The following is a 72,089-nucleotide window of genomic DNA, read 5'->3' on the forward strand; positions in this document are numbered from 1 at the left end:
GGAATGTTTGTTACTCTCACATGCTCATGGAGATGATCTTTGTTCATTACCTTTCCTAAATAATGTATCAATATATTCATTTTTCTTCTGTCTGTTCTCTCCCACCACCATTTCAAGAATCAAAATGGAAAAAAAAAAAGAAAAATATTTTCATATCAAACAGGAGCTACTATAGAGAAATTAACATTAACCCTCTTCTGGCGCACTGAAAATCCATCAACACCAACAGGATACCAACTAGATTTTGAAATAACATATAAGCAAAAACTATAAGCATTACTAAACATGTTTTTTAAAAACCTCCTAACATTATTCATTTAGATTAAACAACCATCTGTCTGTCTTAATTGCTTGACCTAATTGCAAGGTGGTCATTTAGCAAAGTGATATTCAGGTAGATATGATTACGAAGAAAAGCATCTGTTTCATGTCACAAATAATAATTAAACAATAAAAGCAGTGATGTACCTCTGGGATTTGTGTAGAGTCCCTCATTAAAATTCCACAAACTAAATCAAGGTGTGATTACACTTAACTTTCATGCCTCAGATGAAGCTGATTTGCTTTCTGGCTACTGGTGAATCATTCCTGTAGGATCCCTACAGGCAGTTAGCCAAAGCAAATATTTTTCACTAGTCTATTACCATAGACACAAGAAGGAATGGTTTTCTTTAGGGACTAGTAGGGAAAAAAATGCTGCATAGTTATCTAAATGCCCTTACAGTAAAAAGTACTTGAGAAATTCCTTGCTTACCTCTAGTAATATCACCTATGGTGCTCATCCTACAGTGTGATAGAGTCAGTGTGAAGTGAGAAATGGCAAAAGTTTGTAGAACATATTTATTGCCCAGCTGTTATCTTCCTTCTCAGTGAATGGCTGTAAGAAGGTATTCTTTTAGAAGACCAAATGTGTAGGCCTCACTGTCCCTTATTCATCTAACCCTGCAGAGCACGCAGTTACAGGGCAGTGTTGTTCCTGGGCAAAGAACTATCATAAAACAACATTTTAAATTTCAGATAATAAGTCTGGCAGGTTTTTTTTTTTTTTTTTTTTTTCAGACGATAAAGGATATATTTCATTTTTGTATCAAACAATTGTAAGTTTTTTAAAACAAAAGTTAAATGAAATTAATGGCTAAAAAATAGTCAATTTATTTCTACTTTAACTTTGTTCTCATTTTGTTTAAATGAACAACAGAGTGAGATTAAGCTAACTTTATTTAGCATCCAAATCTCACCAAAAGTCCATTTTTAAATTAAAAATGAAGGTTGAATGGACATAATTTACCTAGATCTAATAATTTTTAAAAAAATAATAAAAAGAAGATATAGTAGCAATTGTCATTTGGAGTGAGTGCTGTCTTTCATTGCTCTGTGTCTTTTTACAGCCAGCAGGACTTCTGAGAAAGGCATAAGAAAATTCACAATGGTCAGCTATAGCTGACTTATGCTTAGCTGAAGTTTCTTCTCTGACAGTCAGAAGGCAAGTTATATTTTGAATCATAGGACTTCAGGAAATTAATATTTCAGTATGTTTTAAATATGGAAATTTTTGTATACCCGTATCACATGTTTCAGTGGTATACTGATACTGGTATACTATTTTATTTTGTTGATCTAAAGAAATTTTGTGGCAGAAGGTTCCACAAAATAATTATGTACTACAAACACACAGGTTTTTTTAAACAAGTTGTGTGTCTGCTTACCTACTTCTGTTAAGTATCTACTTAACCAAAAGATTTTATTATTAATGTTCTAGAACAGCAAGATTCTATTCATACACCTGGAATTGTCTAATTTTTGCCTGTGTCTTCCTTATCCCATTTCAAGCCAAATTATTCAGTCATCTTTTATGCTTTTTGTATGATAGTCCTTATCATGCCTCTGATGCAATCATGTTTATTTGAATATACATATTTTAAGGTCCATAACAAAACATAATATTCCAAGTGGGAACATGCTATTGTTTTCCATGGTCTACATTATGTAAACTGTATTCAGGCATATATATCTATGTCTTCTTCATTTTAGGTTTTATCTATTCTTCCTAATACTTCTGTGGTTCATTTCTAACACTGCACAGTGAGAAAAGATTTTTGCTGAGCAATCTAGAGAAGCATACTGATCATTCTTTTGATATAGTTCAAATTCAATATGTGAACATCAATTTTTTTGTCTCTCTCTCTACAGGATGCTTTCTTGAATTTATGAACAGAAAAATTCACATGCCAACATTTTACCCACTTCTCCAGCTTTACTGGGTCCAGTAATATCTTCCAATTTCTATTAAATGGGATGAATACCAGCCAATTTTCATTAGAGAAACTAAATTCATGATAATTTCCTGATGATGACACTGAATTATAGCATACATATATTTTCATATTGTATCTGCATTTATGTATTTATGTTTTGTATCAATGGAAGTATTCCATTCAGCTACATCATTATAGGACTGCGAATAAGCTCAGAGACTCGGTATCTTTTCCCTAGATGATAGGGTTTTGTTCTGTATTTTCCTAGGTGTGAAACTAGAGATCGTTATTTTTATTATTTGTAGAAATAAACATGATGTAGAGAACAAAGAATGATTTTGGAATGGTAAAAAGGAATTCTTCCAGCTTACTGTCTGTCTTGCCAAGGATAAAATGTCATGTTTATTTTCAGCTTTCCCACTGATCTTGGGAATGTGTAACAAGATAAGCATATAACTTTGGATACCATTGCCCAAGGAAGAAAACTTTGAGTGCCAACCATGTAACTGGAACCCTGTTTTCTTCTGCAGTTTTTTTTTTTTTAAAAAAACATATTAAAATGGCCAGTGAGTGACTAATGTAAAAATTAGGTATTCTTGAAATTGCTAATGGAGGCGAGAAAACTGTGTCACAAATTCAGAAATCAAGATGCTTCTAGAACTAAAGGCACATGACATAATTTACAGGCTTTTTAAAAATTAGTCTGCTAAGAAAAACTTTTTTATTGAACACTGATTATTTTACAGCTTAAGTGGCAGGCATATCGCAAAACTAACTTATACTGAGAAGATAACATAATTCTTAAGAAGATTCATAGTTCCAGGCTACAGAGGATAAAGAATGTATATGTTATCTTACATCTTGAAAATCTTTACATTGCCAGGAAATAGAGTTTATCTATTGGGAATAAAGGGAAGATTCTATCTTATCTGGTTTCTATTTCACCTGTCATATTTCAGACGTCATATTTTTTTTAACAAAAGGTACCCATCACTCCTTTGTGTGCTGGAAAAAAAAAAAGGTGGTGAGTCATTGGTGTTTGGACAGTGTAATGCCCTGAGTGTAAGGTAAGTGTCTTCTCACTCTATACTGCATATGTGAGATACCAGACAATTGCTGCCATGGTTACAGTACTACTCACTGACTCCATTTTTCTGGATACTGTCTGCCGGTGTTTTGTGGTAGTAAGTGGGCTGTTACTGTTACGGTGCTTATGCAAGACAGTGAATGACATATAGCATTACAATGCTATGTAAAGAATAATTTAAGTTTATCTACTACCTAAAAGAAAACAGTTGTTTAAAGCAGAGGGAGCTTTTCCTTCCATCTTCAGAGACATCCCACTAAATAAAGCATACATTTCCACTCACTGTCCAGAATAATACATCGAAAGTAGGTCTCCATGCATCTTCTAGACCAAAAATCAATACAAGATAGGAGTTGGATACATTGTGTTTTCAACACTAAAAACATCCGCTTCCCTGAACTTGTGCAATTTTTTGCTGAAACTGATTGTGTCTGGGTAGGCATGGAGCAGGCTTGACCTAGACCCAGCAAAATCAAACTGAAAACTTCTGTGGATATCAACAGACCCTGGAACAATGTCAAAGATCAGACAAATCAGTACTTGCTTATTCTAATCTGGATGGGTAAACATAGTTTTCCAACAGCACGTAGCCTCACAGCTAACAGCCCTGGGACCCATGAGTAAAGCATTCATGGACTGACTACAGTCCTATATACCTGTATAATATTTCCTGATATTAATTCTCAGACTATGGCTCCACAGCTGAGGGCTTTGATAGCCCCACATCTTAGACAACACTGAAGGGCAAAGTCTTAACATGTTATAGGCATAAAACTGAAGAACAGAACTTTTCTCTATCAATGACTGTTCAATACATATATATAATTCTGCAGTGCGACTGTAAAACTGAAAGGGTGTGTTTGTTGTACAAGGTGTTGTACAAAACCCCATTTTCTAATGCATTTAATTTAATGTAGAGGTAATCCTTTTAGTTAGTTCTCCCCATGGATGCATTACTTCTTTTTGTTCTCATGGATGGAACAAACTAAATTCTCATGTCTGTTTCTTCTTTCCTTTGGACTAAGAAAAGGAACCACTTTCTTTCAGAGGCAGACTATTACATTTTAAAACATACATTTCCTTCACTAAATGCTTTATGCAGAAAAGCTGAGCCTGCGGGATAAGAACCAGATGGAAAAAAAGTTTGGTAAGCTGTTCCTGTCTTAACATTCAGTAGATATTCAGACAATTTTTGATGAATTTGCACAGCTATAGGGAACAACATATATTATGATGTAAATGCCATCAATATGACATATGCTTAAAGTTCTGTGTATAAATAAATAAAACATATTGAAAAGCCTGCTGCTTACCCCAGCTGTTTATTTCTCACAGTGTGTAAATGCCAGAGAAAAAGCAAAAAAAACCCTTGCTTTTGCAGTGTTTTCATATTGAGTTTGACTCATAAAGCAATTAGTAATCTTAAATCAAGATTCCTAGCTGCATTCAGGTCAAGTCCCATGAATGAATTTCTACATTTGTGCTTAAAAAGATACAGAACGTTTTACATCAAACTGACAGAAAATGACATCTTTCTAGCTTCCATCCTGACTGAAAGAAGATATATTTTTTAGGATCTTTTAAAGAACTCTTGATAATTCATGGATATATCGATACAGCTTTTTGAAGCCTTATTGGGACCAGTGGAAAAAGCTTCAGGTGACTTCCATGAAATCTCCATTGGTTCTCAAAATCAGTTTTCTTTGCAAGTGATTCAGTGTAAAAAAAAAAAAAAAAAAAAAAAAAAAGGAGTGAAGTAAAAAGTCAGAAATTGCTGTTGTTTGCTAGGAAGTACACAACAATTGATAAAGCATACCCATTACAAGAGTCATCTTCAGTTTTTAGAAACTGATGCAGCTGAGGACTAGCATCCCCAGAGTCTGTGGCGCAGCACGTGGAGACCGGTAGATGCAGTGGCCTGCCTTCCCATTCAGCTTGCTTTTCACTACCAGTGACCAGAGGGAAGGAATTAATCTGATCTGTGATCAATGCACTGTGGCCAAGCATTCAATGTGACTGTGTGTTTTGATAAGTGTAACTGCTTGTCTGATGAGAAAGGTGCTAAAATAATAAAAGAGTAGCAAATCTATATATCTAGAAAAAATTGTTCTACTCTACCAGAGAAACTAAACAATATGTTGCATGTTATACAGTCCTGTTTATTTTTTAAAAAAATTCTTTATTTTCAGAGTGGTTCATATAACCAGATTTATTTTTGAAAATGGAGAGTTGAGGTCTGACTTTATTTCATAAGCAAAATTCCCTTGCACTGAAACAAGATCTTTCCAGATGAAAACATGTGGGTCTTAGCTTTTGTGATTTCTGGAAATACATCTAAATCACACAAATAACAAATGCTGAATTAACAGTACTTTATAACATTTTCCAAACTATTCAACATTTAATTTCCTCTGTTCCAATGCCAAAGATGACTATATGTCCTATTGATACAAATAGGAGTAGACCTATATTAGCAATAGAATGTCTTTGAAAATCCCAAAGAATTCTTAATCCTCAAACTATGATTATCAGTTTTAGTTTCTGAATGACCAGGATGAGCAAATTTAGATCCCACTTGTGACGGTCTGGTGAAACCACAGTTAATGTCTCAACTATCCAGTACAGAACTTTGGCAAGGAAATGATTTCTATGGAAACACCAAGGCTGTGCAGGTACTGGCAGGGAAGTGCAGCAAGAGGAGGGGGTCCTGCAGAGGTGGGACCACACTTTTCTGAGGCCGAACTTCCCTATCTTGAGTGACTCTGTGAAGAGACAATAGAGAATCTGTTTTCCTGAAAGGTCAAACAACGGTCACACCTGCAAGGGAGGGGAGAGTAACTCCCCAACAATGCCTGAGCCCATTGACTCGTTTCCAGAAGAATCTGAAGGTACAAACTGCACATGTACCAAAAGCAAGGAGAATTCTAGAAACATAAACTGTATTATGTCTAATTAGCCTAATGAGTTGAAGTGCCCACCCAGAGGAGGGGCAAGAAATTATAAAAGCACAAAGTCAAAGCCCCAGGTGTCTGTGCCCCACTGGAACTAAGCCCCTAGGCTGGACCAACAATGGAACCAGGACTGATGAAATCTTCCTTTTTGTCTTTCTCTCCTTCTCTTCTCCTCTTTCCCCCTTTTATCTCCCATTTTTATTCTGTATGCCAGCATATAAGGCAAGGTTTGTTGGGACATGGGATATGTTATAAAATCTGCCACTAGTCTGTGTAAATTTAATTCCTGTTACAGGAGATTACTGATAAAGTTTCATGATAATTATCTGTTGAGTGAATAAAAATTGAGCTGCGTGAATTGAAGAATCCTTGGTGTTGTTTCACCTTAATCCTGACCTGGGAATCAGCGAATCTGAGTCACTGTCCCAAGAAATTGGGATGTGACACCATTTCTGTGAAAATTTATATCTTAATGTTTTGGCTTTTGGAACATTCACATCTATGGAAACTCTTTATAATAACAAATCCCCTGGGAAATTGCCTCTAAAGTTAAACTGCCAAATCACAGAACAAAAATATGCCCAAAACAGTATGTTCTTCAGTGGCTGCTGCTAAAATTCCAGCAGCAGAGTAGTGGTCCTTATTACTTTTTAATAATATCTTCATCATTTGGATTAATGTAGCACAGTTGAACAGTAAATCATGGATTACCTCTTCTCAGGAATATATGCATTCACCTAGAATTGATAAACACTACTCTTTAAATGTAAAAAAATGTCAATATTAATTCAAGCTAATACTTTCATTATTACAAGTTTTCTTTGATGAATTAATGTCCTTTTCCATATTTCATGTATTTTAAAAAACATTAAATGAAGCAGCTAAAGCCCTCACTTTATGAATGTGCTCCGTTTGTGGTTTTTTTTTTTTTTCTCTCTTTAATATTAGAGTTGAATTCCTGTCAGCTTTTGGGGGTTGTTCATAGGCTTGCTATCCCCTTACTTCAAAACAGAGCCATAGCTCTGTATACATAATGCAAAGAAATAATTATTTTTCATTAAAAATTTAATTTACGTTTACATCTGTAGCGCAAACATTAATCTAGTCAATAGGCCAGTTAACATGTGGAAGGTACATTTGGTGCTTGTTTCGTGAGACACAGGGGTGGGAGGGCTGGTTTTGGTTTTTACTTTGTGATAAAAGTCAGAATTTGCACAGTGAAAAGAAGTGAGTCTCCTCATTAGTCTCCTATACTGAAAGGGATTTGTTCTCCCCATCAACTTCTTATTTTTCTGTCACTGCTATCTTCCAGCAAACTGCACATTTAGTATTTAAGTAGTAGATGAAAAAATTATAGTTCTTCTATTTTGAAATGCAGTGACTATAATATATAACCACAAAAATTTAGTAAAAGCCTTATTCTATCTTCCTAATCTTTCAAGGAATTTGAGCTCCATATAAATGTTCTGGAGACAGTGGTGAACTATTTATACCAAAACCAGGTGTTGAACAAGTTTCTGCAAAGGGAAGAGATCCTGTTACCCCAAAATCTGGAAGTTAATGCCTATATTCTTCATGGCTGTTTGTCTTCAGAAAAAGGTTTGAAGCGGCTGAACTTTTTGTTTCCAGAAAAATATTACATTAGCAGTTTTTCATTCCAACTAGTGACATGTGCCTAGAACTACCTTGATCACTTTACTTGGTTTTTTAGTTTCCTCTGTATTCTTTGATCATCTTTACTTTTTCAGTGATATACTCATTATTATCATACTGCTGAGATGGTTAGGGGATTGGAGCATGTGATAGACGAGGAGAGGTGACTAGGCAGGGGAAGATGGAATAGTTATTCTCAACTACTTAATGAGTTGCTATAAAGATGAAAGCAACAGACTTCAGACATTAGTTGAAAAAGGCAAATTCCAACTAGATAAACAAAAAAATAATCACCATAAATGTGGTTAAGGACTGGGACCAGAAAGGCCATGAAACCTCAGTCCTTTATGTTTTTTATAATTCAGCTGAACAAAGCCTTCAGCATCATGACCTAACTGTGAACTAGGATGGACTAGGTGGTCTAGAGATACCTTCTGACCTATCTTATGCTATGATTTCTTATAGACATAGTCACGTTTGCAGAGTTTGTCATGAACTGGATTTCTGAGCATTGGCATCACACAAGTAAATAAAGAGACTGTAAATCCCCTGTAGTAAATATGTATATATATAAAACAAAGAAACCTTGAAAAGATCTCCTAATTTCTTCACAGAGAAAAAGAAATTCTATTTATTTTGTGTTATACTGGCAACAGAGAGACTAATTTGGAAGATGGAGTTTCAATCTTTCTGTAAACATAGGACAAAAGAGCAACATTCCAGTCTGGATCTCAAATAGGGTGACTGCTACATGACTTTCGTATGTGGAATCTAAAACAAAATGGCAGTTTAAAGCTAGTTTCTCATTCAGATTCATGAACCTTTGTTCTGGCACAAGGGAGAAAGTAAGTGAGAGGCAGAGATTGTCCCTTTGGACAACAGTGCAAATTTATGTAAGATTAAAGTGGGTGGTAGTCATGGCCTATTCTTAGGCTACTGGTGATATTTCATATTGGAGTCTCAGAGCAGCTTGTATTATTTTTTTTCTCAAGTGATGATTGAAAAGAATGCATTTCTCACAAAAACAATCTATATATATATATATATATATATACGTTTTCTGCCAATTGCATTCAACTATCAAGACAATAACCCTTCCTGTTCTAAATTTCTACCACTTAGGACTACATGTGAGTTGTATCAAATGCAGGACCAAAACTGACATAGATTCATATTAAGAGATTACAATTCCAAAGCTTTCCTTCCTCCCTTCTTGATATTATAGGTCCCAATTCATATTCGTCTCAGCCTAGAACTAAGCTCTTAAACCTCTAAAACTCATGGTGAAATCTGTCAACATGTCTCCTAAAAGGGTGAAATGAAACTGAGTACTTTGATATCTCAGATGAGACATGTTGAGTTTTCCTAGCTACTTACAAATATTTACATGTTTCTTGTATCTGTTTTACAAGCAGCCACCATGTATTTTGTGTATAAAACATGTCAATTGATGACAATGTTTTAATTCTTTTCTACAAAGTGAGAAATGTTTAGAGATACAGAAATCCCAAACTAGGTATTTCAAGAGAGAATAATAAAATGCTAGCCTTATTTAGAGAAGAATCAGCAACACAGGATGTTTTCTTTTAGAAACCTTTGACAAATGCCTTGTAACCATAGAAATGATTTTGGAGACAGCAGGAGTAGCTAAAATAGATTAAATTAATGTGCTAGGCTCACTTTCTCACAGCATGTTTCACTGTAATTGATTACACTATAGACAAACTTAAATTACTAATATCAGTGCAAATAGAAGAAAATGAATATTTAATAAAATTCCTTTGTGCAGTTGTAATAAATTAACTTATTTAAATAAGCTATAATTTGTGATAACCATTTAGAGATTTTTTCCTACTTGGAGCACTTTGTTGTGGAACCCATAAGTATGAAAAGAATAAGACAAAATAATTTAACAAAAGAAAAAAAAATGCAAACTTGTATACATTATTTACTTATAAGTCTTCATAATATATTCGATTTGAAAAATAGATGTCACCTGACTAATACTTTAAGCTTGGTCTTACAGCTGCACAGGCTCTAGAAAAAACAAATCCCCAAACCAATATCTATTTGGTTTCAGCTTTAAAATTGGGGAGAATTAGTCAATAAAACCCTGTAATTGTGATTAATGCCTATAGCTGAGCAAAAATCTATGATTCTAGGGAATACAGAAGCTTTTATGTGCAGGTAGTCTTAACAGAATAAATCCATATGTGTCCCATGCTATAATTAGAGTTAGAATAATCAATAAAAGGAATAATTTTGACAGGTTAGATCTAGTGTCCAATCATGAAAGGAAAATTGGAAACACAATACAAGAAAACCTGGGTAGCTGACAAATGCTAAAAAACATTCCAGCAACAGGGATATACCAAGAACGTGGTATAAACAACAGAGGAAAGAAAGCAGCTTCATACTAGCAAGAATTCAGGTTGATTCTTTTACTTCTCAGAAGTCTATTTCTTATACTTTAATTTACTTTAAAAATTCACTCTAATTTTATATGGTTTTCCTGCTCTCACTTTTTGAGGAAGATAATGGACTTATCATAAACTCCCATTGACTTCAAAGGAGCTGTGACTTAGCTTGGTAAATACTTTGTGCACAAGCGCCTCAGAAAAATCTGCTAGTTTATATGACTACAGTCTATACACACAGCTTTTGCTTCAGCTTAATTGTTGGTTCTTTATTTTATTACATTCATCTGAGTAATGACTCATCATCAATTTAAGGGTTTTTTTCAGTTTTTGCGTGGTACTCTTCTCTACTTGATTTGTCAGTGTAACGCCAAGTGAGCTGTAAAATAAGAGAGGACTAAGCAGACAAACACCACTTCCTTGAACTTCTCACCTTTTTTGGTTGTGTAACAACTCCACCTCCTGCACATGTCAGGTTGGCAGTACACAAGAATTCTAACCCTTTTGAAAGCTATAAAAGGAATTTACTCACAACTTTGCTACTTTCAGACAATTAAGTATTTTTATGAAGAGCTGTCCACTGGGAAATGTTGAAACAACATCCAAATGATTAAGTAAACTACACCTATAAAAGTTGCCACCATTTCACCAAATGACTGCTTTGGTTACTCCAGTTTTAGCTGTTCCATCACTTCATCAGTCATCAATAATGGAACTCTGGTTTATAGCCCACAACATCTCCTTTTTAATACTTAATTACTGACATTTTTTTTTTCCCTAGAAATATCTTGTTAGCACAATTTATAAAAATCAAACCAGAGATTATTCATTGTTTTGAAAATATTTGAGTGATCATTTGATTTGTTTTACTTATTTATGAAAAATAAGGAATGAATTATATCATTTACCACATATACCCTGTAAAACTGTAAAAAATATCATCTCCCTGATGGAGATACTTTACTGCATACAGAATTCTTCACCCAGACATTGCCTATTTTCTGTTCTTTCAGTAAAGTTAGGCTATCTCTAGATCAGGACATCAAGAGTAGCTTTTCCCTGTCTAACCTGGGTTTACACACTGGTTTGCCCAGCACTAAGGCATGGCACTGTGTCCTAGGCAATGTGCAAATCATCTGTACTTAAAGAAATTGCATGCTTGATCTGAGAGTATCAGTTAGTGCGGTCAATCAGAACAAAAACAACCACAGAGAGTGAAAAAAACCTGTTACTTTATTATGAAGTACTTCAAATGTAGGGTTGAAGAATTTACTGCAGTGTGCACAAGAGTTATTTTTTAAATAATGCATGCTTTAGGGGCACTAAAAAGTAATGATGATTCAGAAATGTTAGCAATTTTAATTGAAGGTTTTCTACTGAACTTCAGCAAGGCCTGTAATATACTCACATAACAGGAAAAAAGAACTTATTCAACTAAATAAATAGCCCCTTCATGGAAATGGAAAATATGCCAGGTAAAGTTGAAAAAAGTAATAGTAATTTTGTGATGGGAAGAGGATGTGTTGTTGAAGTCAGCACAGCCATAGAATTGTGCAATAAATTATTTAAGAAATTAGGTGGGCAAAACTTGTTCTGAGATGCTGAAGAAAAATATTATTTGATCACAGAGATGATGCTTTTATTTGATTCAACAGATTACAAATCAGTGAGGCTATTCATGTCCCTTACACTGCAATGTAAATATTTTATAATACAAAGGCCTAAGATGGCAGTAAGAAAATGTTCTCAGTTCTTTGGATGGACAAATGAGTTGTTAGTGGAAAATATTTCAATTCAGCTCGAGCTGGAAGTAGTAATAAAAAAAACCTGAACAATCAATATCTTATCCACTCAAAAGTGACAGTATGAAAAGAGGATATAAAATGTTTAAGAAAATTAAAACTAGATTATGAAATGTAGCCATGAAATACAATGGTCCTAACATTATGAGACTCTGAATGAAGGAAAAAAGTGGAAGAGGAGAAATTAAGTCTTCAGATCCTGTCTAAGTTTTCTCTGCATTAGTTATTTTCAAAAAGTATATGCTCCACTTACAGAAGTTAATTATATAACGGGAAAACAAAGCAGAGTTATTACGTATACAGCATAAAAACATGGAATAATATGGAATTCTTGTCTTTCTGGTGCTGATGCAACAAAGTAACCATCCAGACTCCAGATAACATTATCAGTAAAAATCTCACTGAATACTTCTTACAGTAGCTTTGGAAAAAAAGATTCCGCTACAGAGAAAGAAGTTGATAACAGTACATCCCATGTATCACAATACTTAACTAAGCATATGACCTTCTACATCAAATCAAAAACTATGGCAAATCAGAAAATACAACCTAACAAGATTTTAGTAACAGCAACACAAACGCCTAAATGTGTAACATATTTGGTACCTTCTATTTTTATTTGTTAAACACTGGAAAAAGTATACAATCCAGCACAGTGAAAAATCATTAGATCGCTCTCTGTATATTCTTATGAAAGGTAAGAAATATGGTTGAAATTTATGAAAAAAAAAAATGTTCCCTTCCTCTACTGTTTTTGTCTTAACAAATACAATTCTAATAAAATTTAAGAAGGAGTTGGTCATTGTTAATCACAAAAATTAGTTAAATATAAGCAATGGAAGAGATACAGGCAAAAGAAGAGAGGTATTGCCATTATGATTACTCACATTCACTTTAACAGTAGTATTTTAATTTTTAATAAGATTATATAGTTATAAAATCTGTTTGCAAACAGCATTGTTGGAAAAAAGAGTTCTTTCAACTTTATAGCTATGTTTTTTTCAGATAAGGACCTCACTGTGCCTACGGTCTGTAAGAATGGTGGTCATTCCAGAATTTCAAGAGTTGCTTGAGGGCATAGAGCAAAATTGCAGGGTTAACTATGGAAGAGACCAGATTACCACTTTTGTAAAACAGAGGTTATGTATTATACTGTCTTTTATAATGATTCTGCTCATATACATATATAATTTTGTAAAAGTATGTTTCTTTTACTGGTACCATTTCTCCTCAATGCAAAAGCCCAGATTTGTATATCTATGAGGTAAGACAAAGTTTCAAGTGACATGTTCTTCAAAGATTTGAAGTACTCACAAAAAAACCCACTGTAATTTAGAGTTATGAAAGGGCTTATAAGGTTTCCAGAGAGTTGAGTGACAGTACTCTGTACAGACTTCTTTTGATTTAGCTGGGTCTGTTGTATTTATTTAGAAGTTTTATTTAAACAACAACAACAACAAAAACCACCTATAGGAAATAGAGTTGCATGCAGAGAACTCCTGTAGTACAAATTTAATTTATTCCCATTATCCAAATAAGCTGGATAATTTAGAAATTTGTATCTGTATGAAATTGCAAAGGAGGTTGATTATAAGGCAGAAACTGAGAAAAACAGAGATAATTTTTTTAGCTGAGAAAAACATATTTTATTAAATAACACCCAAAATAATAGAGGTCAGACTCTTTATCCTCTTTGAACAATGCTGTTCTACTAATTTATATATATATGTGTCCTTCAAAGGAATAATTTTTTTTCCTAGTTGTTTCTCAATGTTAAGGATTATATATCAAAATATTAAAAAGAGGGGGACAAAACAAGAAAATGCTAGGTAAAAGATGTTAGGTCCTGAAGTGGAGACGACTGATTAAGTGAAAAGTATTTAAAATAGAAATGACCAGAGATTTACTAATTTCAGTCTCAAGGGACAGGCCAGCCCATTTTTTGAGGTAGAATCACATAAAAAATGATGGTTTTCATTTGCTCTTTGCACCTCTTTTATATTAACAGAAAGAATTGAAAAGCAGGTAATAAAGGTTGGGCTGGCGTGAGGAAATTGCCACTCTTCCTGTAACAATCAGAACAGAGAGGAGTTGTATGATTTCTCATTTCACAATTATTTGCAGGGATGGTGACAATTGTTTTTTGTGTGTGGCATTTCTGCTACCTGGTAAGATTGCAGGTGTTACAGTCTGTCACTCTTAGTGATTGCAGTCAGGTTCATGCAGTGTTTAGATGTGTATTGGGAAGGCATGGTTCATAACCTTATTCTGTCAGTCAACGACCTGAAGTTTCAAGAAGCATTAAGAAAACACAGTGCTCTGTTATTAGGTGGTAAGCGCATTATTGTTTTAGGCAACCTTTTGTAGCATTGAAGATGGGGGAAAAAAGACTGTCACAGTTTCTGGTGTTTGAAGGTTTAGAATGTTAATATTCATGTACAGTTTGAAATTGAAAAGTTCATAACATTTCTCAAAAGATAATGAAGAAAAAAATGGTAGAAATTTCACTGAATTGAAACCAAGGTTGTTTGTTGTTTGTTTTTTTTTTCCCCTACTTAGGCAGTATGTTGAGTTTCAGTGAATGATTTTAGATTAAGCAAAGGCAAGCAAAAAAATAAAGGTAAGTTTTCCATAAATGAAAAGTGGGCATATTTCCAGAAATATTGGATACAGTCCACTTAGGGGTAAAGGCCATAAACTTCAAGCTATTTGCTCCAGTTAACCAGACTGATATATCACTGCTTACCAGAAAACAAAAGTTAAAAAAGCAGCTTGAAGAATGCATTTCTTTCTACAAAAAGTCACTGAAAAGGTAGCATATTGGATAAAATGTTTGAAGCCAATGCCAATAAAAGTTCCTATTTTCACGACTGGGACCATGATTTCACTCCTAAATTTATGAGCTGCAATACTGCAGACTCACAGAATCACTGGGATTAGAAAGGACCTCTGGAGATCACCTGCTCAAGCAGGGTCAGCTGAAGCAGGTTGTCCAAGATCTTGTCATTAAGTTTTGAATACCTCCAAGGATGAAGACACCACAACCTCCGTGGAAAACCTATTTTAGTGTTTGGTTATGCTCGTAGTAAAAAAAAAAAAAAAAAAAAAATTAGATGTGAATTTCATGGTTTTTAACTTGTACCCGTTTCCTCTTGTCTGTTCACTGGGTACCACTGAGAAAAGTCTGTCTCCCTCGTCTTCATTCCCATCCATCACATAATAAGATCCTCTTAGCCTTCTGTTGTCCAGGCTGAACAGTCCCAGCTCTCTCAAACTCTCCTTGTATGAAAGATGATCCAGTCCCTTGATTATTCTTGTGGCTCTTCACAGGTTAGTCTTAGAGACAGCATGTGACTGTAGAGACTCTGAGACCCTGAATCTGAAGTATGAGAATATTAGAAATTTGCCAGGGATTTACTGATTCGTTCTGCTAATTAAACCTGTATAACCCTATTGTCCTGGTCATTCATTTGTAATTCAGAAGACACCCCCTCCAGACAGTCACTTAGTAGAAAATAAAGTACAACTATTTATGTTTAGTTGTTTGTTTAAAGTGTGTCATCCATCTGCAGTGAGACTTCCTGAAGAAGTAGGCATTTTTATTAACTCATGAGAGTTCTATTTTGCCATGACATAAAATGCCTTTGAGAATGCTTTTGATCTACCATCTCTCCTTACCCTGAGTAAATATTTAAGGTCCACTAAGGATTTGTGGGTTTCATAATGCTTTTAAATGCTTTTTAATGCCTTTCGAGGATGAATATATTTTAAGTCATCATGTGCCATAAGTTCTGTGCTGTTTGGCTCTGTGTAAACCTTTGATAATTTAAAGTCAGCTGTAGTTTCATCCAGGCATTTAGGTAGAGTTAGATGTTCTGGCTGTATCTAGCTGAGGAGTCAGGGAGGTGGAGAGAAGGAGGAGGAAAGAAAGGACTCTGAGGTCTCAGATTGTTATGGGGTTGGAACATAGCTGGATTGTGCAATGGCTGGAATTTGAGCTCTGAAGTATGTCTGGGTTTCTTGTTTTAATACTTAACATTAATATCCTAATTTAATATTCTTAAAATATTTTGAGATTACTTTTGAAACATATGTGACAAGTAGTCTGACTGTCTTTACAGTTTTTAACTATGTTTTAATGTATGCTGTAAACCATCAAGGAACTCACTTTCTTTAAAACTGATACAAAACAGTACAGAGCTTATAATGGAAAATTACTTCCTCTTAAACCATGCAGTGAATACTTTTTCATCTAGGACAGTTTCCATAATTTAAAAAGAAAAGTAGTTTGACACATCTGGGTGATGATCTTCAACTGAATTTGAGTGGCAAATACCCTATCACTAGAAAAAAATAATGAAAAATGAATGCAAGTCTTTACTTTGAAGAATAAATCTGTGTTCTTTTTGATGAAGGGGAAATGAATAAAAACAAAGAGAAAAAGCACTTTAACTAATAGGCATTTCTGTTATAGTGGTGATCTGTGGAAGGTACAGGCTGATTTCTGTAAACTGTAAGCAGAAACCAGAAAGCATACAGTATAAATGTTGCCTTTTGTACCCAACTGTCTCCAGCCTCTCATGAAAGTGAGGTTATCTAAAGAAAATTATTAATTACAGTCTACATTTTCACAAATACCTAAATGTCTTATTTCAAAAGTGAGCCTACAAGTAAGAAAATTAAAATGGATACTTCCAAGGAGGAAAGACAGAATTTGAAATTGAAATACTTTGAAAGGTATACATTTAGTGTTTAAAAAAATTAAAATACTGTGAACAGTCTTCCCTTTTCAAATAAATCCTTCTTACTCATTAGCTGTAATCCTAGAAGTATGCAGGCTGGATTGATTTTGCTACCTTAAGTTTTATAATACATACTCTTCCATGTCAGGATTTCCACCTCCATACAATGTTGACATAAGAAAGAAACGAGATATAATACCATATATATGTTTATTTGTATACATTCACTGTTAGCTTAGCTTATATACATAAGCTTTGTCTTACAGTAAATTATAAATCAAACTGAAAATTTAGTTGCCATATTCCTTCTACTGAGCTGTAACTGAATGCAAAATAAATCACAACTCCTGTGCAATATGTCAGTCTGCCCTAATTAACCATGAGGTGTAAACAGAATAAATCAACTCTTATAAAATGTAGCTGTTTCAAAGCTCTATTACATTAAAAATTAATATTTCTGTTAATTTTGTTTTACAAAAAATAATGTTTTGGGCTTTTTTCCTTCATAGTATTCATAATTATTACACATTTTTGACTTCTCAGTTGAGATAATCAATTATTCTGTAAATCCCAGGACATTACTCTTGGCACAGATAGTCAAAACCCCATCATACAGAGTAGAACTAGCCAAAAGAGCAGAATTACCTTTCCAGGGAAAATTTGCCAACTGGATAGTTAGTTCCACTCCAAATTGGACTGGAAAGCTGAAATTGTAAGAAGTCTTATGAAAAACAAAACAAAACAAAACAACCTTTTTTTAAAAAATTGTTTTAAACATATAAAATACAATTTAATAAATTTATTATAAGTGAATTTGATATAAGAAATTAATTATACCACCTTATTAAATACATTCAAAGAGCAATGAACCTTCTTGAGTGGAAAATATAATACAAATTGAGTATTACAAAAAAATTTCTCAACCTTCTCATGCAAACTTATTTTCAAATGGCAAACTGGTCCATCCCTGCTATGGGGTGGGAGGGGGGTGGGTGGGGTGGGGAGTTTATAGAAAATTAGCAAATTAAGCCTTTCTGGGGGGGTATGCATAGGGTTCTGACCCAGCATTTCCTCAGAGTCCAGTCACAGTGGGTGTCCTGGTCTTCCACTTAAGTGAGAATTGATACTGTAGATCACCGCAGCAGGTTATGAAGAACAACCTGTTCAGATCTTCTTCATTTCAAGAACCTACTGAAGACTTTTTGAGCAAGTGAACAATAAAGACAGGAAGCTTTTCGCCCTAGATTGTTCCCTCTTGGAGCCTCCAAGGCCTTCATTCCCTTCCTCCCCACATGACAACAGTTTATATCACTTTTTCACCTCTCCTTTGTAGATATCCTCTTCAAGAAAAGAAGAAAAGAGAGATTACCAGCATTAAAAAAAAAAAAAAAAAAAAAAGAGGTAAAAAAAAGAAGAAAGTTGATGAAGCTTGCTTTTATTTCTGAACCAAGGGGAATTGTTTTTGTAGGAAGAGCATATATATGTCTCTCAGCAGAGTTTTCACGAAGCCCACCTAAGATAGCACATCAGAATGAAAGGAGGGGCAAAATAAATCCTACTAGACTTTGCTGAAAAAAAGAAGTAACATACACTTTTATCTACATTAGGAGTATGTTTTCAAAGGGGCGTTCAGGGATTTAGTCAGAGAACTTCCATTAGCATCACTTGGAGTTGAGAGGATTTTCTTTGTGCTCTGCTTTGAAAACAGACCTCTGTGGTATAGGCACAGACACTGTTATATAAATAGTCTCTCTCTTCCTCAGTCACTCTTTTTTATTGTAATAATAATTGCTAAACAACAAGGCTTTTGATTATGATTGACAAGGAAAATTTAGCTGGTCCCTTCACGCAGTGTAAAACAACATACAATGATAATTAGGGTCAGAGTACACAGCTTTTATAATAGCAACTATTACAAAGGTGCTATAAAGGAGTATCATCTCTTGAATTTTATATACTGCAAAAATTCACTGTAAAATAAAAGATAGTAACTAAAAATGGAACAGTGCAAATAGTACAAATTAAAATACTTTAAGCATCCTTTCTATACAGATGAAAGCTCCTTTTATATTGCAAATACCTCAATTAAAAATCAACATTTAATAATCATGTTATATGAAGCTGCTCTTACTGATATTAGCCTAGAGATAATTAACACTAGCCTAAAAATGGATTTTTTTTTTCCAATCTTGCTAGCAAAAACATAATGTAGTCTCAAGCATGCAGACAGAAGGTTAATATTTTGTTTGTCCCTCAGATGAATGTACAGTATATAGTTCTTTGTTCCTGAAAATGTTGCAGAAGGTCCAGAGAAAGGAGATTTTAAAGCCAATAAAGACCTCACAGATGATATTTCTTCAAAGTGATCCTATTCAATTAGATCACAGTGATTTGCCAATCAGTAAAAAGCTGAGATAATTCCATTTTCCTTGTGAGTGAAGGGTGAGCTGAGTAAAGAGGCAAGGAATTGGCTCACCATTGGTATCTGCCAGGGGCTGCTTTGTTCATGGTGTCACAGAGTATCATAAGCAGCAAGTGCTTGTGACAGCACTTCATGCAGCATAGGAAATATCTTCCATGCTGGAAATCCAGATGCCAGAACAGGCTGGGCTGTACCAGCAACTGGAAAGCTCCTACAATAGCAAGAAGACACAAGAGTCTAGCTAAGAGATTAGAAAGTAGAATTGTCATATATAGGTATTCCTTTTACTATGCAGTGAGCTCTTACACAATTTCTAAACACTGTTAATGGATGGCTTTATTCCCCTACCTGTCAAGGAAAGAACTGGCTTACAAGATTATAGAAAAAAAATGAGCTAAATGGGAAATTAGAACTGCAGCTGTACTTTGACCAAAAGGCAGCTCAGGGCATTTCTGAGTCCCTTTCTTTAATGACATGAGGGATATTTAAAGAAATGTAACCAATTTAGAATGCAAAAAAACCCCCACCCATAATGTTTTAAAGGACAATTTTCATATAAATACTCCTTCATGCATCTCTCACTGAAAGACATCTACTGTACATGATGCAGTGAGATTTGTTACATTTTCCAGCATACCCAACCTCTTTTTCTGAATCAACTGATCTTTCATGACAAAAATAGCCCAGCAAAACCATAAGTACTCAAAACAGTGAATACTTCAAAAGAAAGAACTTAAAGTATCTCATAAAAGTTCTCGCTGACATGTGGCAGATGTAAATCACCTTCTATCACCAGTCAAGGGTTTAATTTCAAAATGTATTTACAGCCATCCAGAGATGCAATTGCAAGCCTGAAACCTTTAATCACATGCTTCAGCTGGGATTTTTACTTAACAGAATTCAGTGACCAGTTTCAATTAACATTCAGTACATGCACTTCATATTAATCCCACAAGGGTTTCAAAGCTCTAAAACAAAGCAACAAACAAACAAACAAGAATACAAATATAAATGTTAAAACTTAAGAATAATACTTGTCAGCATTTTCCAAATTTAAAACTAATTAAAATTTTTCATTTGAAGTGTATGTGTGGGGAACGGTTCATTACATTTTCTGATTAGAATATAAGAAATCTCTTATTCTTTCCCACTCTTTCTAACTAATAAATTCTCAACACTTAAGACTTTAAGGACTTAAGCTTCACTTCAAAGAAAAGACAGTGAATGTGCCCTTGAAAACCTTAAACCGTCAGCTGAAAGTGGAAGGCAGAAAGGCAAGTTCAAAAGAAGGGGTAATTCAGGAAATTTGGGAACTTTTCATAATACTGAAAGGAAGCACTAAGGTTTGCAATCAAAGAAATGAAACAAATCATCCAGAGTAAATGTCTTTTACATATTAGCTTTCCCTCCAGAAAGCTTAAGAGATTTCACTCTGTTTAGCTCAAAACCCTGTTCAAGTTTACAGCATTTTCATTCTGGATAGGAAAAAACAGTCCTTACTGGAAGCCTAATTAAGCATTGAATTCCGAATGCAGCTAACTAATAAAAATCAAAGTTTTGAAAATACTAGCTTCCACTTCTCTATCTCTTTATTCCTTTGATATACTTAAGGCTCAAAAATCCTCTAGGTGCTAGTTTCTGTCAGAAAAATCCTTCCTCCAGTCGTCTGGTGTTTGGGAGAAGCAAGTCTGCTGTGACATTTCCATAAATGTGCAGTGTGCTCATGTGACAACTAAAGGGTTTGCAGAGAGAAAGGGGTTGTGTTACAGGTATGGAGAGGCTTCCTAAGTCTTCCCTATTTCTTTTCTGTAACCACTGAGGAACTGGATTTTCTCTAGTTCAAGAGAACAAAGGTGATTTGAGAATTGTATTTGGTAAGATTTTGTGATGTTTACATATATAAGAGACCTCTCATTTTGTTTCTATAGGGAAAAGTAATCCATCTCACCATACCTACTTGGTTAAAAAACCAAATCAAAACAAGTTACAAGCAGTGTTTTGAAGACATCAGATAATTCAAATTATTCTAATGAATCCTTACTACGTTAGAACTGCCACTAGAAACACTGTACTGGAGAAGGGTGGTGATTTTTAGTTCAATATCCTGGTTTTGATTGCAAAAGCTTGATGGCAAAAGCCCCTGACATTGCTAAGAACATTCTAGAAAACAGAAGAAGATAGTCACCTCATTCTAAATAAAAGGGTAGATACATTTTAATCTAGAAAGCTCTGCTTTAGGGTCCCTTGTTGACAGTGACACAGAACAAGTAGTTCTGCACCTGAGAATAAAGTGAAAAATTAAACTGTGGTTCCACAGCTCTAACATTACCTATAAGGAAAGGAAACAAGTATCTGTGTGCTCTGATACATTCTTGTGTACCCTTATGTTTGATTTCACCAATTTGAGTGCAGCATTTTTCCATCTCCCTAACAAAATCATCTGTGTTATAAAAAAAAGGTTACATTTTATACAGTTCAGTGACATGCAGATGAGCATGCATGGGTGCATGTTATATACGGAAAATCAAACTTAGTACTTCCAGAGGTCTGAGCTGGCCCCAGAGACAATGGACTATAATGCTTTTAAAAGAAATTTGCCACCACATGCTTAAAAGCTTTTGAGAGATCATCTGCAGAGAGTATGGGTAATCCTTTAAAATCCTCTGGTTTAAACCAGGACTTGACCATGCTAGGAGCCCCACAATGAGCTGATTGCACAGATTCCCCTGCTTCCTCAAAGGCTGCAGTTTCAGGGATTTGTTTCTTCTCTTTTATGGTAACAAAGTTTTATATACCTTATTTTGACACAGAGCTCTTCTTAACTACCAGGAAAGAACATTAAATTCCCTATGTGCTTCTAACATGAGTATTATCCCCTTATTATAACATGTTCCCATGGGTCATTCCCAAACCACATGGAGAGTGAAGGTATATTAGCTGCTGCTGCTGCTGCTGCTGCTGCTGGGACAGCATTAGAATGTAGTGGAACAGTATCTCTAGCACACATGCGCATTCTTCATCCAAAGGAACATGTATGCTAGAGATGTCAATGCCACTCTGGGGAAGGAACAGCCAGAATCAAATTACTTCAGACTCTTGAGAAAGTTTAATTTATCCATGAAAAGGAAGATCAAACAAGACCATAGTAGTAAAGTTCTTAAGAACATACACTAACCTGTCACAAATTTGTACTAAAGTTATTGCAGAGACAAGACTATCACAAACAATTCTTAGCTAATAATTACAAAGTGTCATGGCCTGAAATGTTTGGCTTATCCCACTTTGTACATCTCCAGGATGAGTAGTTTGAAGGAAAAATCATAAATATTTCAGTGTTACTTGTTTTTCAGTCTGTATTTCCTTGGCAGAGTTACCAGTTTTACATCCTAGTTAGAAAGAAATACTTATGAATGAGTTTCCACTGCATAAAAAGTGTTTTATCTTGATAGAAAACCTCTTGATTAGGTTGGAGATGTATAGAGGAGTATTGAGATCATATTTAACAACACATGTGACAGGCAATTACAAAATATCAGTGGTGGACTTACTGCAGATGTTTAAATGACTAAAGGTCAGCTTCCTTGGTTGGATTTTCCCCCAGGCAAAAAAATTAAAATGTCACATTTACACTCTAATAACTGTATTAAGCAGTCAAGCAATCTTAAGGAGTGAATCCCCATTTGTTCCTTATTGGGTATTTTCACATCCTTTTCTCAAAAAGAAGGCAGCATTACTGAAATATTTGGCACAAGGGATAAAACATAGTTTAAAAATGTATAATTGGAACAAGAAAACACATCCAGGAAATATTCTGTTTCTGTTGCAAGGCTGTTGGTTGGTTGTTGTTGATGAGGTTTTTTTAAAGTATATTATTATTACCACCAACTAAACTGTATCCTAAAAGAGGTAGGCACAGAACACCAAAAAAATACACCGCTTCAAACTGTTACATTAGCTAGAGTATAAAAGTTTCGCGTATAACTTTAAATTGCTTTCTCCTTCACTCTTTTGCAGCTGGTGTGTGTTAGTATTCTGCAGGTTGGTAACTTTAACATCACAAAATACGTCCAGCTAATGAGATTGCAAGAACATTGTGCTCCTCCATCATTTTCTTATCAGTGACAGTCAGTCCATTAAAACCTGTAACCCCGAGAAGCGAACTCCAGTCTCAAACTTTTGCATTCTGGAAATGGTCTTCCCTAGGCTGTTAAAAGATAAGATGGATGCAACATTTTGTGACAGTTCAAGACACTTGGCCTCCAATAACTGTTCTGAAACCAAGAACAGACCTATTATCTCCTTTTAGAAAAGGATTTTATCCAGAACTATTAAGTGCATTTTGTGCTTTGCTGGGAGCTCTAGGCTCATCTTCTGGGTTTGCATCTATCCTCATGGATACAACACCCTTGTCATCTAAGCTTTAATGAGGTTTTTCAACGTGAAGGTTTTAGAATTATTTTTAAATTTTTTTTTCCACTCATATAATATATTTTACAGATAGCTGGAGCTACTGAGACTTAGAAAAAATAGAATAATAATACTGAAGGTTGTTGTATTGCCTTCACTACAAAATTAAAACAGGTAATTGAAAGTATGGGTCAGATTCTGCTCTCCATGAACTTGCAATGTATGATACTCTGAATTTACACCAGCGTACAGAATCAGAACTTGGCATTATAACAGAGAAATCTCAAGCAAAGGTTAACTATTGATAACAATTTCAATCTATGAGTGTTTGCTGTATCTGAGATCATACCTATCTTGAAGAACTAGATGAAAAATTATTCTCTCCTCTGGTCCAGAGATTGTTCCAGGAGGAATGGCCGCTCATACTGAGGGGCAGGCCTGGCACTCTTACTGTTGAGACTGAGGTTTGCCATGAGTTCAGTGAAACCTTGCCTACATAGGGAGCCTAGGTTCCTAACCTAGGAGCTGCTAAGTAAAATGTCTGGAGTAGCTAAGATTAGATTCACTTACTACCCTGTTTCTGTTTGCAGATAATCTTATATCCCTGCTAAGTGAAGTTGCAGCTGAAGCAGTTCTGAATTGTTTAGTCCTATGAATGAGTGAAAAATTTAGGTCCTGAAAAGGCATCATCCCCAGAGAAAGAGGAACACTGGACAGTCTCTGTCAGAGAGTCTTGTACACACTGAAGCATATAAAACAACCTGATTCTGATAGACTTGCAATATAAGGTAAGTTTGCTAGTGCCTTTTTAGATAAAAGTTTAATAACTCAAGAGAAAAGGGGGATCACAGATACAAATGGGTGGGTGTGTTTAGTGTGAGAAAGACTGAAGAGTTCACAGTCATTAGAAATTCTTGGATTTCGTTCAACATTATTAAGCATTTAAATAATAATAAGAGGTTCTCTGTGATCACTAGAAAGGGAAATTAATTGAAACCCTCGTTTGTATGTGGCATTAACAACAAGTAAAAATGCTGTCATTCCTCCAACTCAAATTATTCCTAAAACAAAGGAGAATTACAAGCCTACAGTTAAACAAAGCTTCTGCTTTGATATTCTGAAGAACCAGGTCTCCTTGTATACCGCAGCTATAGGACAAGTATGTAAAGTACCTTTGCTTACAATTAGTTAGGCTTGGTTTTCTCATTTAAAAGTGATTATATTAGTGTTTACTACAATAAAAAATATCTTAAATATATGTGCTGCATCACTGAAACAACAATCCCTTAAAATTCAATCCAATAGAACTATACAAGTTAACTATCTCATTAAATGTATCTGCATTTGACCTATATTGTCTGTCAGAGAGATATCAGGTAGAATCTCAACAAAATGGTGGCAAGTAAGTTTCAATGTAGATAATAAGAAGTAGTGCATCTAGGGAAAAGAATCTAAATCGTATCTAAGTAAAGCGGAAGTCAGAGCTGGCAATTACAATTCAGGAAAGAGATCTTGGAGTTCTAATTAGCAGTTTTCTGAAATTATTAGTTCAGTGTGCTGTGGCAGCCAAAAGAAGCCAAAATAATGTTGGATATAATCAGAAAAGGTATTCAGGAAAAAAAAAAATAAAAAATTGGGAGGTTTTTTGCTTCTGAATAAAACCTCATTTTGCCCATCTCTTGAGTAGTATGTATAGTTCTGGTCCAATAAAGGAGTTCAAGACATTTCAGCGAAGGACAGCCAAAATGATCAAGAGGATGAAGAAGCTGCTTTAGAAAGAGAGACTAGAAGTCTAAAATAGTTTGAAAAAGAGACAACTGAGAGGGATAGGATTAAGATTTACAAAATCATAAATTGGTTAATAGATTGAAAATTTAACAGTAAAGTTAGACGGCAATAGAAAATAATAGGAGCTTGGTTTAAAACATAAAAGTAAAAATGTAACAATAAGCAATCTTTTGGAACTTGTTGCAACAGTAAATTTTTGGAGGTAGGCAGGATCAGCAGGTTCAGTAAGCATTTAAACAACTTCATGGACAAGAGGCCCATAAATAGGTTGTAAGAGGACAAGGCAAATATGCATATGCCCTTTGACAGTACTCATCCAACAACTGAGGATAGTGTTAAGTTTTATGGGAACAGGCTGCGTAAATCCTCCAAGCTTGTACACTCTCTGTAGTGAAATCTTTTTTTGCCACTGGATATTGAGCTAAATGGATTCCTTGTCCAACCCAGTGAGAAAGCTTCTGGGAGTTCTTCTAGCATAACCCAGATGGGAGGGAATGGCTTTCTACATAGTGGGGGAGTATGTTACAGACCTTCCTTGACAAGCAGGTTGAAAAGTGAGTGTTCAACTTGAAAGTGACCATTATTCTGCTGAACAGCTTTAGTAATAACTCCTTTTTTCCCCCTCAATCTGCCAAAGATATTTTTGCATTCTCCACAACATTAGGGAGCTTAAAGAGGCTTAATCAGCCAACACATGGTATGTACCTACGTGCATCGTATTGGCAACCATAAAAAAATGCTCAGTAACAAGCAGTCAAGAAAAACTCCTTTAGGTTCAAAGGTTATCTAACAAGTTGAAGAACATTCTTAAGAATTTTTTAGAAATCCTTCTAAATAAATAAATATAACATGGAGCTGACATTCAGGAGATGTGAGTTTGAGAAAGATCTTTGCTAGCTGTACTATAGCTTTTCTTCTTTGTGTCAATTGGCATCTATTATACTGCTGGTAAGTGAAATAGCAGATCCTCTGGAAATGTCCATATGGACAAGGTAATAGCTTTTTAATTTTTAAGACAGGGAAGATAAGTTAATAAATACACTTTTGCAAACCATTTCTACCTTTCAAAAGCAATTCATTTTAATACCAACTTTGAAAGTGCAAAACAACATAATGATTAATGCATTAAATGACTTGTAAATACATAGCTTGTGGAGCTTATAATGTAAGACTAAATTAACTTCCATTACCTTCTGGTTCTTAGATATATTCACAAATAATTCTCAATGCTGTAAATGAATGAGATTCAGCTGTGAACCTCACAAGAAAATAAAGTAGCTTTGCACAAACAAGTAGTCAAGATTCCCAATATTTTCACCTAAGGTTTCCTAGAGAAAAGTCAGAGAATAGGTGCTTTTTGCATTCCTGTTGGTGTTTTGTTTCATGATGCCCTCAGATGAATGCATTCATTAGCACAGAAGAGTATTTCTCAGGGTCTCTTGAAGAACAAAATGCAGGAAAATAACATTACTTATTCAAAGACTTTCCTTTAGCTGTCCACAAGAATGGAACACAAACCCAAACAAAACATTTCATTTAGAGCAAGTTTTGCCATGTGCTTCTGGAGGCAGTATATCAGGTCCTAGGATTATCAGCCAGTGGGAGCGAGCACCTGAGGAAAAAAGATAATAAAGGTGAATTTGCAGAGAACAAGCTAGAAGCAGAAAGTTCTGGGAAAGCTTAAGGTAGGATTTATGATTTTTTTTTTTTCTTCAGATAAGCAAGCGCAGTTTAAATGCCATTGTAGCATGACTAATGTAGTGCGTGTGTTATATGTTGATAATGTGGTATCACCCACTTCAGTGGGTCCTGCTGAGATTCAGGTTTCTTTAGAGGAGAGCTATGAAATTGAGAAGTAAATACTGAACATTTTTCTACTGTCTTGATCCTTTCGCTGGTGAGCACTCGTTTGTATGAGCAGTTTGAACATAGCTAGGGAACTACCTGGACAGAGTACTAAGCAAAGACTGCATGGAACCATTAACTGGTGCCAGAACAAGACTCACTTTGTCACAGAATCCTTTTTGTGGGCTTGTACCAAACAATTTTCATGGGCTCAGTTTTGATTATTAGGCCAGAAATCTGAACTCATCAGAGGCTCTCTACTAGGTCTACAAGTTTAAAACTACAGCCAAGTCTGATGCAAACATTGTGGAGGTAGAAAGAGAATAAAATATTTTTAAGAGATGTTTATTAGTCAAAGAAAAGTGATGTTTTTAAACTTTATTCCTGTCCTCTCTATTTTGCCAACACTGTAGTGAAATAATTTTATATTTCATAACTCCGACATTGAACACATATAAACACATCTTCATTATTCACTGAGGTGAGTTAACCAAACATGCTTTGCATAGCTACCATAGGAAAATTTCATTTTGAGTTGTAATCAACATGAGCTGACACTCTGTTGCCTAACCCTTGTAACTAAAACACCTACAAATTAAAAGTGTTCTGCTAAGTATGTAAATATTAACTTGCCTTTAATCTATAAGTAAACTAAAATAGTTAAAGAACAGTAGGTTTGCATTTTGTATCATGGCCTAGTCAGACACAGCGTATAAGCATTTTATTAAGTATAGGAGCAGTATGACTACCAATGGTGCAAACAAAGAGGGGTGTGGTGCCATGTAAACAGCATCCAATTAACACAAAAGTGCAAGACAAAGAAAAGCTAAGTCCAAAGGAGTTCAAATAAGATGTACTGGATACACAAAAGGATGACTGTCAAAACAGAAGAAACTACATAAACAGGACTGGGACAGTTTAGACTCCCCTTTTGCCATGAGGCATAAAAACATCAGACCTAAGTGCAGAAAATCGAAGACAAAACCACTTTGGCTCCTTGTTACCATATACTTACAGATAATTCAGAACATAGGTATAGAAGGCTAACAGGTTTGCATATGTAGTGATCATGATTAATAATATGTAAGTACAACCATAGCAAGAAGTGTGCCAGTAATTAATTTAGTAAAGTTTGAAAACTGATTTGTCAGTCTTCTAAATAATCCCATCACAGTAATCTCTCATTACCTAAATGATACCTATATATCCACCTACCAATGTATTCAATTGCAATATGCTGAATTTTTGAGACATTTCCTCCTTGTCTTATAAATAAAATTATCATGTTGTACCTGCTTTACTTTCATAGTTGGGAAAGGGAATATCAATATCCAGAGTTACACATATCAGTATAAGAAGTATGTTGCCTTGAAGTTTAGACTTTTTGCTAACAGACAGATTCGATATAGGGTGCAACTCTTACCTTTTCTTCCCTAGGACTGTATGTGGTCTCGGAAATACTTTAAATGCAATGAGGTCTGCCAGACTACAACTCAACAATAATGGCTGCAGTATTGCTTTTGTTTTATTACCATTAGCAAAGTTAGGGTAATTAGCTAATTAATATGATAATAATATTAGCAATAACATCAGATGGGGATTAATTAGTCATACTAAATATCTCATATTTCATGAGGTATTTTATGGCCCAAGAGAAAAGGAAAATTAAATGAAGTCTTAAAAGCCTAGTTAGTAAGTAGTTCTGTTCCTTTCTTTTAAAGCAACACATTAAATTATGTTCCTCCTATACAAAGAGTAGGAAAAAAAGAATTACAAATATGCACTTCTTATTATTTAGGGACGTGTATTAGCCAGTCAGAGAGGGACCTGGAGGTGTTGATTGACAGCTGTCTGAACAGGAGCCAGCAGTGTGCCCAGGGGGCCGAGAAGGCCAATGGCATCCTGGCTTGTGTCAGCAATAGCGTGGCCAGCAGGGACAGGGAAGGGATCTGACCCCTGTACTCGGCACTGGGGAGGCGCACCTCAGTTCCTGTGTTCAGTTTTGGGCCCCTCACTACAAAAAGGACATTGAATGACTCGAGCGTGTCCAGAGAAGGGCAACGGAGCTGGTGCAGGGTCTGGAGCACAGGTCGTACGGGGAGCGGCTGAGGGAACTGGGGGTGTTTAGTCTGGAGAAGAGGAGGCTGAGGGGAGACCTCATCGCCCTCTACAGCTCCCTGAAAGGAGGTTACAGAGAGCTGGGGATGAGCCTCTTTAACCAAGTGACAAGCGACAGGACAAGAAGTAGTGGCCCCAAATTGTTTAGGGAAGGTTTAGACTGGATATTAGGAAGTATTTCGTTCCAGAAGGGGTTGTTAGGCGTTGGAATGGGCTGCCCAGGGTTGGTGGAGTCCCCATCCCTGCAGGAGTTTAAGAGTCGGGTCGACATAGCACTGCGGAATATGGTGTAGTTGGGAACTGTCAGTGCTAGGTTAATGGTTGGACTGGATGATCTTCAAGGTCCTTTCTAACCTAGTTGATTCTGTGATTCTGTATTAATAGAATAAAGTTACACACTTAACATGAACTTATTCTGCAACTAAGTATCTAACTGTGCCTAGTTATCCATCTCTCCACAAAATGGAATCAAAGTAATTGACATTGAAGCTGATTATTTATCACTGAGGAAAATACTTTTAATGGAAAAAAATATTATCATGTCACTACTAATATTGAAAGGTATTTAAAGAGATTCAGTATCACTAGGTGAACATATATTACAGAGCTTTATGAAATGCCTTTGAAATTAAAATAGAAATCGATCATCAGAGCTTTTATTTATCTCTGTGTGTTTAATGGTAATGAAATATGCAAGACCAAGCACTGGATGCTGAAGTCTCTTATTCAGTGAATAGGGATAGCACAAGCACAGTTTCTTCTGAGTACCTTACCTATAATAACTACTTGCATGAACTACAGAGAAGGGATGTGGTGCAAAATGGATTATACAATTATCATGAAAAAACTCAACATTTTATGTTTTATTTGATATAGTGATCTCGCTTGTTTTGAGTGATGATATTCTACCAGTTTCCTGTAAGACTAGTGGAAATATCCTGTGGTGCTTATTCTTTTGCATGAGCTCAAATTCAAATATTCCGGGGACAAAGTCAGCAAATCACTTCAGCATTAAGTAACAGTTAATAGTATATAAGTACATGAATGAGTTCTTTGGTGCATATATACCACTGACCCTGATCTGTTTAGCTTACACTTTGTGTCAATCCTTGATCCCTGACTTCGGCAATAATCTCTCTCATCATTGCAAGATCATAGTCTGGAACTGCTAAAACTGAATCAGGATATTTGGGCCATTAGCTTTGCTGTGTATCATCAAATCATAAGATTCAAGACTCTCAAAGCTTTGAGAGCACAATGAAATAGATTTCATAAAGAGCATCACAGGACAAATTACTAGCTTTATATTTAATTCATGGAAGTTTTTGTGTATTGGGGTGGAAGGGAATAACAGTTTGTGGAATCAAAACTCCAGTCTCTGTACCAAAAGGCTGGAGGGAATCACTTGCAGTATTTAGATTAAGATTTTTATCAGTCTTAAATATCATACTGCTAGATTTAAAGTCTAACATATCAGTCCATTAAGACTAGATATGTAAGGGACTCTAGTTCAAGCTCTTAGACAAAGCTGTGGTCTGGAAACAGTGACAACAAAGCCTAAAAGCAGGATTCATAGATAATGCTCTCTTTCCAGTGAGGCAGACATGTTACAACTTTGTTGAATTTAAAAGTTAACAGGTTTGGAAATAACCAGTAAATAAAAAGATTTTGGAATGACTGGAGTATTAAAACAATGAATTAAAGAGGCTAAGCATGCTGGCAGCAAGAGAAAATGTGTAGGATTGGCTGTATCTGCATTCCAGCTCTTTGTTTCTGCCAAAATATGTAAAAAACGTATTTTTCCATAAATTTTCCCATAAATGTCATCATGCTACAGAATCAGATTTTTGTGTTTTACATATAATATGATATAGTTGTTATCTATATTATTAAGCTTCCTATCAGCCAGTGAGTGTTCAGAGACATTCTGATATTAATTGCATAATCAATACTTTACTTTCAGTCCAAGGAAGGAAACAGGACAACTTCACACAACTAGCAACAACAATGGCAAATTCCTCTAGATATGCATCAACAGTATCTTGCTGTCCTTCTAAAGGAAGCAAGAATGGGGAACTCTCTCTACTTTGCGCTATTTAAGCCTTCTCCAATTGAAAGTCGTGTCTTTCTTCATGGGGTTGAACAAGGTACCTTGTAAATACCTACTGCTGTACTTAGTTTTCTTACTGAGCAGGGTTGCCTACTATCCTCTGCTGTCAATAAAACTGTAAGAAATTAAAGGAGCTCTGTGTTTCTGAAGGAAAAAACCTGTAGTGCTAATAACATTTTAAGTCACAAGCTAGCTGTCATTGCTATCTCTCAAGAAGTAAACTGGGAGTAAAATTATTCTTACTACCCTAGAGATCTCTTCCCCACCTCAAAAAGTGTTTTAAATCAAAAGTTTGTTTGGAAATCTCAAAAGCAAATTAATTCCTCTAATAAGAGAGGCACTCTGGCAAGGCAAATGTTAACCTTTTTCACAGCACATATATACACATTATATGATTCTTAAAATTCACTTCAGATACCAGCAGTATCTCTAGAGAGTTTATTACACTTGATTATTCCACTTAAGTATTCATAAATATTTATGCACCAATTGATGTTCTTGATGTAATCTTTCAGTGGCTGGTACAAATATGTCACTAAAAAGAACAGTGAGGGAATCTGCAATTAGCAATTAGAGATTCAAACATATCATGTGAAAAGTTGAAAATCTCACTTGTATAAAGTAAGTTTCTGCTTTAAACATACGGATTAGTTTTGTTTCCGCATGCAAGTCACCACCAGAGAGCTAAGCCTATTCTCTAAAAACTGAGTTATAAAGCTACCATAATATGTAAAGGCATAAATGTTCACTTGAATTAGCTGACAAAAACTTTGTTTACCCAAATAACATGCAAATTTTCCAGGACTGTTCCATTTCTTTTTTTCATTCTTTCTTCAGATACCTTTACACTTCTCTTGGCCAGTATGACACTGACAGCCTTGTATAGTATCCTTACCAATTATTTCTGTATTCTTGGAGTATATTACTTCATACAAATACCTGCCAATACAGTCTGTTTGCTTGATTCAGAATTTTATATTAGCTTGTTAATTTTGTCATGGATGCAGTAACCAGATATTATCATTCTGCTCTTTTAGAGAGGAACCTCAGACGCAACATGAAAGTAGGTACAAAGTATTAAAGCATTGTTTCCTTTTAAGTGTCATTTATGATCAAATACAACAGTGATTTATGAAGCACTTATGAGACAGGCCATATGTTATCACATTTTGTCTGGAAGGAAAAGGATGTGTAATCACATCTTTGAATTGATTGCCTAAAATGTATGACTGCATATTTTTTTAAGAAAAAATCCTAATATCTAAGGTACCCTTCACTTCAGTGGAAGCTTTGGGTTAATGTCAGATCTAAATACTAAAGAGAAAGTGCATGCCTATCTCCTGAAGACCTCCATGTGGAATTTCTTCCCCTGTTCACTTAGATTGGTCTTGTACCCCTCTTCCTCATAACTGACCTATGGATTGTTTTTTGCTGTCAAATCCTGAGAGAGATTTACAAAAACCCCCACTTACTTCATGGTTGTTCTTATTACCCCTGACAGCCATCCATGACCTTTTTTAATTTAGAAGCTCAGCCACGAGAAGGATGCCGAAGAAAAAATATCTCTGTGGCTTTGTTGAGTGAAGTTCATCATCCTGCATATGCACTTACTTTACACAGTTTATGTCCCAATTTTTTGTGACTTGTCCCTGACTAGATCTTAACCAAATGGACCTGTCTTGCTGTTACACTGCCACAAATGTGCAGATCCACCTCAGTGCCAGCTTTATACACAGGCAAAATAAGAAGTAGTTGATTAGAACAAGCTGGATGGCAGACACCGAAAAACAAGAATTGCAAAAATGTTAATGCCAGAGCCCTGGGACGAAAAAGGCATACTGCTACTGCTGTAGCTCTGGTTCCTCGGGGGACTGCTGTGTGTCAGCTGTTGTCCACAGGGAAGCCTGATGCACCTGGCAGCTCTCACTGTGGCTTTACTTTTCTCACCTATACCAGCAAAAGCTTTAAGCTTTTTCAGGGCTGTCACCAACAACATATCACTCACTCTGAGGATTTTAGAGTCAGAAACAGACAGTAGGGCAAACATACTCTGACCAATTTTTTTTTTTTTTTTTTTTTTTGTCCCCAAGAGAACAGATGTTGCAACTAAAAGTGGTTTCTGGAGACTGTAGGAAAAGTCTGGCTTCATAATGGGTCAGCAGATGCTTGTAATCGGCCTAAGTCCTTTGTTCAGGCAATTGAACTCTTACCAACATTGGTAGCCAGTAAGACCCTTTTTAGTGATTATTTTCCTTTGTACTATATAAACATCTTCGCTTACCTCCTGTAATTTTTATTGTGAAGAAAAATGACATAAAGTAACATGTTCGGAAGGTGGAAACCAATCATTTGGGACATGAAAATATATATTTGTTTATTTATTATTTCAATGCTCAAAAAATGCCCTTGCTTTGTACAGGTGACAAGCAAAAGGGAAAAATACCTTACTTGAACTTGTATTTTTTCCAGTACGTAATGAAACCATACTTAAGTGCTCAGCTTCAGATAAGCAGTTTTCCCAGCTTTTTTGTATTTCCTTAGACCATGAGAAATAAATTGAATTTGAGAATCTTGTCTGAGGAATTGTTCAGAAAGAGGGTTATTGCTTCTGTTAACTTGTTTTTGGATTGGATATGTTAATGTACTTTCATTACGGTTATACCATTTCTAGCTCTCTAACTCAGAGCTGTAGGCGATGAAGTGATTGCAACAACCAACATTTGAGGTGGCAAACTCTGAATCAGGGAGGATTATTTGTATGTGTTAACAGTTTCTATTTTATAGGAACTAACATTTGATGTCACAACACAAGAGTGGGTTTTTTTATATATTGCTATTATCTCTTTCATTTGCATAATGTAAGTTATAATCAATGCAATATTTTATTGCAGATCTGAAGCATAAGTGTCTCATCTATGAAATTAGACAGTGAAGATACATCCTATATATATCTTTCAAATATGCATGAAAGACACGAATAATTGACAAAATTTCAGAAGATTCATATGTCAATTGAATGTCACTTTAGGACACAAATTCATGGTGTCCTCTTCTGAGACTCCCTATCACATTCCAGTTTTGGCATTACTGAAAACTTCAGCAAGGGAGAAATAATGCAGCTATATAATCAGAAACAGTAAGCATATTCACATCAACCAGATTTTGAAAACTCAAAATGCAAGAATAAAATGACATTGACTAGTGAAAGTCAATGAGGCTTCAAGTGATTTAACATTGTCCTGATTTCAGCCAGGATAGAGTTAGCTTTCCTTGGGCTGAGAGGGAGCACAGCTAGAGGGCCAGGCCTGGATCAGTCATTGGAGTATTCCATATCACATGACGTCATGCTCAGAATATAAGGGAATGGTGATCTCTCAGTTTCGGTTTTGGTTTTGGTTTGCTGGTCAGTCAGTAGTGGGATTTCTGGTGCAGTCAGGATCACTGCTGGGGCTGGGCTGCACCCTGGTCAGTGAGCAACTACTGTATATTACCCATTTGGACTTACTACTGTTACTGTTGTCTTCTTACTATTATTAATTTTTATTTTTATTTTTATTCAACCTACGTATTTCTTCTTTTTTGTCCCTCCCCTATTTCACCAGGGGTAGGGGAGGAAGTAAATGACTGGTCACGTGGTGATTGGCTACCGGCTGAGTTCAAACCACGACAAACATAATAGGTAGATGCTAAGAAAAACAAGTACCTAAATGAGAGGAAAAGTTATGAGAACACAGTTAAAGAGAATACTTTATGTGAAGGTGGAGATGTGCATATCTGTAGCATGGAGATAAAGGTAGATGAGTTCCTCAGCTTACACAGTAAAGAGATTGTTGGTGAAGAAGCTCTTTTCTTATCAAAAGGCACATTTGTGTACCAGCAGTGAAGTCAAAATAACAAAAAGTGACATAATCCAGATTCTGAACATTCTGAAAAAGTCTCTGAAGAAATTATTTTGTCCATCAGAAATAATCTCTTTGCTAGTTTGAAAATATTAAGAATTATTGACCTCACGGAGGGATTAGTGTTGTTCAAAAGACATATGAAAGCCAGTGAATTTAAAAAAATCCAATATATACTGTAAACTAGAAGGAAGGTTACAGGCATGCTACACATTCTCTTGTTGAAAAAAAGGGAATTTATAGCTTATCCAAGAAAACTTTGTTAAAGTTCTAGAGATGGAGTTAAATTATCCAAATCAAAACCAGCAAACATACAAACAATTTTAAGTAAAGCAAGTTTATTGTTGAAAGATTACATATAAGTATGAATGGGTCATGACCTCCTTCTCTCTAAAAACTGAATAAGATTCAATAAATATAAGTGCTCTAGCTAAATGGTTTTTTTTAAACACTATCGTAAGGACAGAGGAAGTGCTCAGTTTATCAACCTAAGTAAAATATATATTAATATTCCTCACCCGGGATTCTGTAACCACATGTGTAAAAACATCATAGAATGAGAAATATTTTTTTGAACCTGCTGAATGTGAACAATCAAGAACATCCTCAACACTGAACATTCAAGCATCTAGAACACTGCTCATGACATTGAATTATCGCAGGGACAGAAACAACCCTTTAATTCCACAAATTACAAAACAAATTCCACAAAACAAATACTCAACATTTTCTATACAGAAGCAACTCCAGTTTGGAACAAAACTGATGGATCTGAGGAAAAAATGATTTCTCACATACAGGAAATTGGTTTTCTTTCTCCTTTTACTAGATCAACTAGATCAACATCCAGAAAGACATTCGCTAATAGTACAAAGACTAAGTACAGAATAATCAATGAAACCATATTGTTTCTGTCCTATTAAAATGCTCAGAAAGGATTGAACCTTCTCCATTTCCAGTACAGGAAAATAACACTGTCAGCATAATGCATGGAATAAAGAAAAAATGATTGACATACTGATTTCATGTCTGTTTGCTTGTTTCCATACCAGAATAGTCCCAGAATTGGTTTATGAGATAATCCCACAGCTGGTTTGTGGTGCAATTTTAGTGAGCTGCAATAACAAATTCTACTTGTTCCACTATTCATTCCCTTAAAATAAACCTGTTCCTCCTGTTATGAACCAGTCACTGGAGAACATGTAAATGATGGAGCTGTATAAAAAACACATCTTAGATTAACATGGAGTGCATTTTCTCCTTGCCTACAAGTTAATTACATCGCTGATGTTGCCCACTTGGAAGATGCACTTAAATGTATCAGCAGTGCTTGAGATAACATCTGCTAAGTGCTTTTTGATTAAGTCTTTTATAATTAGTCATTTTCACAAAGCATGTATCTATTTGAAGGGCACCTCAGTTATCAAAGAGAGGATGCTAATGGATTTGGGATTTTGGATTTCTTGCACTGATTTGACACTTTGCTTCAGTTTATGAGAAGTGAGAAAAGGGTGTGGATGCTCTGTGTGAATCCCAGACATGCCGTGATTCCCTGAATTTTGATATATAATCCAAACTATGTTTCCTATGTACTATACAGAGAGGACAGATGTGTTTGTTAGTTACTCAGCTTGGAAGGCTTTTGGCTCAGACTGGAGAATCACAATACATCAGGCAACAGAAGAGACAGAAAACAGTAACACTCAGACTCCAGGCCTTAAACAGACTTTTTTTTTAAAATAGGTACTGCTTAATTCCTAAACAAGGAAGAACTTATACGAGACTGCTGAGGAATCTGCCATAACTGAATAACACCTTAATAATTTCTGCAAATCTCTTGGAGTTTGGCATTTGAAAAGACCAAGGACACTTTCAAATCTTGCATGAAATATTTGAGAAAACTGAATAATCCTGTGAGTATTACCAGAAAGACCTTGCCAGTCTATAAACTGGTCAACTAATCCCACCAGATGTTGTTGATAACTCAATGAAGTCACTGGAGGGATAAACATATAATGATTTTAAAAAGAGTCGACTCAAGTGTGAGATGATTCTCATCCTCCTTGCAGAAACTGTATAACCAGATGTCCCTAAAATGTTTTCAGACATCAACTCAAAAAAGGAGTGTAAATTTCTTAGGAAAGAAAGTTATATTCAAAGGAGACAGGAACGTATTTAGAAACACATTTGCTGATGCTCAAAGCAGATGGTGGGACATTTGAGAAATACTGTAACATCTTTTTCTCTAGGCATCAGCATTATTAGGTGAAACACAGAAAAACAAACAAGACATTTCTGACTAAAGGGATGGTATGGATTGTGAATCCTATAGAAACCATCCTCAGGGCCTCTGTTGTTTCAGCAGCCTGAATGCTAAAGACTTGCAGAACTTTTGGAACATGCCTGATGACTAGCAGGACAAGAAGATGCTGTAAATCAAACAGTGAATATAGACCTCAGCATGCACTGGAAGATATTAATAAAAGATGCTGAGATATGCAACAAAGAGCTAGCACACAAATTAATTTTGAGAAAAAAAAAAAAAAAGCTGCAAGTCAAACGGTCCAGCAATAGTGGAATTATTTGCGTATCTCCACCAACAGATCAGTCTTCATCGAATTAATTGTTGGCAGGATCTGTCACATATGACTTGCAGACTAACAAAAGACTAATCTTGGAAAACTGAATTTCCAAAATCACAGGCAGAGGAGAAATCATGTTATTTTGCATATATGTCATGACACAAATGCTAACTGTAAATCAGTCATAATTACTGCTTTAAACTTTGTGTGTAGAAATTATGTTGGAACATAGATACAAACAAGATTCTTAGATAAACCAAAGAGAGAACTTCCCTAGGATTTATGTATGCAGAGAACTGACTGGATTGCACATTTTTCCAGTTTGATACTATGAGCACTTATGCAGGAAAAAGTAATTTGAGAATGCAGTTCGAAACAGACCTTTCCAAGCTTGGACAACTTTTTTGGGAAGAATTAGGAAATCATTACTCATCCTTTTATTCCCAAAACTGTAGCAACAGGCAAAAGCATAAATGCCACTGCTAGATTTTCTGTACCAAAACTGACATAACTGACTCTACATGATTTTTGCCATGTAAATAGTTCATTTCTGCATATGGATTATCAAGAGAAATCTTGAACACAAATGCTGTATGACGCCATCATACTGAGTACAAGAAGTCATGGCTGAAGCCAGAAGAAATGCAGATGTCCAATGGATAACTGCATCATCCACATATAGTGTTACTCTGGAATTTACATCTGTGTGCAATACAAATGAATACTTATGTATTAGTAATGTAGTTAAGTCACATATCAAGCTGTGTGTACCAGCCAAAATATAAATAAAGAGGAGAAGGCTGTATGAAACCGATCAATTGAAGATTTGAAGAAAAAAGTGAAGGAAGAGGAAAAGAGTAATTATGTCTGAAGTATCCAATCTTTAGGAAATACCTTTTAGAACAACTTGTTGATGGTATATTTAAGCAAATAACATTTTTAATTTGAAGAGTTACTTTCTGAGCAATAAATATGTAAATTCTGTTATAACCACATATCAAATGGGAGGGTAAGAAAATAAGACATGCTGCCAAGCAACAATTGAACCAAAGATATTATTTTAAAGTTTGTTTGCAGATATCCTTCTAGAACTTCATCAATTTACCACTGTAGATAGTGAAGTTTCTTTTTCTGAGTTACTGATTTAGCTTTACAAAACACTATGCTATCACTATGTAGTCTAGGTATTTATTGTAATACACCTTCCCTAGTCACTTTGCCTACAGGTGAATCTAGACAGGAAAATCTGATAATGGCATTCATTAATATCGGTTGCAAGACTTTTAAGACAATAAGATAACTCATATTCTTATTAGGCTTCCCATTTGATAGATAAACTCTCTCTCTTTCCTCTAAGTCGTTACTTCTTATTTAAGTCTCTCCATAGAAAATATTGCCTCAGTTGACAAAATGTGAACTCAGGTAAAGAAACTCCTGAATACCAATCTTGAGTTGAAGAGCTAGCTTATTGTATTTTTATACAAACCCTACTACCCTAACAGTAGTCCTTTCTATGTAATCTCATTCCACTGTACAAAAATTATGCCTTATTATCAAGAATACTCAAAGATAGATAATATGCACGCATCCTGGGTATGTGCAATTTGTTTTTAATGAAACCTTGATGAACAACATCAAACAAATTGCAGCTGCTTGCTGCAGCTGCCCTTTCCTGTAAGAAATTGAAAAGAATTTATCAGATGCCATCCACTAGGGATATATGTACTTTAGATACATATGACGACAAGCTGCTTGGAAATTTTTGGCTTCAGATGAGGAAAAGGGAAGGAGAGAATGACTCCCGAAGAAAGATTGTCTTGACTTATATGAACACAAAACTATTCTTTTAGCAAGTCTGCAACTCAGGATTGCTAATTATAATGACTCCTCCACTAGGATTTCCTGAATTATAATATAATATTTTGAATGAAAGATTGGCTTAAGACAGAAAATGACACATGCCATGAAGATATGTTTATTATCTACCTGTCTGAATGACTATGCTTGATATTCCTTCAAAGATACTTCCTAAAAATATACAGAGTACTGAAAGGTTCAGTCAAAAAGGAACATTTAAAAGCATCTCCTTGTGAAATATATATCTCATCATGAAGCTGTGACTAAAAATGCTTTTTTTTAAAAAAAAAAAAATAAAATTGTCCCCAGAGTTTTGATTTCCAAGTAAAATCTAGTCCTGTCTAGAAGATAGGCCTTTGGAAGTTTGAATATTTTTAGGCAGAAAAAAATATCATCTGCCACTGTACCCATGGAAAGAGCCCCAGATTATGATTCATTGCTTGGGACATAATACTGATGCATAAAATACCTCACACTCACCTGAGGCATGTGTTTTTGTCTAACACCATTTTATCTGAAGGAGGTCTGAACTCCCTACAGAGATGTAGTGTTTCCACATGAAGATATCTTAGTCTCCAGCAGATCTCCATTTCAGTGTGCACCTGTAGTCGTACAGGCCATTTCCATTGCTAAATCTGCATGACTGTCTTGTACTTCTGATTTTGCATGGTGCAATATACACATTGAGGGTGTGAATCTGAATCTGACACAAGCTCCATGTACACCAAACCCTTCCTGTCAGTCTTTCCTGAGTGATGAAACAAGGTATCATAATATTTTTCATTCAAAGTTAAGTACAAAAATGCTGGATTAGGCTATTTCCTAGGTATGTCTAGGTGAATGACTACTTGGTGAAAGCTGTTATTTATATAAAAATATTCCTATTTTGAAATCTGTTATCATAATTGTACCATTTTATGAATAACTGTTTCCGTAACTGTGGGAAGTGGGAGTCCATCCTGGTGGCTGGGACAAGATTTGGAGTGGGAGGAACTCTCCACTACGATGCACTGTCTGGCCAAGTACCTGACCTGACTAAAGAAGGGACCAGGAGGATCTGGAGCATATAGCAGGGCAATGCCTGCCCTCAGAGTAGCCATATCCAATATGAATTAGAATAAGAAAATCCAATGATACACAACCACCCACGGGCAACACGTATACCCTTTACGGGAATCCCAGTGCGATCTGTATGACCCATCCACATTCAGTAATATCCCAGGTACGAGCCAGTAGTTTCAGGGATGCTTTAGCAGAGAGGCAATTTCCAGTGTTTTACTGAAAAAGTAATACCCCTAGTATACATATATTAAGTAAACAGGCCATTACTTTCTGATCTAAAATGATCTCCTCTGGAATACTGATTTGATCTGTGTCAAACTGTAAATGCCTAGGATGCAGGATAACAAACTGTAAAGTCCAGCATCAGACTTTTAAAAATTAATGTCCATATTAATACGAAACAGATCTTCAGAGAGTTACAATTAAGATGCTTGTCAGCATTTCATTGCAAATGCTCCTTATTTCTTTGAGCACAATAATTACTTGTCAATGGTGTGGTGATAATAACAAAATTATGCTTAAAAAAAATGGCCTTGAATATTTAGAGAATGAATTGATTGTAACTTTTATCTTATTGTTTACCTGGTTTTATTAAATGTTTATCAAATAAGTGGTAGTTTTATCTAATATTTTTCCATCAAAACTAATCTCCATATAATGCTCCTCCTTATGATTATGGTATTATGCAGCGTCATCAGTCTTTCAACTTGGAGTCAAGTACTCTAGAACCAATCTAGGATAGGGAGTGTGTTAAAATACTTTGTCAGATGGTAGAAATCAGAGTGCTTAGCAACTTGAGGTTGTATTTACTTTTCAACGCTTGTTTGCCCCAAGGGTGAAGACATCTAGTCATTCAGATCAGCATCCTTTTAAACTGCATTACAGCTCCTGTAAGCACTGAATCCACTACTTCTTTTGAGTGGAAATCTAGTTGTTGTAAAATGGGAGTTAGTGTAGGATGTTGATAAAGCACACCACCACCTTCAAACCAAAGAGCAGGAAGCATTCTTGAGTGTTTTTAAAAATCCCTCATTCTGTGGTGTGGTGGGTTAAATGTGACTAGCTGCCGGACAGTCAGAAGCTCCTTCCTCCTGAGGCTTCTCCTCGCTCCAGGCCGGGGCCTCTGCCGGGGCCGCAGGGAAACCCCCGCCCCAGCGGGGCCTCTGCCGGGGCCGCAGGGGCCTCTCTGCCGGGGCGCCTGGAGCCCCTCCCGCCCTCCTGCCGCTCTCCCCTGGCAGGGGGCTCGCAGGGCTGTTTCTGCCCCCGTTTCCCTCGGGCCTGGCTGCCGGGCAGCGCTTTGCCCTTCCTTACCCAGGCTTTCCCCGAGGCGCCCGCCCGGGGCTGAGGGGCTCAGCTGTGCCCTGCGCTGGGGCCCTTGGAGCCGCCTGGAACCGGCTGTGTCCGGCGCGGGGCAGCCCCGGCCGCTCCCGCAGGGGCCCGCCCGCACAGCCCGCCCTGCCGCCGCGCAGGGGCACCGGCACCCCCCGTACACAGGGGTATCTTTCTACCAACCTCAACAGACTAAAAACTTCTTTAAAATTTATTAAATATAGAGATACTCACCTAAGTTGTGGTCAGCCCATTAAAGTATAGGCATCTGTGTTTCCAGTTTTCAGTATCTTTGCTGGGCATTTGTGTGGGAGGGTGAAATAAGGTTTTAATTTCATAATTTTAAAATTCCCCAAAGGATTTTTCTGAATAAATTTACGTGTCATTCATTATGTAAAGCACTCAAAGTGTATTCTTCCTCTCTCTGGTTTGTGGAAGTGGAAACAGTTGTACACTATTTAAGTCATTGAGGATACTGACTCCTGGGGCTCTGCCAACAGATGAGTCATGTGGCAAATTATCACCCAAAAATGATAAAGAAGAAAAATACCAAATGGGAAATTTAAGTTTTTCCAGACTGGTAATATAAAAATTTAAAAATACCCAACACCTTTTTTTCTCAAAATAATCACAGTAACAAATGAAGATTCCTCAGCCAAAATATTTCCTTTCTTTTAGGTTGGTTTGTTTGTTTTTGTATTTTTTTTTTTTTTTTCCTCTAAGATATGTATGTTTGTCAGAAAGACTGAAAAAAACCATATCATATTGCAAATTTTAAAGGTGTATTTCAGTAACACAGTATGACTTTACATTACATGTAACAGTGAGTCAAGCTTTAGTAGTCAGGTACTGGTTTTTGTTCTAGTTTAAGCAGTTTTGTCCTAGACTGAAATTAAAAGTATTTTTCAGCAAAATTTACAACCATCCCTTTGCTAAGCAAATTGGGACAGACATCGTCCCCAGAAAATCCCATAGAGATTAATTGCAGTTAGTGTTTATACACAGAAATAAATAAAAGAGCCTTGGCCTTTGCTTTGGCAAGGATCTGGCTAGTGCACAGCGTGATTATAGACCACAGTTTCTGATGCACTGTGCTCTACTGTTCCTAAAGTCCCTTCAGCTTGACACTTGCCTCCTTTTCACCCACGAATACCAGTGTAATTCTACTGACACCCAGCACAGAGCAGAAACTGATGCCAGAGATGGACATAGCTTCTCTCCCCTCTTCAACAGATTCCATAAAAAGCTAGAACACCAGTTTCAATTGTAATTTTCAATTTTATTTTATTTTTATAACTAGATACTATGACACCTATGAGCTGACAAAGAAATTACTTAGGTAAGGAATAGTAAATGAAGATTATTCTAAATTGAAATTTCTCTGGGGAAATTCCTTGGAATTTTTCAATTTTTTTTTTTTTTTTTTTTGTGATAGAAAGTAAATAATTTGTATTATTGTGACTGAATTTGTAATTGTGATTGAAAGTAAATAATCTAGATTAATACATTTTAATTCAAACAAAATATTTTAAATTATCCATCTCGAGTATAATTTTCTTACAAGTTGTTCAGTGTGTAGCTCTATGTACTAGTGATGCCATGGTGCTATGCATACATTGCTGTTTGGGTTTCCCATGGCCCCAGACAGTCCTGGACAGTTTACAACATTAATAAATGTCTTGTCTGATAAAGCCATGTCATATAGCACAAGAAAAGGAGGAGGAAAATATGAAGTATGCCCTTATGCAGAGATGTGGCAACACAGGCATATTAAGATGAACACCAAATGATGAAAACAATGAAATTTGTAATTTCTAAATCATAAACTTTTTGAACTCTCAGAAGAGTTTGTCCTATAAAAAAGTTTCAGTAGTTGATTTGGGTTGACACGAAAGTCACAATCTCAGGACTTCCTAAGGGACTATGGTCTGATTTTCACTTGACTGAACTATCACTGGAACCTGTTCATATTTTTCTATTTATTCTTGACAATCAGGGGCAGAGAATGGACCATTGCCTATAGATGAAAAGACTTCACACTAACTGCATTCTGGTTCTACTTTCAATACAGAGACAACTAAAATTAAGAGACGCCACAAACTGAATCCCTTTAAAAAATGTAAATATAGCCACTTTCTTCTTTTTGTTGTTGTTTGGGTTTGGGGTTTGGTTTGGGGTTTTTTTGTTTGTTTGTTTGTTTGTTTTTTTGTAGTGAAGCAATCCCTTAATTCTGTAGCATATCACTAAGAATTTGTAATAGCACATGAATTTCAGTAAGAAAAAATAAAATGCCTTGGGTTTGGATGATTTAATCTACCCCACACAGTTTATTCTTGCTATTTTAATGATAGAATAATGATAATCGCTTTTCTCTTTGGTATGTCATGCAGATTTAGAATTTCAGCAACAATTTCAAATACAAATAGTGTTTTCATCTTATTAAGTAAAAGTTGAAGTAACGAACTCTTAGATTTTTACAAGGTTTTTTAAACTCATGATTTCTGAAGAAGATATGATTTTTTCTTTGGATAATCAATAGTTCTGGAAGGATAACGTTACTTCCTATAGTCTTGCACATCCCTTTCCGAACTAGCAAATTCTGACAAATGAGAGTCTCTGCCAGCATTGCCCTTCATATTCCTTTAAGTATGTACTTGTAAGTGATGTACTTTTATCTTCATATCATGACTTTCTTAGCCTGCTCCATAGTAATACGTGTTTTTACAAAAGGTTTTAATTCCAAGTGGATTATAATGTTAGATTAGTCCCAGCCAAGTGGCAGGGCAGAACACTATTTGCTGCAGTCACTTCAATTGTAAAAAAAAAAAAAAAATGCCTCACTTCTAGAATGAGCATGCTTTTTCAGCAAAATAATATCAGTCAGGTGTTTCTGAAGACATTCTCTTGGCATTGTTGGATTTAGCAACAATTTCAAGGCTAATCATTTCAAGACCATATATCTGAATTTTAAAATATGCTTGAATATATACAGATATGTACAAATACTGAACTACACATTCATACAAAGGTAGTAAATAGATCTCTCACAAGCTGCATGTTTGTGAGGCTTATTTTTTACAACTAAAACTCAGAATAGCATCAACTTTTGTGTTTTTTTCAGCAGATTTTATGGGATATGTGCAATAAGCATGAAGTTCACCACTGCAGTGAGAAAGTCCATGCAATTACTGATTGAAGTGCTAAGGCTTGTACAACCGGCCCAAGCCAGAGTTGACCTGTAGATGAATCCCGTATATTTTATAACTGATAACCATTGTGCTAGTAGGTATTGTACTAAGATTTAACCCACTTATGCTAATGTAAAAAGTGCTAAAGTGTTGAAGTACTGAAGCCTGAACAACAGGCCCCAAGTTGAAGCTGCTAACTTAGTCTGTAATCATTAACAAAGTATGTAAACTCGCTAGTGAAAGATGCGGCCTAGAATATAATCAGTAGAGAGGACAAAATGCTGAGAGAATGTATCCAATTCTCCTTTCTCAGCCTTGTTCAAGGCTGAGAACCCACGTATTTGGCCTTGTTAGAAACTCCCTTGGTCTCCCACACAGAGCCCTGGCCAGGCTTTGGGTGGAATCCAACAGGAGAATGAAACCAGAAATTTTCCGCTCAAAACAAAGGTGCCAGCTATTCTGGCCTGTAGATCTCTGGTATATAAGGCTGGGCCCGCTCACAGTGACTTTGGGTGCCTCACCTATGGGTGGACGCACCGCGTAGGATTTCCCACTTGGCGGGACAGGCTCTCCAAACCCTCGCTGTAACCGGGGCTCCCCAGCCACTGCGGGTCTGGATGATGGTGACATATGCAAGTGGTGATGGATCTTTCTTAATCACTATTCTCACTCTCATGTAGTAATGACTTGATCCATTACCCTGTATTTTCCTATTTGTTGCTTTAGGTGCACTAGTCTGCCTTTTCTTACTGCATGTTTCTGTCTTACTCTGTTACATTATTTAGTTATCACTAGTAAAATACGCCTACTCTTTTTACTCTGGTGTCTGAGTTTAATTGGTATCCTTAATCAGCAAAACACTGACATTTTGTCGAGTACAGGAAAAGTCTTGTGCAATGCTTGTATATGCAATTTATTCAGGATCCAAATAAATCAGAGGAAAGAGTAGGTTACAGAAAATGATATTGTATGTGATTTTTTCAGCTGTGATGTTTGTCATGAAGAGAGACTCCAGTGATGGAAAGAATTTATAATGAAGTGAAAAATTGCCATCTTGCAGTATGGTGTACAGACACACTCACACACTTGTCTCTAACACAGCAAACAGGGACCCACAGCATGTGCTGCTCGTATCCCCATGAGTTGTGTCCCAGCAAAGCCATCTGCCTCCCTCTGAGCCTAGTGAGTTTAAAGGTCCTGGGGATACAAAGCTGAATCTCTCTATTACGGAGTTCTTTTGCCTTTCTCTGACTGACAAGAGCAGGGAGGTTGAAAATATTACTTCTGTGACACTCAGGAAAGGAAGGGAAAATGAAGTGGGCTCTACTACCCAGCTTTGAGGCAATTCAGAGACCTCTGTCAGTCCCTGGGCACTCCTGGGCAGTGGAGGAGATCCTCTCTCATTCACTGGTAGGTAGGGGTTGAAATGCTGATCATTCCCCACACTGAAAACTGTTCCTACCACAACCTATTGAATATCCTCACATCATTCCTGCTTCATTTTGTCTCTCTGGACAGTGAAGAAATTCACTTTTTTGAAGTTTGATTCAGTGTGAGAGTCATGTTTTAAAACAGAAGTGAAATATCTGGACATTTAACAATCAGCTTTTAATACATCAGGCGTATTGCAGTTATCATTCTTGAGTGCTTCTTTTTCTTAAGTATAAGATTTACTCATATATGTCCTCGGATTTAAATTCAGGACACATTCCTTCTAAAGTAACTTAGTGTTTCTATGGGATGATGAATGGATTGAAGTAACACATCTCGACAGAGAAGATATCATCTTAATAATCTGATATTTTATGTTCTTTGTTATAATTACTTTTGCCTCAGATTAATGAATTCCATTTACAGTAGCAAGCTAGCAAATGAAAACCATTCAGCACAAGTATGAAATATAATGGAAAGATGAGACTATCTGGTATGCAAGACATAAATTGAAGTATTGAAAAGTCATTATTTACCAAAAAAAGAGATTTTTTTTCATGGTGTAAATTTTATTAAAAAGAAATCTCTTTCCCTCAGAAGAAATCAAATGCATTTACATTCTTGAAGACAATTACCAAAGCCACAGGACTTAAAAACTAAGCTTCCAGTTTTCTTCTCAAATCACTCCCTTTGTTCCCACTTACTTTTCTGTATTGTGTGCTATGTCCTTCCTAACTCTGTTCCATCTGAAGACCAATCATTAAAAGAAAAAAAGAGAAAAAATCCCAGTATTTTTTAAGCAAACTTCTGTTTCTATATAAATCCTTACTTGTTTAGAAATGCATGGCCTCATCTCCTGAGGAATGCACATCTCTTTCAAACAGGGTCCCCTTGTAACAGCTGTTCTGCAGCCTAAAGCAGCTGAGTGCTGCTTAATAAAGCCATTACACTAACAAGTGAAATAGAATGGATCCATAAGCTGGAAAGGAGCAGTACCAAGGAGCTGGAACGCAGTGCTCTGGGTCACAGTGCTGAGAGCAAAGGCGTCAACGTGAGAATCAAATGCCACAGGTAGAAGTGGCAAAGGGAGTCAGACACCTCCAGACTTGAAAGGCAGCAAGTAACTCCATAGCAACCAGAGTTTGAGACAGGCAGTTTTCCAGTGAATCAGACAGCACCGTGGTTGTGATTCAGCAGGCAGTGAAGTGCAGTAGCAGATGACACAGATAAATGATCTTACTGCTGGAAATATCATAAGTCTGGTCATTTTACCCATTATTTTGTCCAAAATGAAACCAGCACTGGCTAGACTAGCAAAAATATGACCTATGTGTAAATCCAAGGTCCTGAAACATGCTTTCAGCTAGCAGCATCTGGCTTGAAATTTAATGGGAAAGATCCTAATGGTATCTGGAATATTACTGGAAAGACTACCCAAAAAAACCTAAACAAAACCAACACAACACCCCTCCCTATCCCCCTCTCCAAAGAATCAAAACCATTCCACAGAAAGGCTATAGAAGTTAACTTTATAATATGAGGCAGAATGACGAAGACCAAATGACAAAGTTTTATGTATGTAGCTGACAAAACTCGGTAGAAACTGAGACTTCATGCTGGCATGGAACTTTACTGTGACAATAGATGTAATACTACCTGTCAGACTGTAAAGGGACCAAATCAATATACATATAGCAAATAATGACAGAGAGCAGTGTGGAGTTACCTTGTGGACATTAAAAAGCTATGTTTTTTCCAGTAATGTGTGTTCTCAGAACTACGAAAAAAAACAAAAACAAAAAAAATATACTCTGATCCAAATAGCTGAATATGCAGAAGACAACACAGTATTACTGTGGCAAAGTGAGAAAAGGAGCATGTGACTCTAACTGAGAGCCTAGCACACACAGGTGAAAGACTAAGCAGTCTCCAGCACCCAGGACTGCTTTTGTGTTTAATCCACAACTGTTTAATGTGAAGTACATATGGTCCTGGGAGCAGTAACCAGAAGAATAAGCAACAAGACCGTGTCTGCTCTTCTGATATTTGTGCTGCTGAAAGCAGAGATGTATAGGAGTAAAACAGGGATGTGTACTTTTCATTTTCCCCTTTTCTCTAATGTGGATCATCTTGTCATCTGGGAGTATCTCCACTATTTTTGGGACAATGAAAACACTGTTTTTATTAGCTTCTCTTTTTGCTGTGAAGTACAGGTACAAAGAGGGGAAGGTTTCATTTCAGCATGCTCATGCTCTCTCTCCCTGTGCAATTCGAATAGACCTTTCTATTTCATTCTCATACCTATCTTCTGAACTGTCTTAGCAGTGCATCCATGGCAAAACAAAAGAAAAAAAAAAAAAAAAGCGCCAGATTTTTATAACCAGATGCTTAACTCATTATTGTCTTTTCTGCATGGACCTTTTATGACATTATATGCAATCTGACATCTGACACCTCCTTCCTTCTTTACAACAGAAAATGATGACAGATTTATGCAGTACAGTGAAGTCTTCAGTAAAGTGTTATTTCACTGGCATTTAAAGGAGACAAAGCATATGGAGACCTGTGAAAAGAGTAATTAACTTTATCAGGTTTCGATGTCAAGGCTTTGGTAGCAGGAGGGGATACAGGGGTTGGCTTCTGTGAGAACCTGCTAGAATATTCCCCTGTGTCTGATAGAGAAAATGCCAGCTCGCTCCAAAATGGTCCCACCACTGACCAAGGCTAAGCCCATCAGTGACAGTGGTAGCACCTCTCTGATAACATAGTCAGGAAGGGGAAAAAGAAAACAGAAGAACTACAGCTGAAGAGAGGAGTGAGAATATGTGAGAGAAACAACTCTGCAGACACTAAGAGGACTCTCTCCTCTTGCCGTGCCTCCCTGTCATTACCTGCAGCTCACCGGCATTTCCACAAAAAACGTTTCCTTTGCCAGAGTTCTCTATCAGATGGTTGAGACATTAACTATGGTTTCATCAGACCATCGGAAGAACCACATGTTGGAGCAGGTGGATGCCTGAAGGAGGCTGTGACCTCATGGGAAGCCCGCACTGGAGCAGGCTCCTGGCAGGACCTGGGATGCCATGAAGAGAGGAGCCCACACTGGAGCAGGTTCTCTGGCAGGACTTGTGACCCTGTGGGGAACCCACACTGGAGCAGTCTGTTCCAGAAGGTCTGCACCCTGCGGAAAGGATCCAGGCTGGAGCAGTTTATTAAGAGATGCAGCCAGTGGGAAGGACTCACATTGGAGAAGTTAATGGAGAACTGTATCCCATGGGAAGAACCCCATGTGGAGCATGAGAAGACTGTGAGGAGTCCTTTCCCTAAGGAGGAAGGAGCAGCATAAACAACATGTGATGAACTGACTACAACCCCCATTCCTGATCCCCCTGAACTGCTCAGAGGGAGGAGGTAGAGAATTTGTGTGTACAGTTAAGTTCAGGAAGATGGGAGTGGTGGGGGGAAGGTTTGGTTTTTATTTTCTCATTATCCTACTCTGGTTCAGTTGGTAAAAAATTAATCTAATTTCCCCAAGTCAAGTCTGTCTTGCCCATGACAGTAATTGGTGAGTGATTGCTCCCTGTCCTCATATTGATCCAATAGCCTTTCGTTATATTTCCTCTCTCCTGTCCAGCTGAGGAGAGGGAGTGATAGAGCAGCTTTGGTGGGCATCTGTCGGGCACCCAAGGTCAAGCCACCACATTAAACATGAGTGATTCCAAACTCATATCAGACCGTGGGGGATTTGGAGTGGAAGGTGGTAAGTCATAGTCATACTGTGACAAACTAGACAGGGGGCAGACAATCAATCCTGTTCTTTAAAGTCCTAATATGCAAATTTCTTCAACAGTAATATAAGAAGTTTGATTATACAGAAGTCTCAGTTTCTTATAAGCTGTTCTTCAAGGCGTATCTTTCCTCCCAGCTTGCTTGCAAAGGGGAGGAGGGAAGGAATTGAAGTCAAGAGACTATAGCTGTTCAGATTGCAAGTCTTGTTCAGTTTTTGTCATATTTGCTTTGGTAGGACTGTCGTTAATCGATCGAGCCTGCTTAGGACAACTAAATGTATTTAAGTTTGTCAAGGACATTGTAGCTTAGGATGGGCTCCCTTTTATGTGGCTATTATAAACCCACTGTTATCAACTTGCAGAATTTTTCAAGGCTTGCCTTGTTTCATCATTATCTTAAATCCCCAGCTCTCAGTTCCATGTGATATGAGAATCTCAGGATTCATTTTAAAAGTAGCATGAATTTTGGTCCTTTTAGACATAGAATAAAGCTCGTTTTCTCTCGTTTGAAACAGAACACCGACATTTTGTTATTCTTAAGATCATGATTACTAAGAAAAACTCATCATGTTACAACTTTTAATTAAGGTTTAACTAAATTTTCAGTCTAAAAATGTATTTAAACTAAGTATCTATTCAAGTATCAGCTATTATATTTTTGATATAAACATATGTTTGTGCTGTTGAAATTCAGTTAATGAGACCGATTAAAAGGAAAAAAGTTTGCATAATATATTCATGAAAATAATTGCCACAGGAACTCACTGAGGCAAACACAATAGTTACCTTCTAAAGAGGAGTGGATAACTAATAGCATTGCTAAGAATCCATGCCTATGCAAGCTAAGATGATAATAAGGTAATCAGATTTCATGCTTGAGGGTGTTAGCTAATCGCCTGCAGAGGTTTGGCACTGCACAATTGGCTGAGTGCATCTTGTTTATTTTTATGCTTGCTCTGAGACATCAGTTATTCACTGCCACTGTCAACTGCTTACTGGACAAGATGAACTAAATGGTTTGTTCCAGCATGATGAACTCTATGTCCTGTAATAAATGTTATCATAAATATAGCAAGCTATCCATTTTAAGACATCAATAAAATATACATTATAGTGTAATAACTGGTTAGTGGGCATGTGTACTGCTGCCCTCTACTGACTTAACAACCACAGGCAAGTGGAGTGATGCTCAACTTTTGTGTTTCTGACTCCATGGAAAAAATAATTAAAAAAATGTTACCTTCACCATTGATGCTGCCTGTATGTCACTGAATGGGACCCTCTGTGCTTTAGAAGACATCAAGAGAAGAGTAGGAGAAGCTTTTCTTTTTCCCAGAAGAAGAAAAGCTAAAGAAAACACACACAAGATGATCCCATGTTTTAGGCATAAAATGGAAAGACTCTTCTCTGACCATCTCATCACCTAGCCTCAAAAAACACCTGGAGGAAGAACTTCTGCTTCCTTGTCAGCCATTTCCTTTACCTGACAGAAAAATGGGACCCCTGACCAGTGGCACAGAGGTAAATAAGCTGTTCTCTGGTCTTTGAAGCAGTTGTCTCTTCAAAGCTGAAAATGGTCCTGATGAAGATTAAGGTAAAGGGGAAAACAGAATTGTGAAGGACTTGAGAATGAAAATTTGAAATTAAATGCCCAAAATTTAAAAAATAAAAAAGGTTTTGATTAAACATCTTATTTTCTAGAAAGGAAAATAGAAGCTACAAATAAATATATGTAAATGGTGGGTGAATAAAAAGGGAAAATGGCAGTGATGACTCAGTGCCCAGATTCTGGGATATCCTGAAATACTGATGTTCTTGTCATACCCAGGAGAGGATCTACTGGAGCAACATATTTCCCTTCTTATTTTTCACTTGTTATAGTTCACGTCTCTTTGAGAAAAGCTGGACATACAAGTGAATTTTTCCTCCCAGCATGGAGCTGGAATGGATCAGGGCACTCTTAGAGCCCAGAAGAGTAAAAAAAAAAAAAAACCACACCGCTTCTAGTACTTGTCCTATAGACAATACTCAGTACTCCCTAAAACAGCCTTATATTGTAAAGCCATATATTGTAAAGCCAAGAAAGACTGTTATGGTCCCCCTAAACTATAACACCTAACCCTTTTTAGCAGAGCCACTCAATTTTTCAACCTCATAGTTAAATTTGTACTTGATCAGTCATTGTGTATGAAAAGTGGGTTTGCCTTAACCTCTTTAGATTATATACTGATGCCGTTTCTTATATGGCATCTTTATGATATAAACATATGGTTTGTCTTTCCTTTTGTCCTGCTAACAGATAGATCACACAGACTTCATACATTCTAAGACACATTTAGAAATGGCACAGACAAAATAAATGGCAGTGCATTTTGTTACAGTCTTTCACACTTAACTTTTAAATTGTCAGTTATATTTCAATACGTGGAAGGTACTTCATTCTTTTAACAATGTCCATAAACATTTTATTGATTTAATTGTATTCCAAGTCATTAAACAAAATGGCTCTCAATTATCATTAGATAATGAGCAAAACACTATGCAAACAGGAATCCAACTTGCTACAGAAACTGGAGTGTTTTATTTAACCTACTACGTGTTATTCATTAGATCTCACACAAAGAAGAATTATATTATTAATAACATGATTGATTTGAAAGCCAGGGGGACCAAACAAACTTCTGGACTGATGTGTATTCTCAACCTTTTTATTATGTGTATAGCTGCAGAAAAGCTTCTTCACACTGGGCTTCTCTCATCTGGGAAAACATTCATTTTGAATTCAATCTATACCTAGTTCATTTTTTTCAGCTACTACTTACACAATATACAATATGTATTTTCCTGCAATTTAGGACAATTTAGGTGAGTTACAAAGCCATAACTGAAGAAATCATTTGAAAATATTTCTCTTCTTTCCAATAGTCTTCCATTATGCTTGGCTGTCAGATAAATTGTAGAAATGAATATCCCAGAAAAGCACATTGAGCCAAATAAAAGGATTTTGGCTGGTATCTACCATTTTGTCAAAAGTTTGATGACCAGACATAGCTGTCTTTAAAGAAGTGATATTTAAAGTACTGGCAATCTAGTAAATCATCCCTCAGAGTGGACCTGTGTTGTGCATAGAGTTGTAATACATGTGTAAGTTGCTTGTTCTAAGACGTATTTGAAGCAGTACTCAAGTTGTTAAACATATTTTTCTTTTCCACTGGCACAGGAACATGAAGGAGAAATGTAACTAATAAATTATACTGCTTGAGTTTACAAATTATTATACCTCAGTATGTCAATGTTCACTTTACCATTTCATTATTATTCTTTTATCCTAAGAAGATCCTTAGACATCTAGTTACAAAAGGATACTCACTTTGTTTTAACACTGGACTCTACATCAAACATCTAGAATATTATGAACATGACAAAGAATTCTCTAATGGACATTAGAGTAAAACATTCCTTCAGTTGAAGTCAGAAAGCCACAAGGTCAAAGGGGGAAAGCCTTAAGTGCTCTATCAGCTGAAGCTTTCAGATACATCTTAGTAACACAGTGCATTTGTTCTTGGACAGCTAGCCAAGGCTGAGGTCCTACTGCCATTGATAACTGAACTAACTAGCTGTGAGCTAATTTGCATATATTTACACACAAATTTCTTAATGCAGTGTAGATGTGTGCATACATATGCATAGTATTAGCAAGCAGAAACTTGTCTACTTTGTGAGCAGACATGCCTGCTTCAGCTGTAACAGCCTACCTGTCACCAGCTGCTGCATGCAGAATGGCTTATGTAACAGCACAACACAAAACAAAACAGCTGCTCTTGACTGCTCTTCTTCTGCAGGTGTCATTTCTGATTGAAATTTCTGGAAACCAAAAGTCCCTGTGTGGCCAGGTTCATCCCTTTGGAAATTCTGCAGTGATCCAACTACAGCACTGCAGACTCATTTGTAGCTTCCTGTGGGACAAAGTGTTAGGTTCAATGCACTAAATAGTTACATCTGCAAAGTGTTTTAACTTGTATACTCGGCTAAAAATTAAGAGAAAAGCAACCAATTAAGAAAAAGCAACAAGAAAGGTACAAGCCCACATAAAACTTTCTGGGGATATGAAGTTCCATCACAGACAGCAGAAACAGCTGATCCACCACTCATATTCAGATGATTTCAGCTAAGAGGACGTATGTCAACAGTGATAGTCATGAGTATCCATACATAATTCTTGCTATAACTGAATATATCATCAGTGTTTTATCACGTGTTCATTGCAATTGTCTTGGCACTTTTGTGCTTCTAAGTACAGTCAGTTAACTGTGAACTGTTAAGGGTCTGAATTCCCAAAGCTTAGACTGAGAAGCCTTAACCAGGATGCTCTTCTATAAGCTACTCTTTCCTCGGTTGCACTTGCATCCTACCCCATTTCAAAAAAGGCTCCTCTTAGCAGTGAATTTGTAGCTTTGAATTTTACTGCATTTGGTGTCTGTTAGAACTAAAATGGAATGCAATTCATGTTTCTTACAGAACAAGTCATTAAATATAATCTCCTAAAACATTCTAATTTCAATTCTTGCCAACCCATCCTTTAGACACAGAAATCTGCACCATAGAAGCCATCTTGATTTTTTTTTTCCCTAGAAATGCTAAAAAGCCTCAGAACCTCATGTCTTCTACCTTAAAATATTCACTTTTTCAGTCAAAACCTGAAAGGATCATGATGGACTAGGGAGAGAGAATTCACAAGATAAGGAGGCAGACCAATCAAGCTGGAATATAGAATTTTGCATACTTACCCTTCGCAAAACCTTATCTAGATCTGTATCCAAATTCTCCAGCTCAATCTTTTTTCTCTTCCCTTACTTCAAAAGCCTCTTTTCAACTTAAAAAAATTCTGCTGTGATAACAATGCTCCACCTAGTGGAAGTGGAAATAAACTGTTCGAACTATTATAAGACTGTAGTACAAACTCAGAGAACTTATCTCCCAGTGCCTAAGTAGTCAATTTTTCCAGTGATAAGAAAGAGGCGTGTGACTATTACAGTATAGTGCCAATTTAAGAACACAAAATATTTTAATTTTAAAATATAGTGTGAACAAAAAGAACAAACCTCTTGGATATCTGAAATAATTATGAATCTATCACTAATTTCCTTATGATGACACCTTGATACAAATCTAGTTAAAATAGTTACCCCTAGAAAAACACTTCTTATTCATTGACTTTAAAGAGAGTAAAAAAGTAGATCTGTCAGATCATGTTCTTGAAAACTAATATATTTCATGACAGTAAATTTCAGTTTCTCATCTCAGTACCTTTTGTTTTATTAAAGAATTTTTGGTTTTGTTGTAGTGCCTGGAGTCTTCACCAGGGGATTGACATCCCATTGTTCTTTATCTTGGAAACAAATTTAATGAAGAACTAATCTTCCCTTTAAATGTTCATCATGTGGTGGTTTTTTTCTCATCACACAGTGCATTCACAACTCAAGCAGCAAGGTAGGTATTTTTCATTCCAGAGGGAATTTCAGCTGAAGATGTGTATGGAACAGCCAGAAGCCTTTAGGAGCTTCTGAGGGTGAAGTGAGACAAGACAGTGAAGAACCATTTGTTGTACTATCCATGTCAAAAAGCTTTGTACCCCATAGAACTTACACATATTCTAAATCAGCATAAGGCTTACAAATCTTTTGACAAATTAAAAAGAACAACCACAAAACCCCCACCTTTCTTACTGCATTACTGCAATGTCTTGGAATTATAATACTTCAGGTAGCCAATATGGGGAACACACTGACTAGATTATACAGCTGTATACATTGCAGAAGGAATTTTAATCATTGAGAAGGGTAAGACGGACAGTTCCCATTGAAAGTCAGTAAGAATTTGTGGTGCTTTCATCCTCTGAAAAATCTCTCTTCATGTTACTGCATTCTTAGTGATATATAAGGAAATGCTAAAGTCAAACCAAAACAAAAGCTAGGCTAAAAATCTGTAGTTCATTATATATATGTATGTATGCATGTACACATATATCAACACTCTCCGTAGTGCAAATCCTGGACAGATTGGTGTCTGAGGTTTGTTTTCATGCTGTGATTTGTTTCTAAACAATGCTTACACAACCAATACATTACATGACTTCAAGACAAGTGAGATAAAGAAACAGGAGTCTGCAGGGATATTCAAAACCTCTCCAGAATAACATTCTTATTTTTAATCAGGATCTGTTTTCTCTTCTTTCCCTTTCATGCTCCAGTGTCCGTCCGTCCTCCATCCCCCCCACAATATCCTCTTCTTCAAGATGTTAAATCATCACAATTCACTGACTGAGTGGAGGCAATATTTACAGAAAATATACATGACAAGTATTTTCAAGGCAGCAATTTCATTCTTATTAATGATATTTCTATCTTAGGTTCAGATTACATCTATCTCCTTCCATCAGGGTAATTGTCTTCAATATCAGTCATTTAACTAAAGTTGAAGCTGACACAAGTGTGCTGTGGGACTACATAGCAAAGAAGTAAGATTTGACTCTGCATACAGAAATATGCAGGGGAAATTAACATGTAGAAAGGTAGAGTATAAATTTAAAGAGCACTGCTTTCTCTGCACTAGGTCTTCACGTATATATGCTTAATATGCAGGAGGGGTGAGGTAGCCCAGAGCTTTCTGAAATGTCCCCACTGAAAGACACTGCTGTTGTTACACAGCATGTCAACTACGTCGTTAATAGTTACTTTTGCTCTGAGGCCCCTGATGTGGATTTCTACTTGTTCCAAAGAGTAATCCCAGTAAAAAATCTACCCAGTGCCAATGCAAAGATAGGCAATTTCTTTATATGAATGTGGTGTTATCCCAGCCCACAAGGTAGAGAGTAAAGTTCAAGAAAAATGTATTAATTTGATTTGGTGGGATAAATACTTTTCAGTAAGATTCAGAAATTAGGACAGAAATTGCACAAGTCACTTTGAGCAATTTATCCTGTTAGAAATATGGCAAATACAAACTTGTTAATTTCCTTCATAGTTTAATCTAAGTTGTCCTCTTTCACAGAGTCTCAAGATTTGAAGGTCATATGCTTAACCTTCAGGAAAAGATGAACAACAGAGATGAAAGTTTATGATTTTGCCTTGTCAGAAACGAAATGTAGATAAATAATGAAATACCTGCCTATTTTCTCAGAGCTACTGATCTGCTCTATACTGACCGTTCTGTATAATGAAACCTTTTCATCACCCTTTATCCTCTCAGAAAACATCTTTTTCACTGAGAAGCAAGGAAACTAAATTATTAAATAGGCTATTTGACACAGTAACATTTGCAATTTGCAATTTTAATCCATTCTCTCAGTAAATGAAAGGTAATTCCTAAGCTAATTCCTTAGTAACCTTAAGTGCCTACATTGGCTCCTGCAAAGCAGTTATTGAGACTCTTTATGAAAGACTTTTAAAAACTTGTCACTTCTTTTTTTTTTTTTTTTTTTTTTTTAATATTGGCTTATATTTTGGCATTTAGTTGTCCCTTTTTGAATTTATTATGTCTATCCCATTTTTTTTGCCTGTAACATAACTGAACATTATATTCAAAAACATTTAGATGAGGACTGAGCAAAGAAAGCTAAAGACAATGGAGCATATGTGACTCAGAGTGGGTAGAGGCTGGAGTAACTACGCCCCACACCTCTCACATACAAGAGCAGCCCCCAGGGAGCGCGAGCAACCAGAAGCACAGCGAACAGGGAGGGCAAACAGGGTGTGGTGGATCAGAAGGTTGTGGTGCGGCAGTTTGCATGGCAGTCTGTGCGTGCAGGACGAGCGGACAGAGTGCAGTCCATCTGCTGGGTCTCGAGCTTATCTGAGCTAGTTTCATCTTATCATCCTCCATGAGTGGACTGAGCTATGATCTCCACTTGCATCAAAACCACCACCAGAAAGAACGTGGCGACCCATATGGAGCTGCCACGCAGACATGCAGCGGTCCAGGTCTCGGGCTGCAGGGAGTGCCTGAGCCAGTCAATCCTGCCAGAGGGCAGCAGTGACAACACCTCTGTGTTCTGCGATCAACTGGATGACCTGCTCAGCCTGGTGGCGGAACTCAAAGAAGAGGTCAAAAGACTAAGAAGTATTAGAGACTGCAAAAGGGAAATTGATTGGTGGAGTAGTACCATGGCACCCATGAAGCAACAGGAGCAAATGGAGGCTCCAGAAGAGGCAGGTGATCCCTCATCCTCTTGCTACCAGGCAGAAGGGGACCTAAGAGATGGGGGAGGCTGGAAATGGGTCTCTGCTAAAGGAAGCAGGAAAATCCTCTCATGACCTCCCTCACCTTCCATGGTGCCCCTTCACAATAGATTTGGGGTCCTGGAACTTTTGAATGAAAAGGAAAAGTAGGAAGAAAATGAAACAAACAAGGAGGAAGTCCAAGGTCCACCAAGGCCAGCTTGTTCTGGACCATGTATTAAAAGCAGTTCTAAAAAGAACCTCAGAAGAATCATTGTAGTGGGTGACTCCATTCTGAGGGGTGTCGAAGGCCCAATATGCAGACGAGACCTGCTTCATAGGGAAGCCTACTGTCTCCCTGGGGCCCGGGTCAAGGACCTCATGGCAAAACTCCCCGCTCTAGTGAGACACAAGGACTACTACCCTCTCTTAGTTTTTCGGGTAGTAGCTACGACATTACCAGGAGAAGTCCTAAAGCAATGAAGAGAGATTTCAGGTCCTTGGGGAAACTGATTAAGGGGTCAGGGGCACAAATTTTGTTCTCTTCCATTCCTTCCATAGTGGGGATGGATGAAGAAGAATACAGGAGAACTCAACAGATGAACTTGTGCCTCCAAGACTGTTGTTACCGTCAGGGCTTTGGATTTTTCAATCATGGATTAGTATACAGGACACCAGAACTTTGGCATCAGATGGGATGCACCTGTCTCAGAGGGGGAAAAGCATCTTGGTGCAGGAGTTAGCTGGGCTCATTGACAGAGCTTTAAACTAGATTTGAAGGGGGAAAGGGGCAAAACACCATCTCATCTGAAGTGCATGTATATCAATGCACACACCATGGGTAACAAACAGGAGGAGCTTGAAGCCGTGATAAAACAGGAAAATTATGATGTCGTGGCTATCACAGAAACATGGCGGGATGTCTCCCATGACTGGAGTGCACCAGTTGATGGGTGCAAGCTCTTTAGGAGGGATAGACAAGGAATGAGAGGTGGTGGGGTGGCTCTGTATGTTAGGGACTGTTATGATTGCTTTAAGTACAAGTGTAGCGAAGGTGGAGTGTCTTTGCGTTAGAATCAGGGGAAGGCCAACAGGGCAGATGTTGTAGTATGAGTCTACTACAGGCCACCCAACCAGGACAGAGAGATGGATGAGATATTTTATAGGCATTTAGGTGAAATCTCACGATCACTTGCCCTTGTTCTTGTGGGAAACTTTAACTTCCCAGACATCTGCTGGAAATACAACACAGCAGAGCGGGACCAGTCCTGGAGATTCCTGGAATGTGTGGGAAAAAAATTCCTGATGCAGCTGGTGAGTGAACCAACCAGAGAAGGTGCCCTGCTGGATCTCCTCTTTGTGAACAGAGAAGGACTGGTGGATGATATGGCAGTTGGAGGCTGACTAGGGCACAGCGATCATGAAAGAGTTCTCTATTCTTAAAGAGGCCAGAAGAGGGGGCAGCAGAACTGACATCCTGGACTTCCAAAGGGCTGACTTTGACTTGTTTAGGCACGTGCTTGGCAGGATCTTTTGGGAGATGGTCCTGAAGGGCATAGAGGTCCAGGAAGGCTGGGTGCTCTTTAAGAAGGAAGTGTTAATGGCTCAGGAGCAGGTGGTCCCCAGGCGATGTAAGAGAAGCTGGTGCCAGAGAAGACCACCCTGGCTGAGCAGGGAGCTTTGGCTGCAACTCGGGGAGAAAAGGAGAGTTTACAGCCTTTGGAAGAAGGGGCTAGCCACACACAGTGATTACAGAGAGGCTGTGAGGCTATGCAGGGTGGAAATCAAGAGGTCTAAAGCCCATCTGGAAATTAATCTGACTTCAGCAATCAAGGACAACAAGAAATGTTTCTATAAATATGTGAGTAGCAAAAGAAAGACCAGAGAGAGCCTCCATCCCCTGCTAGATGCAGGAGGAAACTTGGTAACAAGTGATGAGGAGAAGGCTGAGGTGCTTAATGCCTTCTTTGCCTCAGTCTTTAATAACAAGACTAGTTGTACTGAGGGAATCCTGCCTCCTCAGCCAGTGGACAGAGACTGGGAGAACGACCCCCCTGCAATCCAGGAGGAGACAGTCAGTGACCTGCTGCATCACACAGACACACACAAGTCTATGGGACTGGATGGGATACACCCGAGGGTGCTGAAGGAGCTGGCTGGGGTGCTCGCCAGGACACTTTCCATCATTTACCAGCAGTCCTGGCTGACCAGGGAGGTCCTGACAGATTGGAAATTGGCCAATGTGACACCCATATATAAGAAGGGTCAGATGGACGATACAGGAAATTACAGGCCTGTCAGCTTGACTTTGTTGCCCGGGAAGCTGATGGAGCAGCTCATCCTAAACACCATCATGCAACACATGTGGAACAACCAGATGCTCGGCCCAGTCAGCATGGGTTTATGAAAGGCAGGTCCTGATTGACAAACCTGATCTCCTTCTACGACAGGATGACCTGCTTATTGGATGAGGGAAAGGCTGTGGATGTAGTTTACCTTGAGTTTAGTAAGGCCTTTCACACCATTTCCCACAGCATTCTCCTGGCAAAACTGACTGCTCATGACTTGGATGGGCACACGCTTTGCTGGGTAAAAAACTGGCTGGGTAAAAAACTTGCACACAGCATGGGTAACAAACAGGAGGAGCTTGAAGCCATGATTAAACAGGAAAATTATGATGTTGTTGCTATTACAGAAACATGGTGGGATGTCTCCCATGACTGGAGTGCACCAGTTGATAGGTACAAGCTCTTTAGGAGGGACAGACAGGGAAGGAGAGGTGGTGGGTGTTGCTGTATGTTAGGGACTGTTATGATTGCTTTGAGCACAAGTATAGTGAAGACAGGGTGGAGTGTCTCTGCATTAGAATCAGGGGGAAGACCAACAGGGCAGATGTTGTAGTACGAGTCTACTACAGGCCACCCAATCAGGACAGAGAGGTGGATGAAATATTTTATAGGCATTTAGGTGAAATCTCACGATCACTTGCCCTTGTTCTTGTGGGAAACTTTAACTTCCCAGACATCTGCTGGAAACACAACATAGCAGAGTGGAGCCAGTCCCAGAGATTCCTGGAATGTGTGGGAAAAAAATTCCTGATGCAGCTGGTGAGTGAACCAACCAGAGAAGGTGCCCTGCTGGATCTCCTCTGTGAACAGAGAAGGACTGGTAGGTGATGTGGCGGTTGGAGGCCAACTAGGGCACAGTGATCATGAAATAATAGATTTCTCTATTCTTAGAGAGGCCAGGAAAGGGCTAAGCAGGACTGACATCCTGGACTTCCAAAGGGCTGACTTTGTCTTGTTTAGGCACGTGCTTGGCAGGATCCTTTGGGAGATGGTCCTGAAGGGTATAGAGGTCCAGGAAGGCTGGGTGCTCTTTAAGAAGGAAGTGTTAATGGCTCAGGAGCAGGTGGTCCCCAGGTGCTCTAAGAGAAGCTGACGCCAGAGAAGACCACCCTGGCTGAACAGGGGATTTGGCTGCAACTCGGGGAGAAAAGGAGAGTTTACAGCCTTTGGAAGAAGGGGCTAGCCACACACAGTGATTACAGAGAGGCTGTGAGGCTATGCAGGGTGGAAATCAGAAGGGATAAAGCCCAACTGGAAATTATTTTGGCCTCTGCAATCCAGGATAACAAGAAAAGTTTCTATAAGTATATCAGTAGCAAAAGAAAGTCCACGGAGAGTCTCCATACCCTGCTAGAGGCAGGAGGTCATACGGTAACAGGTGATGGGGAGAAGGCTGAGGCTCTTAATGCTTTCTTTGCCTCAGTCTTTAATAGCAGGACTGTTTGTACTGAAGGAATCCAGCCTCCTCGGCCAGTAGACAGAGACTGGGAGAGCGACCCCCCTGCAATCCAGGAGGAGACAGTCAGTGACCTGCTGCATCGCACAGACACACACAAGTCTATGGGACTGGATGAGATACACCCGAGGGTGCTGAAGGAGCTGGCTGGGGTGCTCGCCAGGACACTTTCCATCATTTACCAGCAGTCCTGGCTGACCGGGGAGGTCCCGACTGATTGGAAATTGGCCAATGTGATGCCCATCTATAAGAAGGGTTGGAAGGATGATCCAGGAAATTACAGGCCTGTCAGCTTGACTTTGTTGCCCAGGAAGCTGATGGAGCAGCTCATCCTGAGTTCCATCACGCAACAGATGCGGGACAACCAGATGCTCAGGCCCAGTCAGCATGGATTTATGAAAGGCAGGTCCTGCCTGACAAACATGATCTCCTTCTACGACAGGATGACCTGCTTATTGGATGAGGGAAAGGCTGTGGATGTAATTTACCTTGACTTTACAAAGGCTTTTGACACTGTTTCCCACAATATTCTCCTGGCAAAAATGGCTGCTTGAGACTTGGAAAATCGCACACTCTGCTGGGTAAAAAACTGGCTGGACGACCAGGCCCAGAGAGTTGTGGTGAACGGAGTTAAATTCAGTTGGCGGCCAGTCACAAGTGGTGACCCCCAGGGCTCGGTTTTGGGGCCACTCCTGTTTAACATCTTTATTGATGATCTAGACGAGGGGATCGAGTGCACCCTCAGCCAGTTTGCAGATGACCCCAAGTTGGGTGGGAGTGTTGATCTGCTCGAGGGTAGGGAGGCTCTGCAGAGAGACCTGGACAGGCTGGAGCCATGGGCTGAGGCCAACTGGAGGAGTTTCCATAAGGCCAAATGCCGGGGGCTGCCCTTGGGCCACAACAACCCCCAGCAGCGCTACAGGCTTGGGGAGGAGTGGCTGGAGAGCTGCCAGTCAGAGAGGGACCTGGGGGTGCTGATTGACAGCCGGCTGAACAGGAGCCAGCAGTGTGCCCAGGGGGCCAAGAAGGCCAATGGCATCCTGGCTTGTGTCAGCAATGGCGTGGCCAGCAGGGACAGGGAAGGGATCTGACCCCTGTACTCGGCACTGGTGAGGCCGCCCCTCAATTCCTGTGTTTAGTTTTGGGTCCCTCACTACAAAAAGGACATTGAATGACTCGAGCGTGTCCAGAGAAGGGCAGCGAAGCTGGTGCAGGGTCTGCAGCACAGGTCGTACGAAGAGCGGCTGAGGGAACTGGGGGTGTTTAGTCTGGAGAAGAGGAGGCTGAGGGAAGACCTCATCGCCCTCTACAGCTACCTGAAAGGAGGGTGCAGAGAGCTGGGGTTGAGTCTCTTTAATCAAGTAATAAGCGACAGGACAAGAGGTAATGGCTTCAAGTTGCACCAGAGAAGGTTTAGACTAGATGTCAGGAAGCATTTCTTTACAGAATAGGTTAGGTGTTGGAATGGGCTGCCCAGGGCAGTGGTGGAGTCCTCATCCCTGGAGGAGTTTAAGAGTCGGGTCGACATAGCACTGAGGCATATGGTGTAGTTGGGAACTGTCAGTGCTAGGTTAATGGTTGGACTGGATGATCTTCAAGGTCTTTTCCAGCCTAGATGTTTCTGTGATTCTGTGATTCCTAAATCACTTGCATTCTTGTAAATTCCTTCCCTTATCATTATGACAATAGTGGATACACCTATTATAAGACCTCAGTATTACACATACATTTTGTTGTATAACAACTGTTAACACACAGTTACGTTCAAGCCAATAAAACAAGAAACCCAGCATGCAGACTGACACTATGAGTGGTTTACTTAAAGATTTCACTAAAGGAAATGTTTCATCTGCTTATACCCATCTTATAAGCTCCCTGTGACCAGGTAATAACCAAGAACTTGTCAGCCAGTCATATTACAATTGCACAGAGAACAGGAGAAGAGGAAACTCATTGCTGCTGGGAATTCCTATTCTGAATGGGTCTTAAGTCTAAACATATTGGTCATGTCTTGCCTCATGGTGACTCCCAAGAACCAGAAGGACCTGCTGCGTTTGCAATCCATGCAATTGGATGGATTCCTTCTGAGTTACCGTTGGAGTTTTCCTCTAGTAACATTGCTGGAAGTCCTCTCAATGGTCTCGACTGCCACAGATATTCCACCCCAGCCAAGTTTCCTGTGAGCTGACTTGCGTCTCCCCAGAAGGGCTGTGTTTCCCACATATGCAGCCCAGATTTCAGTGTCTGTAGGCAGAGGCTGCATCAGCAAGGAGTGGAGAGTGGAATGGAGCACAGGAAAAAAAATGCAGGTGCTCTTCATCGCAGGAAAACTGTGAAACTCACTTGTACAGGTTTTTTTCTGGCCTCCCTCTGTACCATCCCTCATCAAGTAGGAATAGCAGCAGCAAACCTCAGGTCTTCAGCTGACAGGGAACTACTCAATGCATTACATGAATGTTACGTGGATCAAATCTTCAGTTCCTGTCATACTGATTAAGATGTTGGTTATTGGAATTCAGAACTAAAAAATAATGTTTTCATCCTGAGGTCTAGTTTATACCTACAGTTTCTATCCTCTAGAAAGGGAAAATTGCAATTTTTTTTTTTTATATTGGTTTACTGCTTTTCATCCATATCTAGCCCAGAAGCCAGGATGAATCAGAGGAAGCCAAAAGATATATGCTTTGCTTCCTAAATTCCTCTGCATTCAGCTGTAGGGACAAGTAATTATAATACAAGTGAAAGACACCAGATATCTGTTACTTCCCTAGAGTTTTCAAGCATTATTCCTGGTACACGTGAAAATACCTTTTCTTTCATTTCAGAGAGATACAAAACCTCCATTTTGCTTGTATTGACTGGAAATATGTATCAGGAAACCGGAAGATGACAACAATCTTGCTTTCAAAATTTCTTGAAAGCTAATGTATGAAAGACATTATTCCTATGACCTGTTTACAAAGCTAGAAGAGACTATAGAGAAAAATGGACACTGGTGAACTCAACCCACAGACAGAGATCAACACAAAGGAAGAAATCTGAAGGAAAAAGTCATGCCAAGTAATTTTACCTCCATGTCACACATGACAGTCTTGAAGAGTAATTGCTTGGACACTTTGATTATTTCAAAATTATTTGCTCTAAATATTCTTTCAGGTGAAGTAAGTGACATTTTTTCCCTGTTTAATTTTATGGATTGAGAAGAACTAACTGATTATATAGGTACCATATTGATTTGTCTGCTGACATGGGTAATGATTTTAATTGTTCTTCTTTATGCTAATTACTTTTGACTAATTGGGCATAAATTCAGCAGGATCTGTGAAGTTTCATTTTCAACAAAATATTTTAGCTTCTCCTTTCTTTAAATTTGAGTGGATAAAAGTAAGACCTTTAGAAACAGGAAGATTCAAAAAACTGTTAGGAAAATAGAAGCAATTTAAGAAGAGAAACTATCTGAAATGGACATTTAGACATCACAGTGATTTGTTAACTAAAGCAAAGATAAAACCATAGTTGTAATTAAAAAAAAAAAAAAAGAAAAAAATGTGAAAAACATACTAAAAGCATTGAAGTAAACATACTAAAAGCAAGATGCATTTTGTGAAAACAGAAAATGGCAAGACGAGATGGGAGAGATCGGCAGTGATGATCTGTTTTGCTCCCTGCACTTCCATCTTGCTGTATTTTCCATTTCAGCCTTTGCTTCCCTCTTTGACATAAGAATGGAGAGATAGGGAAGGAATTGGTGATTGTAGCCAAAGGGTATGTCCTGGCTTTCCTGCTCCTGCAGTTTATTGAGGATTAGAACACTGTTACTTGTGTCTGCATGGTGCTCTATGCAGGGCCATAAGACTGTTCTAAGAATAAGGTCTAACTCTATGTGCACTTTCTTTAATTCAGCCACATGTTGAAGAAATGCTATACAGATCAATCCTTTTCCCAAAGTGCAGTCCCTTTCTCACAGCTCTTCCTGTTCTTTCCCCGTGCCTCTCCCCAGCTGTTATGACAGTTCCTAGAATTTAGTACTTTTTTCTATAGGTCTATCCAGATGCTGTCCAGAAAAATTAACCCTCAGCCACTGAGGCACAATTGCCGTCTTCCCACCTGCTCTTTGTCAGCTGTCTACATTAATATTTTTTATTTCTCAAGCTCCATGTAGGATGAAGACACCATTCTCTTTTATCTGTGTAAATGGTGTTAGATCACATTCTTTACAATTCATTCATATTTCAGGTAGAAAACTCCTCAAATGTCAGACCTTAGTAATCATAAAACAAGACACAGGGATTCACTAGGAATTCATTAGGTAGGTTATGTGGTTAGATTTTCTTATTGATGTACCTGTGAAAATTGAGAGATAATTAATATTCATACAGTTTCCCTTTTATAGCTTATCTACTTTCTACAAATATAGTGTAGATATGCTTTGTAAGATTTTTTATATAGTATGTACGCATTTAGACTGCTAAGCAAAATTTATAGCAAAACTGTTTACCAAATACAGTAACATAAGATTTTTTAAACTAGCAGGTGTCCTTACAACTATGAGCATAGTTACTGCTACTAACTTTGTCTATATGCCCTGAGATTGTAAATATTATCATACATTATTTATTTTCTTGTTACCATTATTAACTTTGAATAGATAACTTTACCACTATTTATTCCCTTTTATTAGGCCATTTTTATTACTTTATTACTTTATTACTTTTATTGTTATTGCCATCATGCATATGGTTTGCATTGCAAATGTCTTGATTATCAGTGAAAATTGCAAGAAAACAGAGAGCTCTTTGGTCACCATTTCTAAAAAAATCATAATCTGTCTTTGCTAACTCAGAAGAAGTTATATATGTTGAACAAATAAATAACCAAAGCAAGTACTGAATTTATACAAACCTTGCAACAACATGTGGAAACTTTGCCTGCAATTTCAAAGAGAAAATTAATAATAATCTTATTCCATTCCTTAAGACCATGGTCTAATAAGAGAAAGTAATAAATAGCAAAAGGAAAAATAAACAGACTTCATAATATATAAAGCAAGTTCAAGCAAAATAAGACTGTTCCTTATATATCTTGTCTAGGTAAGAGCTAACAGGATCAGACAATGAAGTAGGTTTATCTCTTTTGTTTGATCATCTGTTTTACATTCCACTAACTAAAAGCTTTTCTTCTTAAGCTAGTACAAGCACCATTTCCAGTGTGCAAATTTCAGTGATATTCAATATTTTTAAAGACAGCAGCCACAAAATTATTTTCAATTTTTTTTAAAGCCAGACCATTCTGCAGTGCAGCATAGTCAGTGGTGAATACTGGACCAGCAAAAAGAAAGCATTTATACATGGACTGGTGTCCTGAAACTGGTGAAGAGGACAATCATACTGGTAAATGGAGAGTGGGAGAAGGGAGTCATTGGAGACAACATTCCAGTATGCATATATTACTGTCAACAGAGGGGTTTTTAGGTTCTTTCTGAGATTTTAATACGTAGCTATTTACTCTGTCTCCAAGGCCTGTCAAGCTGGACTCATAATAGTGAAGCCATCCAATTGAAAAGATGTTTGTATAAGAGTGCAAATAAAAATGTTTGAAACAGTTTGAAAAAATTCTAGAAATATTTTCTGACAAAAAAATTCTAAGAGAATATTTGGCATTTTTATGTGGTACAGTTTTTTGTTCACCCGTTTTGAAAAAGATGGAACTACCTTGTGGCTTTTCAATTTACAAGGAATCTCTCAAAATGAACGTTAATGAAAATTTTATACTCTACTGCCACCTCTGCATCCATCTACCCTGAATATACTTTATTCACTTACTATGGTTCCTTTTCAGATATGTCCTACTTAACTAATTAGCATATCATGTATAGAATACAGTACTCAGTATTGTAAAACCATTACTCACAGAAATCTAACATAAAAAAAAAAAAAATCCTGTGCTATTTTTAGTCAGGTCATTTTATTTTAAATATTTTCAAATCTAATAGTTCAGTAAAGATTATTTTTTAAATTTTGACTGCCACTCACTTTTATGATTTTTTAGATCTCAGAAGTACATTAAAGTACTTTTAAAGTATTAAAACTTATTCACTGTCTCATTAAAGTTAAAATGCTTTTAATGGCCATGCAATTGTTTCTCAGAATTGGAATATAGGATTTAACTTTCACTTTTGCTGTAGTCTTCATGAAGGCACATGATCACCCTGTGACACTCATGTAGGCACTTATATTCTTCTGTATAAAATATAGATATTATATGTATGTAGGTATATAGAGAAAGTGTGGGATTTTAAAGATTTAATGAACGAACATTTATAACATCACTGTAAGGCAGCAACTGGAATGACTCATTATGTATATTATAATATAAAAAATGCAAAGAGCTGAAAGGAATTTTTGAAGGTTATGAAATACTACTTTGAAACAGATAGAGTTTAGAGTTGATTTTGTTTTTTTTTTTAGTCTTCATACAGAAGTGAAAGCATAGAACCATGAGTTATTTATTTGTATTAATGCATAGAGTTCCCAGTCATGATTTAAGACCCTACTGTATTAGGTACCAACCAAATACAGAGCTGGTGGAGATGAGGAGAGGAAAAGAGAGGGGAGGGGAAGAATCAACTACCCCTCTGCAATACCTCCTGTCCCTCAAGGGAGTCAACAGCACCTCCTAGTTTGGTATCTTCAGCAAACTTCCTGACAGTGCATTCAACTCCTGTATACAGATTTTTGGTAAATATATTGAACAGGACTGGCCCTAGTATCCAACCCCAAGGAATGCTGCTGGTGACCAGTCACCAGCCAGATGTAGCCCCATTCACTACAGCCCTTTGAGCTCTGCCCTTCAGCCAGTTCTTCACCCCATGCACCATGAACACGTTCATCCCACAGCTGAACAAATTGTCCAGAAGGATGCTTTGAGGGACAGTATAAAAAATTGACTAAAATCCAGCAAAGCTACATTCATCATCTTCCCTTCTTCTACCAGGTGGGTGACCTTATCATAGAAGGATATCAAATTAGTGAAACAGGACTTTCCCTTTCTAAACCCATGCTGACTCTGACTGATGACTGCATTATTCTTTAAATGTTTTTCAGTAGTATCCAGTATAGTCTAATCCATAATTTTTTCAGAAAATGAGGTTAGACTGACAGGTCTGCAGTTCTCTGGGTCTTTCTTCACACCCTTTTGAAGACTGGAATAACATCGGCCATCTTCCAGTCAGAAAGGAGCTCCCCAGATTCCCAAGACCTTTTGTAGATGATCGAGAGGGACCCTGCCATGTCTCCTTCAGTACTCTGGGATGAATCCCATAAGACCCCATGGACTTGTGAACATTCAGCTGATATGCTGGTCCCTTACAGTTTCAGTGTCCACAATGGAAAGTCTTTTCTTTCTTTTCCTTAAAACAGATATTCAGACACTTGTCTTACCACCACATGCTCTATCAAATAGCTTTCACAATTCTCTATTTCAGGAGCTGTAAACACCAAAGGCACAGATTATTTTTCTTTTGTCCTTTACTATAAATACTTGTCCCAAAATTGTAGTATCATGTGTGTAAATAATAATAATAAAAAGCTCTGCAACTTTTCTAATATGCACAAATAGTCATAAATGATTCACGAAGTTCTATAGGTTGTCTTCATAATGAAAAATTTGTTCAGATAATTTCATTTATTAATTATATTTGGTTTTAATTCAAAGAAGAAGTTATGCAAGGAGTCCTTCAGGTCTAGTAAAATAAAAATACAACACTATCTATACTATCTTTGTTTAGTGCACTCGGTGTTTGATGCAAGCTCCACTGAAGGCAATTGAAAAGACTCCAGTTGCCATCAACTGTCTTTGGAATTAATCTCTTAAGTGTGTGCCTGCTATTTTCCAGTTTTTGTGGCTAGAGCAAATGATGTACCATTTTGCTCACTGCTTGCTCAAGCTAGAATGGATCTGGTGTGATTTCAAAATTCATCCCATAGTGAATATCAAAATAAACTTTTCTACTTCTGTTCAGACTGCACTCAGTACTAGTTTCACTAACAAAATTTCAGACAAGAGATGTTGTAAGTGGAAGGCTCAAAAGTCATAAGTGTAATTTTCTATTGCATGTTCCATGTCAGCCGTTTGGTTTTGCTGGCCATGAACTCATTAAGAACTGAATTACCAGAGTGGGAAAACAATCCTGATTGATTTCAATAGTAATTGATATGGCAGTAGTCACCTTTAAAATACTGACACCTGCACATAGTATTAAAATTTTAACCACTGGAGACTATGTTTACTGAAGAGAAGCATATTAACATAACATTCAACATTCACACCACAATGATGACAGTCAAAGACAGAAAGACAAAGAGATTGTATTTGATATCCTTCTCCATATGTGGTCAAATGTAAAAATATTAGCCAGTTATTTAATTTTTTGATTAGGCACAGAGGTGAGTAATAGTGCAATCATTCATGTTTTAATTTGTAATCTATTTTCTCCAATGGCTAAACAGAGCCAGAAATAACAGAGAATAACTGGAGTTAGCTCTGTTCCTAACAGGTGCCAAGGATTATAACATAACACCTTTGAGAGGTATACTTAAATGTGCATTTTCCTGAGAGAAAAGATGAAAGTCCAAGAGACATTCTCAATAATCACCCTGACTGTTACAGCTTAGCTTCCAGAGTGACACACAGGAGTCAGCAACATTCCATTCAAAGATCCTGTGATTTATACAATCTGCTGAACACTTTAGTCCCAGTTTAGGGACAACGCAATCTACAGTGTACTATGTGGTAAACATTGTTTTTTCTTCTTTTGGAGATATACAATATGATAAGGGTATCCTGTTAAACTTCAGTTTAGACATGTTTCTCTATAGGAATCCATAAAAATAAGGAATTATCTAGCTGAAATGGATCCTTCTTTCTCTAGAATTAATAAATACAGTGAAATGTCAGTTACAGTCTTGCTGAGTTGTTTAAAAACAGCTAAGGCCCTGGCTGTCCAATTCTGGTCACTGAAATTTAAATAAACCAGACTGGCCCTTTGGAATAATGTTTTATGCTGGTTTAGAAAACTGCAAGACTGAAGGTGCCTTTAAAGCCTGGCAAGGCTAAAAGTTAGGGAGAAGTCATGTTTCTAAAGTACAATATGTTCAATATATTTTTTTTCATCTAAAAGCTTTTATTTGCATCTATTATTTATGACTACTAAATGACTTACTAATATTGAAGACTAACGGAAACCACAGTATATGGTTCACTTTTTCCGCTTATTAAAGATTTAACTTTTTTAAAGGAAGAAAGCAACACTAATGCCAATTGTTACAGTACAAAGTG

This window comes from Athene noctua, chromosome 2 (genome assembly GCF_965140245.1).
Source record: "Athene noctua chromosome 2, bAthNoc1.hap1.1, whole genome shotgun sequence".
NCBI lineage: Eukaryota > Metazoa > Chordata > Aves > Strigiformes > Strigidae > Athene > Athene noctua.